At 38.9% G+C, this 72089-nt stretch overlaps 1 protein-coding gene across 1 annotated transcript; it reads left to right on the plus strand.

The window, feature by feature from the left end:
• The first annotated feature begins 2283 nt into the window (after window positions 1-2283).
• Window positions 2284-53628, plus strand: SNX7 (sorting nexin 7). The gene is made up of 9 exons (XM_039352256.1): window positions 2284-5176; window positions 20837-21019; window positions 28797-28907; window positions 29329-29493; window positions 31354-31558; window positions 35171-35370; window positions 37450-37536; window positions 41985-42137; window positions 52830-53628. The coding sequence occupies exons 1-9, from the start codon at window positions 4979-4981 to the stop codon at window positions 52911-52913; spliced, it is 1386 nt and encodes a 461-aa protein (XP_039208190.1). The 5' UTR covers window positions 2284-4978; the 3' UTR covers window positions 52914-53628.
• Window positions 53629-72089: the final 18461 nt, after the last annotated feature.

The following is a 72089-nucleotide window of genomic DNA, read 5'->3' on the forward strand; positions in this document are numbered from 1 at the left end:
TTTTCTAGTTAATATAAATTGCCAGAAACAAGTGAATGTGAAATTGTTGGGGAAAGTGTTTTGTCTTTTCCTCAGTAAAAAATACAGTTTATCCTAAATCTCTTGGGTTATAAATGCTTGTTATTGTTTTTTTTTCCCTTTTCAATTCTTTTTCTGAAATGATTTGTACAGGAATAGCAAAAGCATCACAAAAATAAAACATATAAATTGATCATTTTAAAACACTACAATTCACCCAATAGTTCCATCCAGATTTTAAAGTAAGTATCTCATGATTCTGTGAAATTCCATTGGTGTAGCCAGTGGGTAGCTAGGAAAACAATATTGCGGACCACAGTTTTTGTTAAAGTAAGAGCTTGGTGATTTTGTAAAGCATTTTCTTTAAATATATAGCATTTTCAAGCTAGAGATATATATTCTATTCTTTGTAACAAAATGAGATGCCTTTTAGCTCAAACTCTGTAAAATAGGGTTGAGAAACATTCAGAAGCAGGATGTTGATGTTCTGCATCTCTGGCTTTGTTCTATGGCATTATCAGGGTGAATTTTCAGGAGAAACTACAATTTTGTTGTTTGTGCAAATATGAGGATAGCTGCAGTTGAGGGGCTACAGGCAATTTACACGTGAAAGATTTTTGGTTCTTTATCTGTAGCATTGTGTAGAAATTAGCCTTGCAGTTCCACAGTTTACTTCCCCTGTCAAAGAAGCTTCTGATTTTCTATATCAGTCCCAGGATGCTTGAGAATTTCTCTCAAATTTCTTCTGATGGCATTTATTGTTAGAAATAGCAACACAATACTACCATCAGGAATGAAGTTCCCTCATTATTTGTAGCCCATACTGGAAAATGCTGAAATAGATGGACCCACTTTATCTGATACACATAGTCCTCAAGCCTGCCTATCATGGTCATAAATCCTGACAGTTGTAAAATGGAGCAATCATGTGACTTTATGACTTTTTCTGGAGTGGTCATTAAGCAAATCAACGGACTATGAGGTACACAGTCACATGACCACGAGATGATGCAAACACCCATAAATATGGCCATGTTGCCTAGCACCCAAAGTTGGACCACGTGACCTTCAGGGTGGGGGCAGCTGTTGGAACTTTGAATCCAGGCTGTGAATAGGACCACTGTTACTCTGAACAGTTGCTAAGCAATAGGTCACAAGGACTACCTATATCAGGGGTAGCCAGCCATGTTGGCTCAGGAATTCTGGGAGTTGAAGTCCATGAGTCATAAAAGAGCCAGGGTTGCTTACCCCAGACCTATACAGTAGAAGGCAGCAACTGTTTACGATCTTAACAGCTTCTATATATTTCATTGGAGCAAAGTGTGCTATTACTTAAAACTCAGCAGGGCAACCTAAAGCCTATGAGCTGCTTGTCAGAATTCCCTTCCTGTATCCCCAGACTCTCTCCTATTAAATTTGGGCCTTGTGCGTGAGAAAGTATTGTGACATATATTTTTTTCCTGCCGTTCTAGCTTGGGCTCCCAGTCATAATTTCCCTATAAACCTTCTGGTTGCAGAGAGGCTAATCTTTACATATTCCAATAGACTTACTTCCAGGTCAATCCAGTTACATTCAAAAGATTCTTGTTAACCAGTAGGAATCTTTTAAATCATCTACTTATTACTTGAAAGGGAAACCATCAGGAAAGGCCAGGCCTGTTAGGAAGCCAGCAGTGGTAAAGCATTCATGAACGGCTGCCAAGAACACAATGCAGATGTACCCATATGATCAAAGAACTGAGCTTAACCTTCAATTAAAACCTGATGGAATGTTGAAGATTCTTGCCCAATCCGTGAACAGAAAAGGGTTACATGGAAGGGCCCTGACTTAACAACCTAGAAGTACCGTACATTTGCACTGCTTTTATTGTCATCTGTGTTTGGAATAAAATGGGTGCTGGACTCTGTTCAAATGTTCCCTTCTCTCTGATCTTTTCAGAGTGGTATTATGGATCATATTTGGCAGGGCACACATACTTTGAGGCCAGTTACATCAAAAACAACAATCCTGCCAGAGATATGAAGAAATAAATAACCCTACTCAGCACTAGCAGTTACACAAATACCATTGCTTTCAAAATGAATGTGCAATATTTGTGGGGAAATGGAAAGTCTGTGCTGGCCATTATGCTGATAGTGTTATAGATTTAAGCCTTACAGGACAGATGTTTGTTTATTCAAAGATGCCACAGAAAGCATAAGTTATAAGGCTGAGCTCTTTCCAGTGCTGGTTTTAAAATGTCATGACTACCACAAAGCAAGGATCAATGGTGTTTTTTATTATTATTATTATTTTCAGCCCATCACATAGAAACAGGGAAAGCAAGTCTTTAATGTGATGGTCAGACATGCTTGCTGAAAGCAGGCAGTGGCCAGGAAAATAATCTCTCTATCTGGCATCCAAAATGAACTGCATGAAAAGATTACACAGAAATTAACATAAATCCAAGACTTGATTATATATATTCATTTGTTTTTCTTTGTTATATTTTACACTCCCAAATTCAATAAAAAGGGTTCCTTGCAGTTTACATCCTAAAAACAGAATAAAAACTTCAGAACAAATCGAGAAATAAACAATGATGGTATATATTTTGCTTTTCCTCCAAAAGCTGAAGGCAGTAACCATAGCATTCCTCCATTTTTCCCCCAGAATAGCAACTTTGTGAAGTAGGTTGGAAGAGAGAAAAATAGCAACTTGTTCAAAGTCACCCAATAAACTTCAGTGACCAAGAGAGGTTTTTAGGCTAGATCTCCTAAACTTTAGTTCAGTCCTCTAACCATAGTATCAAATGGGGTCACATAGACTTCTCAAGAGATTCGCCTTTCACAAATCTGCTACTATACAGCAGCACCAATTAACCATTGATCTGTACCCATGAAACTGATCCCATGTAATAGTGTTTAACAGCAGTTTCACAGAAACTATTTCAGATATTTTTTCTACAGCGCAAGTAAGTTTGTTGTTTCATAACAAGGACAAATTAAACTGATTTGTCTACAATTGGAATGCAAATGAAGATTCTTTCAGTTTGAACCCAACACTCGTTGTACAGAATGATGAAATAGATTGTAAGAGATGAAAAAAATGTAAAGATAAAAAGAATTGTGATTTTCAGATGTTCTAACAGCCTGCTAATACTTGGAGATCATATACTATGATAGAAGATTTTCTGTATGTCTGATCTAATTTCTCTAGATCAGATCTAGATCTGACTTAGTTAGGTGTCTGAGGTTTTACCACTGAAATGGTTGTGAAGGAAATGGTTGCAGCCATTAACATCAATGCTAGGCATATTAAAAAAGCTGGAGTGGCATGCTGGCACTTAAGGCAGATCAACCATTAAATAATATTAAAGCCTTTACTTGGCTTGATTAGAGAAATTTTGCTGAACACCATAGGATGGGAATTGCAACATCAATGGAGTACCTCATCTGTTATTCTTTCTTAAGTTTATTTTTATTAAATTTCTAAGCTGTCCATCTCATCTAAGTGATTTTATGTTCCTCTCTGTGCCCTCAAAATAATCAGTGAAAGACCTGCCTGGGTTGCTCATTATTCTAAGGTAAGGAACTAGGCAGCCTTTTTCAGTAACAGACCCCAGTGCTTACTAATGAGAAATGCCTCAGAATAGTTTTGCTTTCTTCTTGGACAAAGACTTCTGTTTCCTTAGACATTATTATCTTATCACATTAAACATATATGCTGCTGAGAAACTGCTTAACTATTCTGGCTGTTGCTTTCATTCTTTTGTGACATGGGTTTTAATAGGTGAGAGTTCATTCTGGGGATTTAAATGCATTGTAAACTGCCGTGGGAGAACTTGGTTTGAACATCATCATGCAAAGATTAAACAAAAAGGTTATTGTGAAAAATGGATGCAAAATGCCAGGAGAGGTGCATTTTGTAGCACATTAGGTATGTAAAGAAGAGATTGGTAGACAAATCAAACAAGAATCTCTTTACTCAAGGCCTACCTTAAGCACCAGCTGGAACTACACTTAATATATGCAGGTAGTTCTTGACTTATGGCCATAATTGAGCCCAACATTTCTGTTGCTAAATGAAACATTTGTTAAGTGAATTTTGCCCCATTTTACGACCTTTCTTGCCAGTTGTTAAGCAAATCACCGCAGTTGTTAAACTAGTAACACGGTTCTTAAGCGAATCTGGTCTCCCCACTGACTTTGCTTGTCAGAAGCTCCCAAAAGCGGATCACATAACCCCGGAACCCTACAACCATAAGTCTGAGTCCCGTTGCTAAGTGTTTGAATTTTGGTCACGTGACCATGGGGATGCTGCAACAGTCGTGTGAAAAATGGTCATAAGTCACTGTTTTCAGTGCCGTTGTAACTTCTGAATGGTCACTAAGTGAACTGTTGTAAATAGAAGACTCCCTGTACCACAATACTCTCGCTCCACCCCTAAGCAATGAAGCCTCCGGATTCCTCAGTTTTTATGGCGAGCAAAGCTGCACGTGTTCAAACGTCCTCGGCGTACCAGCATCATTTCCAAAAAATTACTCCCAATTGTTCTTCAAGCCACAGAGGGAGTATCTCCAAATGCCTCCCCATAACCCACACACCGCACCTGTTGCAAGGCTTGGCCGAGGGAAGAACTGAGGCAGGCTTTCAGCACAAAGCCTGTTGGGGGGGGGCGGAAGCGTCTGCTCCCCGCCCCTCTCCTGCCTTTCATATTCCCATAATGGAGATGGGGAAAGGATATTAGAAGTAGGTACCGAAACCCAAGGCCGGGTTCGCCCATAGCTCCGCGCGGGACTCCAGCTCGCCGCCTTTTCTGCGTCCCTCGCCGCCCCTGCGCAGTGCGAGCAAAGGGGCGGCCGAGAATTCCGGCGACCAATTACCGCGACGAGAGGAGGAGCGCAAGCCCGGGATCGTCCGCCTGCCGAGCAGGGCGCTCCAGGCACACACACAAACACACACACAAGCCCGGGAAAGGATGGAGGGCGAGCGGGGCACGTCGCAGTCGCCGCGGCCGGTCTCCTCCTCCCCTCGCCCTGGCGGTGAGGCCACTGCAGCCCCGGCCTGCGCCGAGCCGCCAGCGCCCCTCGCGGACTCAGCGCGGCCGCTACTGCCGCCCTCTTCCCCGGAGCTGCTGGAGTTCGACGACGACGAGGATCTGGAAGTGTTCAGCAAGGTACAGGCAGGCACGGGGAGCCTGTGCCGGCTGCTCCCAGAGAGCCTGCCAGCCCCGCCGCTTTCCCCGTGGGGCGCTTTGAGGTGGGGGCGGGGGTAAGGGCAGATTCCCTTCCCCGTACGAAGGTGCAACGCCTCTCACTCTCCTGCCTTGCCTCCGTTTACACGAACCCCGGGAGACTCGGGAGTCCTGCAGCTTCCCACGCCCCGCCCTTTATCGAGCTGCGCTAAGCTCGCTTTCGCTTGTCCCGGCTGTACTGGTGCGGCCACATCCAAGGCTAGGAAAGGGAAAGGACTCTGTCCTGACTGGCTTTCGAGCGGGGAAGTTCTCCCGGGCCAGAAGTTTGCAAAACACGGCTCGGAGCGCCTGCCCTGACAAGCCCTCGGAATAAACCTCTTTAACTGGGTAGCAAGCAGGAGGATGGGATAGATAGTGGACAGCCGAGCCCTGGCATGGGGTCTGGCTGCATAAAGTGCTTCCAAGTTGCTCTGAAGAAGCAGGACAAGTTGGAAGGAATTTGGGATAAGGGGGTGACCCTCTCTAAGAATCTCTTCCCCCTATCAGGATATTGTTTGTGCAACCCACAAAAAATTAAGAATGCAAACGGTTTTCCATAAGGTAAAGCATTCTGTCAAGACTACGCTTCCCATTGCTCTCGACAAGTACCACCATTTTGACTGGGGATAATGGGGATTGGAATCCACCATATGTAAAGGGCAGCAAGCTGCATTTCAGTGATCCAAACCTAAAGGATGATTTCTGCCAAAGGTCTGCCCTGGATATGGGCCTCATTTCATGGAATAATATTTGGCCACACTCAGCATAATCACTGTAGTATCTTGATGCTGTGTTTCCAGGTTTAGCAGATTAGAGAGAGGGCCTGGGAATGATGAAGTATCCTGTGGGTTCATGGGTTGAGCTGGACATTTAGAGACTGTTACTGTAGGTAGAAATGTCCCTTTTTGCTTTTTCTGAGAACAAGATTACCTTTGTAATGAGACACACAGTATAATAGGGAGAGAGATTTGAGTCTTGCCTTTGGCTGTGTAGTTCTGGCAGTGCTCAGGAATTTGATCCAGATTTATCCTTCACTGTTGCTCTTATGCCAGAAAAGACTATTTGTCCCACTTAGCAAGACATAATCTGTGGTCACCACTGGCCATTCTTCCATGCACAGAGAATACAGCATGGAACAAATATCTGACATTGCAAAAATCTTTGTTGTAGGAACAACTCTCTGGGAGGGTATGGTTTGTTTTGAAATGTAAGTTGACATAACAAAAAAAAAATGCCTTCTCTCTTTAGGAGAGACAGAAGTATTGTCTGGCTGATTTTGCCTGTTCTGAAGCCAAAGGCAATGAAATCAATTTTGCTCTTTGTCCCGCTGATGGAACATTTGCAAGATAGGCCAGCTATGAATCATTGCCAGCACTGGAATTGAGGAGACTTAAGGGAGGTTTGCCTTTGCCAAGATTGCAGGAGCTTTTGCCTCCACTCTACTTTTTAAGGGGGATATCTCAGAAACCTTAAAGCCACTCATCAGTACACCTACTAATCCTGTACTGAAATGGACCTAGCAATTTTCAAAACTTTTCTTCTGAGAAAAGAGGTTCCTATTTTACTACCTTGAGTGCTTCAGAATTTCTTTTAGATTTCTCTTTGTAATGGTTTTGAACTTTATGCTTAGAGTAGGGATGGGTTTACTATATCATTATTTTGCTATATATCCCTCTGAAACCTTTCTGAATGTCTTTCATTTCCAATCTGGGAGAAGGGAGGGGGGTACACAGAAAGAGTTCTTTTCTAATGCTTTCCCTTGGGATTTAATGAGAAATTTAGGAACCAGAAAGGGCACAAACATATGAAGAGATAATTGTATCATGAAAAACAGAGCTTTCACAAACACTCCTTGGCTACTTAGTCATCAGATAAGTGTAGGTACACCAAGTATCTTTGCATTTTCTTCTCTTCTGAAACAATTTCAAAAGCAAATTCTTTTTCATCAAACTGACTGAAAATTAGTTGGGAGGGAAAATCAGGGCTTGGGGATTTTTATTTTTATTTTTTTGCATTGCACTAGTTACATTACTTGGAAGGAGAAGGAATAAAGGACCAGTTCAGTCTCTTTCTCTCAAAATGGTTAGCATGCTGCAGCTGATTATTAGGAGATCAAAGACCTCAGTGAAAGGTCATAATTGAACTGATCACACAACTTAAATAACTCTCTAGTTCTGCTACTAAATGTTCTCTCTGCTACCAAAAAGAATTGGCTTCTTTCTTCTTCTCAGCTGTTTTTTCATAAATCTCCTTATCGGTTGAAAAATCAGGCAAGTTGATACAGATGCTTTCCGTGTGGCTGATACATTGCATTAGCAGAAGTGTGAGCAAAGTAGTCAAACAGGTGAAATACACTATGTTGTCTCTATCTAGAGTTGAATTCTGTGAGTTGTGCCACCTGGCTAAAGGTCTTCAAATCTTTTGTCATGGTATGTTGTGTACTTTATACGACTCCTGGTTCGTGGACCAGTACCGGGCCACAGCATGCCAGCAACCGGGCCACACAAACAAGTAAAGCCCCATCCGCAGGATGCAGCCAGCACACAAAACCACACACCCTCCAGTCCGCGGAAAAACCTCTCTCCATGGAACCGGTCCCAGGTGGCCAAAAAGTTGGAGACCTTTGCTTTACATCCATACAGCCTCTCTCAGGGAAGCAGATGAACTCAATACGGCTGTCTATCCTGCACCTCTAGAGAATGTTAAGGATGAGCAGATGAGATGTTACAAACCTTCAGAAGATCTATTGTCTCCATGAGTAACCTTTTGCCCACTTGCAGGGAGAAAAACAGTTGTAATAACTAGTCCTTAAATCTCAATGGTTGACTATGTTCAGGTGCCGTTCAGTTGGTGTCAACTCTTTGTGACCATATAGATAGATTTTTTCCAATATGCCTTTAACCTGGTCTTCCAATGTTGCATCTATTATCTTTGTAACTGAGTCTATCCACCTTTTTGCTGTCATTACCTTTTTCTCTTACTTTCAACTTTCCCAGAATTAGAGCCTTCTCTAGAAAAGTTACTTCTCATTTATAGTATAACTCATCTATGTTTTCTTCTTCTTCTTCTTGTGCCATATCCATTATTGGACATTGATGATCATGTTGGCGATCCTATTTTTATCAGCAGCTGCACGAAAAAATGCTGAGTTTTGTCCAAACCAGTCCCTTAGATTTTGAAGCCATGATGTTCTTCTTCTGCCTGGACCACGTTTGCCTTCAATCTTTCCCTGGAGGATTAAATGGAGTCTCACATCACATGTCCGAAATATTCTAACTTTCGTTTTTTAATTGTTTTGATGATTTCCCTTGGCTTTCCTAGGCGGCTGATCACTTCCTCATTTCTGATCTTGTCAACCCAGCTTATACGTAACAGCTGTCTGTAAATCCACATTTCAAATGCTTCTAGTCTCTTCAGGTGGCCTTCTGTCAGAGACCAGCTCTCTACTCCATAGAGCAGGATAGAAAAAATATAACATCTGACAAGCATGATTTTCAAACTTAGGCTTATGTCGTGACTGCAGAAGACCTTTTTCATTTTGAAGAATACTGTTTGAGCTTTCTCTATCCTTGTCTTTACTTCAATGGTTATGTCCAAGCTTTCAGATGCGTGATCCTTTCAACTTTTTCTAATGGTATTCCTTCCGAATTTATTGGTGATAAATTAACGGGTTGTTTGCTGACAACCATGATCTTGGTTTTCGAGGTATTAAGCTTCAAGCCATATTTTTCAGATATTTCTGTGACTCTGTTGATGAGGAGCTGAAGGTCTTCATGCTTACTGGCAATCCAAACACCGTTTACTTTGATGCCAGCATCAATGTTCTCCAGTGCCTCATTGAAGATTGATTCAGAGTAGATATTGAACAACAGTGGAGATAGAATACATCCCTGTCTGACCCCTCTTCTTATTTCTGCATCAGCTGAGTATTTTTGGCCTAGTCTCACATTTGCTATCTGATGCTAATATAGATTCTTTATGATTTGGATGTCTTTGTCATCTAGTCCCACTTGTTTCAGGATTTCTAATAGAATGTTGTGTCTTATTTTATCAAATGCTTTTTCAAAATCAATGAAGCACATGTAAACACTGTGATTGACATCTCTACAACAATGTACACGAACTTGAATGCTGAATAGTGCATCTCGTGTACCAAGATTGTTTCTGAAACCAAATTGTGTTTTACCTAAGACGCTCCTCAATTTTGTTGTATATTCTTGTGTGAATTATTCTCAGGAATATTTTCAGAGGATGACTCATTAAGCTTATTGTTTTGTATTCAGTACAATTCTTTGCATTTATTTTTGGGGGGAATTGTCACAAAGGTTGATTTTAGCCAATCATTTGGTATCTTTTCTGTTTCATATATTCGATTAAAGAGTTGCAGTAAAAAATTCTTCCCATTGTATTCCAGCAGTTTTAAAATTTCTACTGGGATATCATCAGGTCCTGTGGCTTTTCTTGTTTTTGCTATTATTATTGCATGTTCAACCTCCTCCATAGTGATGTTTGGTCCAGTTGTTATACTTCCCATATCTATATCATCCCTATAATCTTGAATGCATCAAATATGAGTTATTTCCATAATAGATCTGTAATGTAAAACTTTTCTATGCTATAACATTGTTCTGGTTACTGGTTTGAAGTTAGATCAGGGCAAATATCAAACCCTAATGTGCTTTCCTGAAAAATAAGGGAAATATCATTCATAGCTGTACAAGAAAAGAGACATTTTTCATTTTTGAAACACTGTGCTCAGTTATGTGTATGACAGAAATTTATGGAACGAAAAATCTAAATGTCAGCATCTTAGAGATAAGTACTAGATTTGCTATTGAATATGAGCCTAAGAGACATTAATGAATCATTTATGATTTGTACATTTCCTAATGTTTAAAAATAAACCCAGTTAATCAGGAAATATTTCCATTTTTTATAGGATCATCTTCATTCCCCCCCCCCCGCATGTTTCTCTAGTAAACACTAAAAGTGAATGTTTTAATACTTGGAGGTACTATATCTAAGGTTGTTTAACCTTAGATATTTGGCAAATGTTTCTTGATTGGACTTTGGGATGATAAGTGGGATAACGTTTATTCTGTCTGAGAAAGATGGGTTGGTACGAAGGGATAACCTGATCTATTCTCCCTTGCCTATTCTCTTTTCCATTGCCAACTTCTCATCATCTTACCCAAATTTATTACTATTTCCAGTGCATAAATGTTGGTTGTGTCAACACCTAGGTATCTATCAAGCTATGGCAAAGTGGAAAAAGAAGTGTCAGATTGAAACTGCAGAGGATTTAAGAGGGGACCGTATTCTCATGTTGACACAAGGCGATCAATTGCTTCAAGTGACCTTTTTCTAATATGTAGTAAAGATCTACGGTATATCTAGCCAGACTTATGCCAAGTTTGAATTGAAGACAGTCACACAACATTGTTGAAGTACAAATTACCCAGTCTCATTTTCATTTAAGCCTAATGCAGTGTGTTGTACAAACTATTCCTGGAGACTTAGAGGAGATCACTATATATCAAATATATTTATATGGCTTGGAAAGATAGGTAGCAAAGTTCCATTACAAAATTTTGCAATATTGGCCTAAAGGGCACTGAAATCCAAAATATCTGCAGGTGAACATATTGCATTTCCTGTGAAATTACCTGTATTATTAATGTGCGTAAGAAAGTATTAACATATGTTTGTTTTTGCTATATGTATATGCTGCCCACCTCACTGATAAAGTGACTGTTATTGCTTAATGTTGCTTAAGATGAGTGGCCATATAAATCTTTATAATAAACTTTTCTATTCATGACTCACACCATATGAAGAGTGCAACAAAGAATTTGTTAATCCAGTAAAATCTCAACAGAACTGGAAAATTAATATATAGCAGAAGAGGGAACCTGTTCAGTGTTGCCACCCAAACAGCCATGAAAGCCCAGAGATTACATCCAAGAACTCCACCTTGGATTGGTGCCTTTTGGAATGTGTCTTCTTTGTTTGGAAACAGATTGATCTAGAACAGTGGTTCTCAACCTTTTTAATGCCGCAACCCACAACTGGTCGTAAGTCAAGGACTACTCAACCGGTCGTAAGTCGAGGACTACTCAACTGGTGCAGCACCATTTGCAGAATGGGACTTTTGGCGGGCTCAGCAGGGCAGAGACAGCTTGGACAATTCCTATTGGCTTTTGAAAGCCAATAGAATTAGACTCTATTCAAGAAAGTCTATTCTATTGGCTTTCAAAAGCCAATAGAATAAAAGGGAGTAGCACAGCTAAGGAAAAGGGGGAAAAAATGGCGGACTGCGTTGTTTGGCAACCCCTGTGAAATGGTCGTTTGACCCCAAATGGGGTCCCAACCCACAGGTTGAGAACCACTGATCTAGAAAAACCGATGTAGAAAAACTGTAGATCCTAAGCAAAATGAAGATTTTGTTTAAATATTGCAGCATGTAGTACCAAATCATGGATAGCTGTGGTGAATCTTTTTGTTTTCTCTTTTTATAAAGTTTGTTTAGAAAAAAAAAGTGCAAAAACCTCCTAAAAAAACTGTCCAGTCATCAGTCTGGGAAGAGGTTATTTAATGCAGGGAAGTGAATGAGAATAAGGGTGCTGAATTCATTGTTGTTAATGTTTTACTGCAGGAGGTTCTGTTATTGATTGTTTGGGTTTATTGTTTCATAAAGAACTTCATGCTCTTTCAGGAAGAAAAAATGTGAAAGTCAGGTGTGATTTCTGATGACTATATAAACACATTCACAGTGTTTTCTTGGCAACAGTATGGAGGTGATTTGCAATTCCCTTCCCTTTCTTACAGTCTACGGCATGGGTGTCAAACTCGATTGCGTCACATGACGTATTATGACTTTTTTGCCTTTGCAAAGCCAGGGTGGGCATGGCCTGCTTGTGACACATCCAGCCAGTGGGCTGCCAAGTTTGACACCCCTGGTCTGGGGTTTTTCCTAACCACTACTAACCAAATCCCATCTTGCATATTTTTCTGAGATCAACAATGATCAGGTAGGCCCAACAACCCGCTATGACTGATTCAGAAAAGCAAAATACTACTAATAATAGCAGTAATAACCCCAACAAGAATTTTACCCACTATTTGTTTACCCACTAAAATTTCTTTTCTGGTAGGGATATAGAAACAGAACACCATTTAGTGTTTTGCAAAGTGGCATTGGGGATTTTGGTAGAAAAGGAAAGTCAAGAACAAGGAAAAATATGAATCACAAATATTCTCCATTTTCTGATATTCTAATTTAGCTTCAGGAATGATTTTATTTTATATGTAGTGAAGGGTGAGTCCTGGAATGAGGCACTTCATTTTTTTTCCTCATAGAGACAATAGAGACAGGAAAGTAAATGCTTCAGCTTGTAATGATTTATGCAGGCATTTGGAATTTATATATAAAATCACCACAGTCCAAGATTTGCCTTCATTTAAAGTTTTTCAGCTTATTTTACAATTAAGTACGTATACTTTCTCCAGATCAGTTTGCCAGCTCGCCAATTATCTGAGTGTTCAGTTCCAAGCCTTCATGAACACAGCTTGCTTACTTCACTGACTCCAAACATTTTAGACAACAAAGCCTTGAAATACCTCTTCAGATACTTGTATCATTCATTTTAAAGATAGCTTATTGTTGTCTCCGGATTTTGCAAACATTAATAGAAGTGTTCCTGCAAAATAAATATTAATAGGAAGGAAATTCCCTTGTTGTCATAGTGTTCCATGTATTCATCTGCAAAGTTTGCTGCCTAACCAAAACATTATTTTCTTAGCACAGAAATACCTGGAAATAAATTGACTTCATATATCATTCCTTGCTGCTTGTTCAGTGGAAATAAAACAACTCTCTAAGTAGTGAAAAATGAGAATCTTAAAACTGTCAAGTTTAATAATCCAGATTATTACTCAAAATATAAACTCAAAGTACATACATTTTAGAAAATGCTTGGCTGTGTGGCATAAAGATGCCCCTGGAGCAGAAAAACTTTGAATGGAGACTTAGAAAGTGATAACGTGAGGCATCTCTTGTTCCTGTTGTGCATGAAAGTTGAGAGTCATATTCTTAGATCCTTTCTGTACTGAATCTAAGGAAAAAATACGTTTCTAGTTGCATCAAATTACCTTCTTTGAAATCCGTTCAAGGTAATTAGCCTAATGACCTCCTGGAAGCTAGTGCTGTGTAGGGGTGCAATTTATAAGAAAATCAGATCCCAGTTCATGCCTCATTTCTGCCACTTAGACAATCCACATTCTTTCAGTCTTAATCACTCATCTGAAAGATATGAAAATACAATAACATGATAACAATAGCACTTAGACATATACCGCTTTAGAGTACTTTACAGCCCTCTCTGAGCAATTTACAGAGTCAACAATTTGGGTCCTCATTTTACCAACCTCGGAAGGATGGGAGGCTGAGTCAACCTTGAACTGGTGAGAATTGAACTGCTGGCAGTCGGCAGAATTAGCCTGCAATACTGCATTCTAACCACTGCTCTATGAGTGTGGCTTGAGATAAAGTTATGTAAGTAATAATGATGAAGAGTAGGTAAACAACAGTCAGGTGTGATCTAAGCAGGTTCAGTGTTATTGGTGTTGAAGAAATAATTACATGAGTCTACTATGGATTCTGAATTAATTTAAAGAAGGTCCGGGAATCAATGCTTCTCTGGAAAGTTATAAGGTGCTGCCAGACAGTTCAAGATGCTGCTTTCAAGGCTTTCAGGGCTGCTAAAAGAAGAACTTATCCCAACTGTGATTTTAGAATAACAAAGACCATGATTCCTCATTTCTCCCTCCAGCATTTCCCTCCTAGTGTTTTTATCCTCAGTTGTTGCTGAATACTGAATTTGTAAGCTAAGAGGTCTAAGACACTGATTGCAAAGTAACCATTCTATTCTGCAGAACATTAGTCAGGCAGAGATATCCAGTTAGGAAAAGGGCCCCGGAAATTTTAGTAGTGACAGGGAATAAAATTTATATTAAAAAGTTCCCAAGGATGACCTTTCCACTCAATTCTTTCTGTTTGCCTCACTGATTAGTGGGTTTTAGTGGAATAGCATACATGTAGCAAAATGTTGTCTGTATAAGATAATGTCAGAGCCCTGAGCCATTCTTTCTATTAATCAGACCAGTAAGCAACTGCTTTTCAATTACTTTTCCTTGGAGCGTGTTTTGATAATCAAGAAGAATTTGGAAAATTTAAGATCATCAGCTTTCTGGAATTTCTTTTGTTTAGCCCCAAGGGGGGAAAAAAGCATTAACCCAATCCAATCATTGGCTCAACCCTCACTCCAACCCTTTTTTATTTTATTGTGTCTCATTTTCCTCAACATTGGCCACATCTTTGCTCTATTTTTTTTTTCAGGTAGGACCATCTATACTAGCAATACTTTTAACTCTGTTGCTCTCCCCCTCTTTTTATCTCCATGTGTATCTGAAGTCAATCAGGAGAAATGCAGAAAGGACAGCTGATATTTCATTTCCTTTGCCAGCCTTTGGTTGATCTCAGAGAGAAACCTCTTCATGTTATCTGAATCCATGTATAGTTCACCCCATGAAGAGGACTTGAATCAGCCAGTATCCTCCTCAAACAAGAGGAGGATCATCCACTGAGTTGGATTTGCAGTGCTGCTCTAAGAAGATTGCTAGATCTTACAGGAATGTACATTTCCTTCCTAGACATTGGAAACCCACTTTTCCTGGGTCTCTGATGGAAATCTACTGACCTGGATTTTCCTAGTCAACCAGCTTCATCCAGAATCAGAGAATTGGTTTATTACTTTGCACCCTTTAAACTAGTCTTGAGTCCCCAACTCTTAAGAGAACTGGTGTTTCAGGAGCCAAAGAGCACCCTGCCCAAACCCAACTAAACAGCATTGACAAACCAGTTACTAGTAAGGAGTGCCTACTTTTTTTTCCCTACCAACTATTTGAGAAGCCATCTAACCCTGATTTTCATGAACTCTCTGCTCAAGCTGCAAATCAATTCTTTTCTCATTGCACTATCTTTACAATGCAGAGATGGGCTATTTTTAGTCCCAAGTGAATTGGTATCTGTGCAAAAGGTACCTTTTGACTGCCGTTGAACCTTAACTAGTGGGACCCATATAACACATTTCCTGCCATCTTCCCAGTGGCAAGCAGCCTCCCAAATGCTGGCTTTCTTTGTGGTGGAAAGAGTCTCTCCGATTCTCTCCGTGTATCTCCTATAGCAGACATGTCAGAAACAGATCCAGCCCGCAATTGGCCGATATTTGACCCACAGGGATGCTCCAGAGATAGTGAGGGACTGGCCCCCACCGCCCTGGCCTGGCTGTGCCCAGTCCAGAGGCCCCCAAGGTGCGCACAGGAGGTAGTGAGCATGCAGGGGCCGACAGGATCTGGCAACAAGGGCTGTGTAGCCTGCTATGAATACTAGCCCGGACCTCCAGCAGCAGCGCAGTTATGCCCATCCAGTGGATCATGCTCTCCTGTCCCCCCCCCCCCCGAGGGCAGCACAATGTTGATGTGGCACTCAATGAAATTGAGTTTGACACCCCAGTCCTGAGGCTTAACACTGTGTACAACAGTTCACTTCATGAAAACTTGCCCTATATCCCCTGCTGGTCTCTGAGCACCTTACATTTCTCTTAGTGAATAGCATGATGTGCTAAATACACTATACCACTACTACTTATTTGATTGCTTTGTATGTTAGCTTTAAATACCCTTTGTGCTACCTTCCCCATAAATTGTCAGCTGCTCATTATCTGTTGCCTTAAAGGCATAAATCTCAAAAAAAAATAATTAATAGATTATATTGATTAGATATTCATTACAGTTTCGTTTTTGGATTTGGAACACATAAACCTAATAATCTGTAATGTAAAGGTTCTGACAGAATTGGCACTGAAGAGAAAGAGCTAATTTGTGTACCAGCTGACTGATGTGAGAAGAGAGGGGTTACTTAGTTACAAAAAAAAAAAAATTCCTTAAGGTAACCTGTCCATGACTTTGTTTTCCATGTTATGCAATAGTTTTGTATAGAGATGAATGGGTTTAACTGTGACAAATGACTAATGAGAGAAAATGGTTTAAATTATTATTGAAATCACTCTGTCAGGCATGGACAACCAAGACTTCATGTGAAGAGTCCAATTAGCTTATTTATCGCTTAAGCCTATACACAGGAATGTTCTCAGACTGACAGTTTGCACCCAGGTAAGGCTAGTTAAGGTTCAACAGCACGAAAGGGGGAATTGCAATTTGCTCTCTCATGCTTGTGTAGGGATTCCATGCTAATTCCTTGCTTGACTTCACCCCCTGGCTTTGCCAGTCTCTCTCCAACATATCTCAGCTTCAAAAAATAAAATAAAAATTAAACTAGGTTTGTCTGCAGGATTACAATCAGCAGTGGAAGACACATTGTGGAAGAGATGGGGGGGGGAAGGAAAGTACAAAAGAAAGCCAATCGAGAGAGAGAGAGAGAGAGAGAGAGAGAGAGAGAGAGAGAGAGAGAGAGAGCGCTAAAGTGAATAGATGTGAAGTAAGGTGCTCAAATATAATAAAAGAGAAAGGATTTCAGAAGGAAGGGCATTCATCAGAAACAAGCTGTAAGAGAAAGGGTCAGAAAACTTAACATAAGGTCAGAAAAATGGAGAAGGAAGAAAATTGAACTTGACAGATCTGCACAGATTTTGTACCATCACCTTTATTTTTATTTTTTTTCCTCCTTCCACTTCACTTCAGGTTTCTTATACTTTTCCTTAAAAGTATCTGTGGTTTTAGTAGACGGGCTGTATTTTTTCTTTTTTGTCTTTGTTGCTCTCCTTTGGTTTCTGTAGAGGAAAATTTCTAGTCTTCATAATAAAAACTTTCTCCATAATCTCCATAATCAGGAAGGCAATATATAGTAAAAAATTATTCTGATCTTGTAGAGAAAAAAAAAACTATTCCGAAGGATAAAATTATATCTAATAGATATAATGTCTTTGAAGTCTTCCATGACAGAACAGTTGTGCCATAGCAAAGAAGTTCCTTGTGATCAGCTACATCTTGACTTATGACCACAGTAAAGACTAGAATTTTCTAAGCAAGATGGTTGTTAAGTGAGCCACACCTTTTTGCCATAGTTCTTAAGCTTAAGCTAATCACTGTGATTGTTAAGTGAATCGTGTGGCCATTAACCAAATCCAAGTTCCCTTTTAAATTTACCTATCAGAAGCTGATTAGGAAGGTTGCAGAGAGTGATTCATACATGACCCCGGATGCTGTAACTATCCTAAATGAGATCCAATTGCCAAGTGTCCAAATTTTGATCAGGTGACTCTGGAAATGCTGTGATGTTGTAAGCATGAGAACCAAATCCACAAGTCACTTTTTTCAGTGCCACTATGACTTTGAATGATCGCTAAATAAATAGTTGTAAGTCAAGGACTACTGGTAATGTTTGAATTAACATCTTTAGTAGAGCTATCAGCTGCTGAAATACGAATTACAGTAGTATCTGTTGTCGAACTCTTGGATTGTTTGAAAAAAAAAATGCATATTTTACTTAGCATTTCTATTGAGCTACTAAAATATAAGCTTTCTTAGACAGAGGCTGATAATCATTGGACCCCATTCAGTTGCACTTTGCACCATATATTCTTCGAAAGTCAATTCCCCCTAGAATGAGGAAAGTTAATCTATAATATTGTACATATGGGTAGGTCCTCGAGTTACGAATGTAATGGAGCCTGCCCATTCCATTCGTAACTCTACAATTCATAGAAGTGATTCACATACCTTGATCGTGATCACTCTCTGCTTTCGTCCATGCATTCGCTAATCGGATGCACGGTTCATTAAGTGCACATGAGGTAGGGTGAAGAAGGCCTTGGGGCTTAGTGATGGAACAGGCCCCCAAGGCCTCCACGGCCCACTAAAATACCTCATGTTTCCTCCTCCCTTACGGCCATGCCAGACTCACTTACCTTGCAAAGATCTGTCTCCTCTGTACTGCTATGCCTTTGAGGGAGAGTCGGCTTGGAAATGCTTTAGCAGAGAACAGGTGCCTGAACTCGCGCAAGATCACGGACCCCAGAAACTTCCATTCTCGGTGCGAAAAGTAAACACAGCCTGTCTCCTGCTCCCCCCCCCAAACTCCTTTCCGCCACCTCTGTGGTAGGGATGCTCCTGCCCTGCCCACTAAAATCTGCTGCGGATAGAGCTCCTTCATCAACCCACCCTGTGCTAGAGCTGGGAGGGTCGCCATGGAATCAGAGTCAGCCAAGCGCAGGAACCAATGCCGTCCATGGCCCGGGTGCGGTGCTTGCTCACGTGTGCTGGCTTTGCTGGGCAGTAAGGAAGCCTTCAGATGAGCGAGAAGGCACCACGGGGCCAGGCCCCTCACACCTGCATCCAGCCTGCTGGAGCTTGCCACACCAGGGGAGGAATGAGACCTCGTCCCACGGAGCCCTCTGCTGCTTAAGCAGGGAGGAGGAGAAGAGCGGTGAGGTTTTGTGCTGATCAGCTGGCCAGGCAGGGGTACTTTGGAAGGGCGGCTGGCTGGCTGGGGAGAGATCATGGCCACTCAGGTGGCCCCCGCTGCTGCCAGCAGCTTGGGTTCCCTGGCTCCATCCAAGCTGAAGAAAGCAGAGGCACAGCAGCAGGACTGACCTCAAACAAAAAGGCTGGCACGCACAGCATACCTGGGTTCCCCCCTCCTCAGCTAGCCAGCCAGCCCCCTCACCTGACCTAGCGGTGAGAATGGGTGCCTGAACTCGCATGAGATCACGTACCCCAGAAACTTCCATTCTTGGGGCAAAAAGCATTTCCAAGCCAACTCTCAGTGGCAAAGAAACAGCTGCAGAGAGGAGACAGATCTTTGCAAGGTAAGTGAGTCTGGCACGGCAAGAAGAGAAGGGGAAGCAGTTTGGGGAGTGAGGGGGAATAGAATGAATGTTGCAGAGCCTCTGCAGTCATTTGTAAGGGCGAACAACTGCCGCGGTGCTGCAACATTCATAATTTCGGGACTTGTTTGTAAACACTTGGCACTTATTATGTAACTTCGAACGAGTGCTATGTGATCGTTCTTAACTCTGGGATTATCTGTATTTTAGAACAGGATATTGAGGTAGAACAAGCAGCATTTTGATGAGAAAATGGCGCAAAAGGAATGAGCTAATGCATCACAGTTCAAGATCAAAAAATTGGGCATGATAATTCCAAGTACTTCTTTAAATATCACATGATTAAAATCGCCTCTGGGTTAAGCCTTATTAATATTATAGTGTGTAGGGCTCATGAAAAATAGCAACCTGGCTAAGATTAGTTAAATCGGTTAATCTAGGTAATTCATAATAAAACTTGAGAAAACATTCATACTGTTTATTTGTTCTTGGAGGTGTGGTTTAAGGTGCTGATCTAGGAACCAAGAGACTATGAATTCTGCCATAGGCATGAAATATTGACTGAGTCACTTGGGGCCAGTCACTCTTTCTCAGCCCAACACTCACAGGGTTGTTGTTCTGGAGAAAACAGGAAGAAGAAAGAGTATTAGTTATGTTTGCTGCCTTAAATTATTGATAGACAATAATAAAGGCAGAATGAAAATCAAATAAATAAATGAGTCTTGATAGCACCAAATTGGAGACAGCGTACATGTGTTACACTTCTGTTCTACAAAACTGAGTGCAGATGAGGGCTTCTGTAGCAATTCAGTGATTTCAAGAAGCACCATTATTGGTTTTTGTTTTTTTTTTTTTTTTTTTTTTTTGAGTTACTGAACAATTTGTATCATAACCTCCAAGGAAAAGATACATACAACATTAGCATTGTATGATACAGTTAGCATTGTGTAATAAAAATGTGATCTGCAGTACTAAATTCAGTGCCATGCTATAAGGGGACTCTGTTGCTGGAAAGAAGAAGGAAAAATGGATGAACTTTGGAGGTCAGGGAAAGTTTTCGATCCCAAGACAAGAAAAGCTGCTGTAGCTCATTGATTGATTGATATGTCTTCCCACCTCTCTTTGGCTGATTTCTTGAGAAGCGAGCAGCCTGTTTTCCAGGCCAGAAAAGAAAAGAACAGCTGGGTGAGATCTGTTTGCCAATGAAGTGAAATGCTAGGGAACTGTCTTTAAAAACTCTGAAAGAATGGTTACATAGAGAAGGGGGAAAAAAATGCTAGTCAATTCTGGAGCAGTAATGCTTTATATAATTACTTCTTTAAGAGAAATAATTGTAAGTATGTACACATTGTACTATTGATACTGTTCTTTCTCACCAAATAAGGAGCTATATAATGCAAATCTATTATTTAAGCTGAAATTCCAGAACTGACTCAGTATATATTATTTTTCCATCAACTCCCCGAAAAGCAGAATGACATTCATTAATGGTAACTAGTCTTCTGTGACTCATTTTCCAAAAAAAAAAAAAAAAAAAAAAAAAACCCAAACTGAGCATGAAATACAAGTCTTGTGTATTTTGCCTTACAAACTGTGATTCATTAGTTGTATGTTATAGCAGTCCCATGTAGCTTTTATGGTGTTATCTTTTGGTAACCCTGATGACTTTTCTCCCCAATTGCCTTGTTTATTTCCACAGGATGCATCACTTCTGGAGGTGAATTCATTCAGTCCTTTGATGCCCACATCTCCATCTTCAATGATAAATCAGTACAAATTTGAGGATGAACCAGAAGGAAAGGATCTTTTCATAACGGTTGATGATCCAGAAAGCTATATTACTGCCATCGAGACATTCATCACTTATAGAATTGTCACCAAGGTTTGTTTCCTCTTATAGCAAAGTACCACTTTTTAAAATTGTCAGGCCTTACAGATCTTGTTACAAGCAAACCAGGATTTAATTATTAATTGGCCAAACCAATCAATGCATAAACTGCCCCAATTGCCATGACAACAACACTAGGCAGCATACAATCCTATACTTAACGCATTTTAGACCAAAAAAAAATCAGCCATAGCAATGCCAACTTTAACTGCTCACTTTGGGGAACCCTCAAATATAAAATCCTAATGAACTAAGCCCTGGGTGTCCCATGGCCTGCTGAAAGAGCTTGGATTTCATTTACATAGATGGACATAGCAAATCGTCAGAATAAAGTGTTCAGAAGACAGTTTTAAAAAGTAAATAAGAACAGTTTTGGCAATTGCATTCGTTCCAGAAAGTGATATAGCGCAGGTTTTTCAAACCAGGTGTCTTCAGGTTTGCAGCTGTCCAAATTATAATTGCAACAGATTTCTAGAGAGATTCTGTTTTGGACTTCCCTGACAGTAGTAGCAAACTGTTTTTGAAACCATATGAAATTTCAAATGGGGCTATTTACTTATTTATTTAATGTGTCTAAACTGCTTGTCATTAAATTTACTCTTGATTGCAAGTGGAACAGCAAATGTAATGCTTTTCAAGGGAAAAAAAAACATGCAGCCAGCAGATGCTGTTATTAGGTCTCAAGAAAGTGTAATGACTCTGTTTATAATAATACTGAGGAAGTTCCTATATTTATTTTTCAAATTTCCAAGTCAGTCAGTTAACAGCCAATTCTGCCTTCTCCCCATGTCAATAAAAACAAATGATTGACTTCCCCAAACACCTTACACAAAGGTTGCATAAGAGCCACATTTTAATGCTATTCTAAAGGCCAGTAATGTGTGTGGGGGGCTGCAAATGCCTAGAATGCATTGGCTGAGGAATTCTGGGAGTTGAAGTCCACAAGTCATAAAAGGGCCCAGTTTGAAGACCCTTGCCTAGAAGGATGCTGTTTTAGAGAGTAGGTGCTATGGCAGAAAAGGCCCATTTCCTGGGACTTGCTAGACGATATGACCAAGGGAGGATTGTATATGTACACTCAAACTCTTTTTTGGGTACAGTTGGATCTTCAAAGGTGTATGATGACAGTATTCAGAGGTGAAACTCTGTACTTCTCATGGATTTTTTTTTTTAGTACAAATGTAAGAAAGCATGCTTTGGCAGGAAATTAATTAGCTTTTCAGAAGCTCTGATGTGGCTACCTAAGCCATTTCCTTGAGCAATGCTAAGCTTAAATGTCCATCTTTTTAGCTATGGCTGCTGTGCAAGATGTCAGACATGACCAGTGACATCATTGTTCAAGACAATTGATGAGACCCTTGGGGATAAACCATGTATTACAAGGGAATGGGGTACCCTGGCACAGGTGAGCAGGCAAGGAAAATGTGATAAGCACAAGCAGTCCAAAGAAAACATCCCAGACATTTATAATCACAATTTGTGAACAAGTACTGTATAGAAGTGGAATGGAAAGAGATGCACATGTATTAAGAATTTCTAAAACCTAGCACTGAAGAAAAGCTGAATTATTTGGTAAAAAAATAACCCTGGTTTGTATTGGTGATAAAAGTAATTTGATGAGTCTTGGCTTTGAAGCAGTTGTAAAAAGATCAGAGGAAAGCAAGCAGCTGAGCAGCAAGTGCCACTCATTTGCTTTGCATTGAATGTATTTATCATTTTCTCCAACTGTGTTTGTTTATCAGTAGCCTTTATGAATTACTTACGTTACTTACAGGATTTGTAAGATCTGTCAGGTAATACAAGCCCAGAGCAGAATCTCTTGGAATTACAATTCTAAGATCCTCTCTGATGAAGATTTGAAACCTTGCTTGAAGACAAGGATCTCACTGAGGAGAATTCTACATATTCAGTTACCAACATCAGCCAACGCTTCTTATTGATGACTATCATGTTCATTAAATTATTTGGATTCCTCTGTGCATATTTGGCACAAAATGAAATGTGTTCACTGAGAAGAATCCTGTGCATTATCAACATGACGCAAAACTATTTTTTAATTGAAAAAAGAGTTTCCTCATGTGTAAACTTTTCTATCAAAATTCACCTGAGCCAGATTTTCATCTAAAAGGATTATCTTAGCTAGGATTTTAGGTCGAGGTTTCTCATTCAGGCTGCTATAGAGGGACTTCCTAATTCTATCCAAAGGAGAGCATTTGGAATAGAGAGAGGGATTCACAATATCATTCTAATAAATGTTGGCTGAATAGGTTAAAAGTGCTATAGATCAGAGAACAAAACCACAAAAAACTCAATATTTTTGCACTGTATACATTGATTGCAACAAGAATCTAAATATTTGCATTGCAGCTAGGAAATCTAATAATTGCATGTACTGTGGCCTCACACATTTACTGCTTTCAGGAAATAAAGAACTCGAAGAGCGTATATAAATGTGAAAGTATTTATGAAAAAATAAATAAAAGAATATCTAAATTTGAAGGTAATTTATGGACATATTTGAACATCTTTATCTGCCCAATTTGGAAACCATTCATTTCCTATTTATACTCTCCAAGAATTCATTTTGAAGCAATTAAGTCCCAACTCTTTGGTCTTGGGTTAAGATCAGGTCTGTGTGGCATAATGGCAAAAATGTGCCCAAACTAATTAATAATTAACAAAATGTGCTAAATATGTGATAAGCATGATTATATGGCTGGTAGTGTAGTATACACTTTATCTTATTAAACATTTTAATTACATAAAAATGTAGTGATTCTAACTGCAACTATAACATCCTCATGGAAGACAGTGACTTGGAATGCAAAAAAGAGTTAATGATAAACAGTATGAATTAATAAGTGAAAGTAAAGAAAGAAAAGGTGTGTCTGTGAATTTCAGGGAAAGGAAAAGGAATTAATACATCTGAATGAAGTTGATTGAATCTTGTAGAATGGAATTGATGAGTATTTGCAAAGTATCTTTGGAATCCAAAGGTATAGGTTTAATTTAATAGGTTTAATTAAGTGAACAGTTAATTGAATGAATGGGCTAAATTGTCTGCCCAAAAGTAGGAAGTTGTGCCATTTAGGTTATTATGAGTATGAATGAAAATAAGAATCCATAGATTGGCAATGTTGCACATTGTGCCGCAATGAATGCTGATAATTGAAGAATTAAAAATATCATTTGGGAAAGGTTATGCAACATTCAGAATTAATGGCAGTCTAATATTCTGTTAGGTGATGTGAATGGATGAGTAGGAACATGCTGAGAGAATGCAGAAAAAAATGATTAGGCCATTGAGAGATGTTGCTTAGAAAAAGATCTGTTAATTTCAGATACATATTTTAATCATAAGCACATCCATTTATACACCTGAAAAGGCATGAAAGAAAAAAAAAAGCGATCTTACTGTTTAAATGAGAGATTTTAAATACGGGGTAAATCATTACTTGTACTACCAAGAGATAATCTTGGGAAGTAGTGGAAAAAAAGAAAGAGATTTGAGATACTAGAATGAAAACAGAATGACTGCAGGGAGTGCTATATGAAAAAACATTAAGAAATAGGTTAATTTTCCTACACAAAGAATAAACATAAAGAGAATGTGGAAGGTGTTTGGGACTAATTGAAAAGAGTTCTATTGGAAAGTTCCATAGAAGTATGTGAAGTTACATGAATAGGAAGTGCATTAGCGGATGATGGGTGGAATGATAGTGAAATAAGTGGAGAGAAAAATAATACATATAAGAGAATAAATACTATAAAAAAACTGAGAATGAGATAAATATATTGTGTAATGTGTATAGAAAAAAAATGATGTGAAGAATATAATCAAAGAGTGCAAAGAGCTCTTAGAATTGAAAGAAGTGGGGAAAAATGCAAAACATTTATGATGGAAACAAAACTGGCTTTGGACATGGGTAAAAAAAGCTAAACCAGGAATTGTGTCTGTTTGGAATAAACCTGAACTGAAGAAATCTTGGAAGGGGTTCTTTAGATATATATACATATATATATATAGATAGATAGATAGATAGATAGATAGATAGATAGATAGATAGATAGATAGATAGATAGATAGATAGATAGATAGATAGATAGATAGATAGATAGATATAGATAGATAGATAGATATATAGATATATATATATAGATATATATATATATATGAGAATATTAGTCTAAAAAATTGAAATTGAAATAAATGTGATAAAGATTACAGCATAAGAAAAAATGATGAAAAGGAAGTCATAAGTGCTGTGAGAATGTTGAAAAATGATTAGGCTGAATGATGTAATTGGAGAAATATTAAAATATGGATATGGTTTGATTATGGAGTGTCTATATGACTTGGTTAAAATGTGTTTGAAGACTGTATTCATGCCTGACATTTGGAATATATTCCTCTTATATAAAAGGAAAGGTAGTGAGAAAAATCACAGCAAAGTTGATGCGTTAAGTGTGCTTTGTTTGTCATGTTTGATTAAAAGGAAAGGTGACAATGAGCAAAAGAGAAGGGCAATGTGGCCTTATGCCAGGTAAGGAACTTAAAGGAAATAGTTTTGTTATTCAGCAGATCACTGAGAAATATTTGAATGTGAGAAAGCAGGTTTATTGCACATTTGTTGATTTACAGACTTAAATTACAGAATGTTTTGTGTCATCTGGAGTTGATGGTTGGTTCAGATTACAAGAGTAGTATATATCAGTGTCATCTTATAGAACTCAGTAGATATCTGATGGGACTGTTTCTGTACCTGCCCTCTGGAACAGCATCCTTTCGGAAACTCAGCCCCCACAAGTATTTTGTTTCATGCAGGCTTTAAAAACATGACTCTTTTCTCAGGCATTGGGCCCACGATACTGTGTTTCCCTGAAAATAAGACTGGGTCTTATATTAATTTTTGCTCCGAAAGACGCATTAGGTCTTATTTTCTGGTTAGGTCTTATTTTCAGGAAAACATGTACTAAATATGTCCATCTGGCTGATGATCTTAACTGGGGCTTATTTTTGGGGTGGAACTTATGAACATCCTGAAAAATCATGCTAGGTCTTATTTTCTGGTTGGGTCTTATTTTGGGGGAAACATAGTAGAGTGGTTTTGCTGTTATCTGTCTGTTGTTTTCCCTCTTTGACCATCTTTTCCTTTTTATGGTTTTGATTAACATACTGTCCTGTTTTAAGTTTGTATACTACCCTGAGATGTGGTGAATGAGTGATCTCCAAATGTGATAGATACATGATAGATAGATAGATAGATAGATAGATAGATAGATAGATAGATAGATAGAGTAAAACATAAATAGAATCTTATGAAATGACTGAACTTTGAGCAGGAAGAAAGGTAATGTTGTGGGAAGTCTTCTTGATTGTTTAATGTATTTATGGTTAAATGCATATGGAATTGTAGAAGTTTGATCTTAAATATATATTAGTTGGGGATGTCCTTTTGTATACAGCAGATGTCATGTTGATTGAGATAAATTATACGATGCCCTGCAAAGTATGGTTCTGAAAATTAATACATCAAAGTCCAACGTAGTTATGTTTGATGGGGAACATTGAGAGAATGATGGGAAGTTATGCATATTTTTTAAAAAAAATTACTAGAGCAACTAGATGAACTCGTGTATTTTGGTCAAGTATTTACAAAAATGGGGAAATGGGCAAAGAAATTTTGAAATATGTAGATGATGATAGAAAAGTAGTGGGTAGTATGCAATCTGCTCTAAAGTGGGAGGATTTGTAGAACAAGATGGTTGTAAATCTGTTTCTGTACATTTTGTTATACAAGTAAGAGCTGGGTATATCAGGAGAAACAGTAAAGTATGCTGAAAGTAGTAGGAACAGTGTACTTAAGAAGTGTTTGTGATCAGAGAAGAAAAAAAAAAATCCAAGAGGCTATGCTCAGTTGATGAATGAATGTGGATTTGATACAAAAATAAATGACCCATAGCACAGAAGTACACTTTAATCATATAGAGAAAATGAAAGAGGGTTGAATTGCAGAACAAGTATATAACAGGAGAGTGGAATAGAAAGAAAGAAGACCTGAAAAGTTTTATGGTTCAATAGATTTGATATGGTATTGGAAAAGGGAGTGGTGAGAACAAAAGTCAGTGGCTGATGATTCAGTACATAAATATGATGATTATAATGGCAATTTGCAAGGATAGAAAGATATGGAGATGTATCGTGAATGATGTTGATGTAAACTAGATTTAACTTCTTTTTTCTTCATGCCTACATTTTTTTAAATATTTTTTTTCTTATTCCTTCTTTGCACTTTGCGTGTGATTGCTTATCCCAGAAGGGAATAGTGCAATTGGAATTCAGGTAGGCATTTATGAATCAATTTAAATCGAAGTTAACATATGCTGCAATAGGAAATCTTGGTTAACTGGACTGCAGAGAAGATTCTTGCTATATGTTTGCATATTGTACACATTTTCTACATCAGTGATGGCGAACCTTTTAGAGACAGAGTGCCCAAAAACCGCACCCCCGTTCCCACTCCGCCCTGCCCGCTACCTGTGGAGATGGCCACCCACCACCTCCACAACCCGCCACAGATCACCCAAGCAGCCCAGCAGCGCCATGGTGGCCACGCCCTCCGCCCATGCCCCGCAGCATCATCTGCATGCGATGGGGCGCAAGGGCAGAGTCTTGTCCCTGCTGCCTGGCTCCCTTGGCTGCACTGCTTCGCGTCAACTGCGCCCAGGGCCAACTCTCCAGGGGAGCTGCTGGTGAGGAGGGGGCCATGGGAGGAGGTGGGGCTGGGGAGATGGAACGTGTGCCCACAGAGAGGGCTCCGAGTGCTGCCTCTGGCACCCGTGCCATAGGTTCGCTACCACTGTTCTACATTGTTCATATACATACAGTCTTTTCATTTCAGCTCTATATTTACCTATAATTTGTGCTTAAGTATTTTGGAGCTATATTTTTGCAACTGTGTTTTCTTTCCCACTTTCCTACTCTGGGACAGCCAATTGATGCACGATTGCTCTTTGGAAGTGAGCACTGTATCTTCTAGGGCTTATTCTCTTGCTGGCAAGACAAGTTTTATACCCATTTCAGGTTCTCTAGCATTTCTTCTAAAGTTGTTGGAAAGCTTAGTAGGTTTTAGAGCGGCATTCTTTAAGTGGTGCCGTCCAGATGTATTTGGTCTATAAGTTTCAGCATCCCCATCCCCATGTATTGACAGAAGATGATGAAAGTTGTAATGCAAAACATATGAAGAGTGCCATATTGTGAGCTGACTTCTGCAAAGTTTTTATGCTAGAATATTATGTAAAATTCTAGAACATGCTTGAATGGTTAAAGGGCCTGGTTGATGCCCAGAATTATGAACTGCAATTATATATGAGGACCCAGATTGTTGAGGGCAATATGCTGACTCTGTAAACTGCTTAGAGAGGGCTATAGAGCACTGTGAAGCGGTATATAAGTCTAAGTGCTATTGCTATATAGTACCTGAGTTATTGCTGGGAAGAATCAGCTTAAAATAGTGAGAAAGTTATAGGTGCAGTTTTTAGAGCACGAAGATTCAGTGAAAGGAATGAAAGAAAGCATGTGGTCTTAGGGATTTGACCTGGACTACAGACAAGACCTGAATGATGAATTCTATCCATTGTGAATTCTCAAATTTATATATGATTTAATTTGTTCAGTTCTTTCCCTGGTCACTTATTAATATTGCTGCAGTATATATAAAACAGACGTTTCTCATTCATTTTGTTTTTTACTTTATGGTTTTCTTTTCAGACAACTCGTAGTGAATTTGACTCTAGTGAGTATGAAGTTAGGAGACGCTATCAGGACTTTCTTTGGTTGAAAGGAAGACTTGAAGAAGCACATCCAACACTTATTATTCCGGTAAGACTTTTTATTGAGTTGCATAGAAAGCTGCGTTCCAGAGAGAAGATAAAGCACTAAAATTGGCAATAGCAGGCTACCAGAGAATGGAGTTTCTGGGCTGTTTCCCTATTGCATTCATTATAATGAGGCAACCTATCTTTTGTAAAGTGAATAGAATCATGCCATTTTATTCCAATCATTCTTTGAATCTTGCCCCCAAATCAGACAAAGTTGCTAAAATGAAAATGTGGGTGTGTTAACAAAGATTTCTCTCTACCCACCTTCTCTGTTACTTTTGTGCCGATGAAGAAAGGGTTGTGAGTCATTCCATTTTAAGGCATAGTAGGCATAGAAATTGTATTTTTAGAGTTGCGGTTTAGGTATATAGGCATGAATGCACCTTAATTAGTTTTATTCTTCCACTTCTTTCTTTATTTAGCCATTGCCTGAAAAATTCATAATGAAAGGAGTTGTGGAACGATTTAATGAAGAATTCATTGAAACAAGAAGGAAAGCTTTGCATAAGTTTTTAAACCGGATTGCTGATCATCCTACTTTAACTTTTAATGAGGACTTCAAAATTTTTCTTACTGCGCAAGCAGAGGTAATGAAACCTTCAGATATTTTTCTGATACAATAGGATCAGCCAGGTCTGAGCAAAATAAGATACAAATTGGGTTAAGATCATTTTTTTTCCCCTGTGGTCCTAGACACATATTTCATGCAACTGAATTCATTAGCCTAAAGACAACACTGAAACCTTTTATATGTTGATACAAAAGTCTTTGAGTCAAACCTGAAGAAAATGAAGCCATTAAACATACATAAATTACATAATGCAAAACCGAACTGGTTTACTCTGACTTCTTAGCCAGCATTATATTTTTATTAGCAAAAATACCAATATTTTATTTTATTATTGTGTTGCTGTATAATTTTTTTTCCAAATTTGTATCTAGGATGATACTATCTAAGAAACCCACCCCATTAAGAGACATCCAAATCCTGTTTTTCCTCTCCTCTTCTTGCTAAGCAAAGATCTTCCCTTTTGTTTTTTTTCCCCTCTCACTTCCTTCTTTCTCCTTGACTGGTAGAATCCTTTTTGTTTTTTACTTAGATTTTTATCCTGCCTTTTCTTTCATATACAGTTGAGGTAGTCTTCAACTTGCAACAGTTCAAATTCAAATGCAAACTGAACACTGTGGGGTTTATCCTCCAAGGAAATAGGTATAGGATTATACTATAAACATTTTTTTACAGATATGAAAATTCTGTTCATAGATCAGGTTTGACAGTGGCCGGCTCAGATAGCCATACAGACAGTCCTCAACAACAGTTCATTTAGTGACCATTCAAAGTTACAACGGCACTGAAAAAAGTGACTTATAACCAATTTTCACACTGATCACCCTTGCAGCATCCCCATGGTCACGTGATCAAAATTCAGACACTTGGCAACTGACTCATATTTATGATGGTTGCAGTGTCCCGGGTGGGGGTCATGTGATCACCTTTTGTGACATCCTGACAAGCAAAGTCAATGGGGAAGCCAGATTCACTTAACAACCATGTTCACTTAACAGCCGCAACGATTCACCTAACAACTGTGGTATGAAAGATCGTAAAATGAGGCAAATGTCACATTTAGCAATATAAATTTTGGGCTCAGTCGTGGTCATAGGTTGAAGACTGCCTGTGTATCTCCAGAGGGTGAACGTATCAATATTGCTTCCTCCTATTTTCCTCACAAAAACCATCCTGGGATAGGAGTTGGCTTGAGAGTGAGTGACAGGCCCAAAGGCACCCAACTGGCTCTTATGGCTGAAGGGAGACTCACCGTTTCCTGGTTTCTAGGCCAGCACCTTCACCACTACAACAAACTGACCCTCTCTTCTCCCTTACTGCTATTTTTCCCTCCTGGCCTAAAAGAGAGATTCTCACAGCAGGCTGGCCAAAGCTTAATACAGTCAAAATGGAAAATACTGGCTATGTTTGCATATAGCACGAAGTCAGGTTATGGCCTTATAATCATGAGCTGCATTTATGCACTCAACTTTCAGTGAAGTTTCAAGTATTGCTATAAATAGATGTTAGCACATAGATAAACTAAAATTAATATTTGGGGAGAAACCGGATTGAATGAATATTGTGATATTATTGCGATTTTATGTTTTTAATTGCTGTTCACCTAATCTAAAATAAAACCATAATTTACTTTTATGATCATTGATGAAATGATGGCATCCAAAGAAATCTTCAGAGGGGTCAGGAGACAGCTGTTCTCATTTCAGTGATTGTGGAGCACATAGGCCTTCTATGTGTGACCTCCATATTATTTGAGATTGTGCTAGGGGTTCTGCTGTGGATGTGGGCTTTCGTTATATTAAATTGTTTGTACAATAAGAGCCAATAAATAAGAGCCATTTATCCCTGCTGAAATTGGATTTCCTCCTTTAATTTTTAGGAACTTTCATCTCACAGGAAGCAGGGCCCTGGCTTACTTAGCAGAATGGGACAAACAGTCAAGGCAGTGGCTTCATCAATGCGAGGCAGTGCTGTGAAAAACCGCCCGGAAATATTTACAGAAATGAGTGACTATGTCGATGTGTTTAACCAGAAAATCAATCTACTGAACAAAATCTCCCAGCGAGTTTACAAAGAAAAAAAAGGTTGGTGGGGAAAGGGGAAAAAAGGCAAAACTAATCCTGGGGTACAGATAGATTATGTTTCCCCTGCCAAATTTTAGAGCTTCGTAGCAAGGCAAGGTGTGGGCCTATAGCTTTTTCTTTTTTCTGTTCTGTGCCCCTCACAAATAGAGAATCACGGGGAATATTCTTTCCCTGTGAAATAATTCCAGCAGAATCCATTGGTTTTAACAGCCTGACACTGACAGTCTTAAAAATGGAAGAAGTTAGCAGCCGCCCCTGTAAGTCCTGACTTGTCTGTAAGGATGGGAGTTAAGATCACCCGTTTCTTTCTCCCTTTGAAAGGAACCGTCTGAAAGAAACACTGTAATGAGATGGGCAGAAACTGGTTGGTGTCGTTTTCAGATAATTTCCACCCTGCCACCCTAGGTGCCACTTACCGTCATAGCAGCTATTTGCTGTCCCTGGCAGATACATCCATCACACCAATTCATCTAATGCCCCTTTGCCTGGCTACTTTGGCCAATCACTCAGAGTTTTAAAAAGAAAGAAAAGGGGATTGTCAGCTCCTGTGGAGAGAGCAATTAAGAATGTGGGTGATGTTTTCAGAAAGACACATGGCCATCTGCATGGATCAACTTGGCCTTGGATTCCAATCTGTTTCCCAAGCTGTTGAATGTTAAAATCCATCGACATAATTTTTTTCCCCCTAAAAGGACAACATTTAAGGAGATTGCAGCTTGGGAAAGAAGAATTGGCTTTTCTTTCCTTATGTGCTGTAGCTCCCAGAAAAATCCACCCACCTACCACATTGCATTTTAGATTATAGCTTTCAGATTTAAAATTTTAGGCTGGTGCCAGTAAAAGCAAGTTTCCTAAAGAAAATGTTGTATATATGTGAGTGAACAGCGGAGCAGGTGAATTTTCAGGCATAAATACAAAGCAAAAGATGTTTAATTTTCTATTCTCTTAACATTGAGATCTCCTAAATATAAGCCCAATTCCTCACATGGCAATTAAGCTTTAAAAAAAAAAGTTTCTACTGATGCCAAATGGATAGTATTTTCGATCCTTAATTGCCAGGAAAAATGATGTTGCCTCGTAGTTATATCCAAATGCATGTAGCAATTACAATACACGTTGTCTTCAGCTGGTAAATAAAAGCCAGTATATACATCTAAAGCAGTGGTTCTCAACCTGTGGGTCGGGACCCCATTTGGGGTCGAACGACCATTTCATGGGGGTCACCAAACAACGCAGTCCGCCATTTTTCCCCCTTTTCCTTAGCTCTGCTACTCCCTTTTATTCTATTGGCTTTTGAAAGCCAATAGAATAGACTCTCTTGAATAGAGTCTAATTCTATTGGCTTTCAAAAGCCAATAAGAATTGTCCAGGCTGTCTCTGTCCTGCTGAGCCCGCCAAAAGTCCCATTCTGCAAACGGTGCTGCAAGTTGTCTGCAGCGAAGGCGAGCTGTCTGGAAGTTTCCACCCCTCCCTGCTGAGCAACTACTAGAAATGTAGTAGTTGCATACAAAAGAGGGCCAGGGGTAGGAGGCCGGCGGGCACAGGGAGGGTTGCTGGCGCACATGGGGCCTGGCAGGTGCATTACCTCCCTTGAGCTGAGCCAGCTGGTGGCCCAGCCGATGGTTGGCCTGTGCCATCTCTGCCACTTGCCAGCTATGCCTCGGCTGGCACAGGGGGCGGCACCACGCATGCGCGGCACTCCCGGGCAGGGAAAGTCCTCGACCTACGACCGGTTGGGTAGTCCTTGACTTACGACCGGTTGGGTAGTCCTCGACTTACGACCGGTTGGGTAGTCCTCGACTTACGACTGGTTGGGGTCGCGGCATTAAAAAGGTTGAGAACCACTGATCTAAAGAATAAGTAAAGTAACTTTAGGAAGGAGAACATTGGCAGCAATGTATAAGAAGTTTTCCCAGAGTTAGCCTTGCATTTTGTCCATGGTCAAAGAAAAGCATAGTGTTCTTTCTTTTTTTAAAAAAAAAAAGCTTTTTTTTTTTTCTTAGAAAATAAACACTCAGTTCAGGAGTACTGTATCATTAAAACCATCACGCCCCACCCCAGGAAGAGCAGGTTCAGAGCAATAATCGTGCCTACGGTTCTATATAAAAAAAAGTTGTTTTCTAAATTCCAAGCTGTGGAAAAATCTGTGGCACAGAGGCACACCCACAACATAGGACTTGGCAAACAGCCTTGTCAATCCTGGAAAAGGGGAGGGGAAATAGTGCCAGGAGGTTGCTATGGAAGCCAATATGAAATATAGAAAGCCAGTCCAGGAGTTCTATACGATTTTAAGGAGAAATTAACAGATTTATGAGTACATACATTTTTTGTGAGCAAGCTTTTATTCTGGGTACATGAATGATATTAAATGTTCTGTCTACATACCCTTAATATAGCTCATTTAAACAATATTTAGCCTTTATATGTTTTCAGATTATTTTTTTTTGAAGTTCTTCAGGTGCAATATTTTAGTAATTCTTACATGGATCTTATGTAGCGATCCACATACTGAGTTACTAGCATTCCATAGTTCACAATACATTTTGAATGCAAAAACAAAAGGTTTTTTTTTATTTAAAGCTGGCTTAAACTTGTATCCCTATGTTTAAATAGCCTTAAATGGAAATCTTTTGCAAATTGATGTTTGGTAAGATGGTCCCAAATTTCTTAATTAATTCAATTTACGCTGCCTGGTGGCAACTCTAGTTGGCTTAGAACCAACCATTAAAATCTAATCGAAACAATAAAACAATAAATGGTGACATTACATTAGACAAAGATGGAAAGGAAGGGGGCAAGATGCAGGTAATCTTCACTTAATAACCAAAATTGAGACTGGAACTCTATTGCTAAGCAGTGCGGTTGTTAAGTGAAACATTCTGTGACTGCACCAGACTTAACAACTGTTCAACTGCAAGCAGTCATTACGCAAATCATCCAGGTCATTAAATGATGTGACCATAACTTGTGATTTCACTATCAATTTCTCCATTAACTTTGCTAGTTGGAAACTGGCTGGGAAGCCCACAAACGGCGATCACATGACTGCAGGCTGCTGTGACATTCATAAATGCACACCAATTGCGAAATGCGTGAATCACAACCTCCTGACTCTGGGGTCACGGTGATAGTAGTAAGCTTGAGGACCTGTCGCAAAGTTACTTTTTCATTACCAATGTAATTTTTCGAACATTTGCTAAATAGGACCATCTCTGCTATCGAACTCTGATTCTGTATGCTAGAATTTCAGATTAGGGCAGCGGTGCTCAACCTATGGGTCGCGACCCCATTTGGGGTCGATTGACCATTTAGCGGGGGTCGCAAAACAACGCGATCCGCCATTTTCCCCCCCAGGGGGCGGTGCCGTGCATGCGTGCCGCGCATGGGGGTGGTGCTGCGCATGCGTGCCGCGCATGGGGGCGGCACCGCGCATGGGGGCGGCGCATCCGTGTGACGGGGGTCGCCGTCACACGAAGATTGAGAACCGCTGGATTAGGGTATTCTTTAGGAAGAGTTTCTGTTTAAAGCTCTTGTCCTGTTTACGATAGTTGCTTGAGAGATTGTTTATGAAATCCTGAGTGCCTTTTATTTCCCTCTTTCCCCCCCCCCCAGACTATTTTTATGAGATGAAGGAATCTGGTCCAATTTACACACTGTGGTCTGCTTCGGAAGAAGATCTGGAAGATATATTAAAAGGGATGGCTACAGGCATTGACCAGTGTTGCAAAGCTGCGGAGAAATGGATGGCGGCACTGTACGAAAGCTTCTTCCCTGTTATACACGAATATTTGCTTTACAATGAAATATTGATGGTACGATGGGTTGGAAGCTCTTAAGCAGCTCCGTTTCCTTTGATGTCATTGCTGCAATAGATGTTCTTATGAGTTGCCAATGTGTTTTCTTAGTCAGTGCTAATAATGTAGCCTGCAAGTGAGGATTATATTGTATTTTATTTTCCTGCATGATGTCTGTGTGCTTTCCTGCAAAATACAGCTCTTTCTTCTCTTAACTGTAAGTGATCTGTGGACCCCTAGGGAGAAAATAGCAAGAAGGCAACGAAGAACCATGATTATAAAGCTAGTTAGTTTGACAGAGGTGTATCAATGAGCGAGTATCAATGATTGTTTTAACAATAGAATATTGTGGGTTTCCAGAGTATATAAGTCTTCTCATTTGAACTCCCTTGTGCACGAGATCACTGGGTATCTTATGTTTGGAAAGGAAGAATTCCATTCAAGTTGAGGTACTTTCTAACTCGCAAAAAGAATATCTATAGACATTTGTAGTTTCAAAATATGTTATAAACCTACTTTTGTATGGATTTCTACAAGGAATGCAGTTTTTCATAGTTCCTCAGTTCCATGAGAAATAAGTCATAGAAATCCAGAAGAAAAGAATCCATGACAGATTTTTTTTTTTAAAAAAAAAAAAAGTCTACAAAGACTGGGCATCCATCCTACTCCCAGGCTTGGGAAAATAGGCAAGGTTTCTGCAACCTTCTGAGTATTATTGAGGGGGGGCAGCCATATGGGTCTCTGATGGGATGCTCTTCCATAGGGCAGGCAACATATCAGAAAGTAGATGATACTGTTCAGTTGAAGGATCTGGAGTATATCTACTCCCCTGATCATACAGGATAAGGCAGCAACTATTGGAAATAAGTGGTCCTTCAAATCGTCAGTCCCTATGTGATGCGTTTGAAATATTTAATATATATTGACGGAGGTAAATGTCTATGGAGATTCTCAGTCATCCAGGCCATAGTTGTCCCAAAGATGCTTTTTCACGAGACAGCTGGGCTTTCTTGTTTTTCTTTGAAGACATTTTGCTTCTTGCCCCATTCAGCTCTGAGAGCTAAAGAAGCTTCTTGGATGAGAAGCAAAACGTCTCAAAAGAAAAACAAGAAAGTCCAGTTGCCTCTTGAAAAAGCATCTTTGGGACATTGACAGAGGTATCACTATTGCCCTGGTTCATCTGTCATGTTCATGGTGATTTAGTTCGGCAAATGGAAATTGCCATGTTTGGGAGACATATCAGTTGACATTTAGATAATACAATACATTCCTTCACCCAAATAGTTCTCATAATGAAGACTATAGAAGCCTACTGAGATAAGAAGGAGAGTCAGACAGGAAGAGCCATGTAAATTACAGAGGTTGAATTAGGATCATACTCTGTATGGCTTCTACTACAGGATGGCGGACAGGTGGGCAAACCATGGGGAACAGCAGACTGTCAGTACTTTCAACAAAAAGAGACACCTTATGGAGGAGATTTGGTGAAAACCATCTCAGTATGAGTTGAACAAGGTCCAAACAAACATCTGTGTGGCCCATTAGAATTCAATTTGATGGGAGCCCTTGATTGTGCCTGGTTGTCTGATTAATTGCAGGGAAAGGTGAGATGAGAAATTAGAGGATGTTGTTGCATTTGTTAGACCCTTGTACTCCTCCTCAGCCACACAATTAGGCTGCAGTTGGTGAAGGCAGGGGGTAGCTCATCCTTCCATTAACACAGCTTCTCAGTTTCATTTCTTTTCCATTCTATTCTGTTGACAGCTGCAAGACTTGCATTCAGCTGTAGATTCTCATAGTGGGGTGCAGGCAGTAGCACTCATTTAATAAATGCCATTTTTCCTTCAGGAGTTAAAAAAAAAAAGCACAGCTCTTTATGGACCCACTTGTAGCAATGCAACAATATAGCTTTTAGCCTCTCCTGTTAAGTAGACAGAAAATGACATCCAGGAAAACCCAGAAACGTGGTGTTACATATAAGAGAATTATGGGGAGGGGGAAAATCTTTTTCTCCCCAATTTTTACTCGAACACAAGTCAAGAGTTCTCAGGTTTACTTGTGCAAAAGTTCTAATGCATGTATTATTTCATATTTCAGGGTGTTTTGAAAAGAAGGGACCAGATCCAAGCAGAACTAGATTCCAAAACTGATGCTATGTATAATAAAAAAGCTGAAAATGACCTGGTAAGTGTGCAAGCAACTGAAGATAAAATGACAAAATGTTCTTGCTGTCGCTCAAATCTAGATTACACCACAGGTTATTGTTGCTTTCTCCTATGTATTCCCATCATGATCTTTATGAGCTACTCAAGGATTTTGGCAGATTTGTAGGTACATAAGAAAGTCAGCCTTGAATGTTGCCCTACAACTACTAAAAGCTGTACAGAGACAGAATGTGGAGTTGAGTAATGTACATGTTCTGTAAAAGCAGTTGGCAGAGTCTTCAGCCCACACTCTGGATTGCTTTGGAGGAAAGATTGAAGACCATCTGCTAAATATTCCTCTGCCCACAACATTCTCTGTACTGATAAAATGTGCAGTTATAGGACAGGGTTGGCTTAGACCCTGTCATAAGGCACCCACAGAAATGGCTGCTGCTGTCAAAATGACAAAAACAGCATCATGTTTCAAGCTTTTACAAAGATTTGGTGCATCATCCAACATTGCAGTGTATATTAATAAGAGAGTTAGGGACATCATAATATTGGTAAAATCAGTTTTACCCCTTACAAGCCTTCACCCTGGATTGTAAGTATGAGGATTTATTGAGACATGCTATACGATACTATATCTCTAAATGATAATACAGATAATCCTTGACTTAGGATCTTTTAATAATCTTTTGAAGTTACAGCAGCTCAGGAAGGGTGCTTTACAGTAAAGCATTTCCAATGTTGTAAAATTAACATGCCAATCACCTCACCCCTGCAGTCATGCGATCGTGATCTGGGTGCTTGATCACCGGTTCACATTGATGATTGCTTGCCAAGTGCCCTGTCATCATCATTTGCAATCTTCTCTGCTGGCTTCCCCAGAAATTCAGTGGGAAAGCTGGCAGGAAGGTTGCAAGCTGCTGCTACCTGCTGAAGGATTTTCCCTCCTCTCCATGCACCAGAGAATGTGGGGATGAAAATCTTTTGTCAGGCTGGGGAGAAAAAAAAAAACTCAGGTCTTCAGGATCCATTTTGTTTCTCCAGGCCAGTCTGATAATTCTCCTCACTCCCCCTTGTCAAAACAGACAAGAGGAAGCAGTTTTTCACACGGCAAATTAACTTATAAAATTTTACCCTAAGATATATTGATAGCTACTACCTTGATTGAAAATATTTGAAAAGGAGGCTGGATAAATTCCTAGCGGACAGATTTAGGAAGGGCTATTAGTCTTGAAGACTCAATGGAATTTCTAGATTATGGACAGAGTTTATATATATCTGTCGTGGCAAAAATAACTCATCAAGAATTGTAAAGGATCCAAATGATAATGATTGATCCAAAGCTTGCAGGCTATAGTAAGTCACTTACATATAGAAGTGCCAAGAGCAGGAGACACAAGGTCACATAGATCTTATTCAGAAATTGATCAAAGACAGTTCAAGCACATACACATACATTATTTAATTGTTTAATTCTTGTAGAAGGCCACCCAACTCCATAACACCCTGGTCATTGTACAATATTAACAGTAGTAAAAATAAAACAAAAAATGCAGGTACCGTAAAAGAAAGTAATTAGTTCACAGGAAATTCTTTTTCTGTATGTTCTTTTTTATCATTTTTACCTGCGATAGAGAGAATTGGTTTACAAGCTATAAGGAAGCCAAGATAGATACACGTATCTCTCATGGTATGAAAACATGAGAAAAATATTTCTGGAAAGAAAACAGCAAATTCTGATGACTCATGGTATGAAAACATGAGAAAAATATTTCTGGAAAGAAAACAGCAAATTCTGATGACCAAGTTGAGCTAGGACCGTCAATGTTATTCCAAAAAGTGGACCTGCATTTATAGCCAGAAGAAATAAGGAAGTGTCGCAGCAAATGTCTTTGAATTTTAGTCCACCTCAAGTCATGGACTTTGGATTTATTAGCCACTAACAGCACAGATTGCCATAATAAAAAAAAAATTATTCGGAAGGATCTTATAGGAGAGAGGCACAGAGAAAGGCATCTACGAATTTAAAAGAAAAATGCAGCAATATATTACTATAATTATGTGATTTTGAAACAAATACTAATGCCCCCAAACTGATAAGCTCAATTTGGACAATTGATGTAAAACAGATTAATGTAGAAGAGATATAAAAAAAACCCCTCATCTTTAATCATAAACATGTTATTCCAGGATCAGTTGTCATCTACGTTTTTTGCTCAATGTGTAAATTAGAGACATAGGGACAGTTAAATATAATTGGCATTCCTAACTGGCAAACTATAATCAAGACCTAAGTTATATAATGGGGCCATAGTGGCTCATATAGTTAGGACGCTGAGTCAAAAGACCATTGATAGATTGACACCTCAGCAGTTTGAGACCCGAGAGCAAACTGCGTGATGGAATGAACTTCCCTCAGTTTATCCTAGCTCCTGCCCACCTGCTCGAAAGCATGCAAATGCAAGTAGATAAATAGGTACCACTTCAGAGGGAAAATAACAGAGACATGATAGGAGCCCCTTGGCACTGGTGATGTCACCAGCTAATCCTAACCCTTACTCCATTTGTAACTTTCCAAAATCAAGATTCTAATCATCCTTTTGTGTTTATTCCAAAAGGGGAAAAAAATCAGTTCTTAAACTTGTATTTAAAAATTTCCTTCTCTAAAGATTGAGGAAACTCACCTGATACTACTAAATTTGTCAATTCAAAGATTCCCGTTAGTTGAAAATTTCAAGTAAACGTGCTAAAATCTCTTCCCTATCACTTTCATTGAAAGAACCTATGCTGGACAAAGGCTTAAAACATAATTTTCTCACACACACACACACACACACACACACACACACACATATATATATATGGAACACAAGTGAATATGAAGAACATCAGTGTGACTTCAATGGGAGAAGCAAAGATTTTGAAAATATTTGCAAAATTCCTTAGGAAATGAGTATATCAAAACAACAATCTGAAATCAAAGATTCATGAACAAATCATTTGCAGAGGAACTAATATCCTCGAGAAAAATGGGATGGAAAGTTCCACAGGATGGGGCCACAGCAGAAAAGGCTATCCTTGACCCCTCCAGCTGAAATTCCTGAACAGATAGAATCCTCTTCTGCATGAAGCGAGTGGAGTGGACTATTGGAGTGAGATGGCTCCACAGATACTCTGGGCCATGCCATAAAGGTCTTTAAAGGTAATGGCCATTACCTTGAATAGGATCGAGAAGCAAGCTTGTAACCAATATAGCTCTCGCAATAGCAGTGTTATATGCATCATCCTAGGGTCCTCCAGAACAGTCTATGCCACTGCATTCTATACTAGCTGTAGCTTCCAAATACTTTTCAAGGGTAGCCCCATATGGAGCACATTGCCGTAATCCAACCAAAGGATAATCAGGGCATGAATGTCCTTCCTGCAAGGACCATGTAATCTGAAATTCAACAAACAGATACATCACAAGGAGAGACAAATCTAGGCAGGCTAAACAGGAAAGCTATATTTATTTCATTAATTGGCAAGACTCACACAAATCGTTTTAATTTTTTAAAGAGTCCTGGTAGTACAGTGGTTAGAATACAGTCCTGCAGGCTAATTCTGCTGACTGCCAGCAGTTTGGCAGTTTGAGTCTCACCGGCTCAAAGTTGACTCAGCCTTCCATCCTTCTGAGGTTGGTAAAATGAGGACCCAGATTATTGGAGGCAATATGCTGACTCTGTAAACTGCTTAGATAGGGCTGTAAAGCACTGTGAAGCAGTATATAAGTCTAAGTGTTATTGTTGTTGCTAATAGAACAATCCTCTGGAGCCATTTCTCCAAGCCAGAAAGAAAGTAGAGGTGCTTAAAGGCCTGGTCATGCAGCTCTTTCAAGTTCCCCAACTCTGATCATGCCCAGAAATTTTTGGACCTCAAAGACCTCCTTCGGGCCAGATCTTCAAAGAGGAGTAGATCCAAAGGAACACAGTTAAAAAACAATAAATTGCATTGTACAAGAACAAGTAGAGAAAGCAGTTGGGAAGTATGAATTCTAAAAGAGGCTTCCACCATCATACTGGGAAAAGCTAACTTGCTCAATTTTTGACAGTCCTGTTGGTCTTAAAAGTAAGGAGACCTGCCAGGAAACAAACAAACAAACTCTACAGGGACTCACTGTTGCCCTTTATGAACTAAGAGTGCCTCTGCAAGAGAAATAACACTCCACTGCAGCTGCAAACAATAGGAGGCAGTCAATAGCAATAGGTAAACAGTCTCTGGAAATCTTGTCAAGCATTACTGATCTGCTTAGTGACAGATCGTTGATAACCTTCTAAGGAACCCCATAGTTTCCTAGAGGAAAATAGGTTGGAGAATAAAGGAGACCCAATTTCACTCTTGGAACAGAGCAAGATTTTTGTTATGATGCTATTAATGTTCCATTCCTGATGTTGATATTCTTGCCAAACCTTTTAACTTTCGTCCAATATGTTTGTTTAGTTGCCTGAAGAGATTGGAAAACTTGAAGATAAATTAGAGTGCGCCAATAATGCTCTGCAAGCAGATTGGGAAAGATGGAAGCAAAACCAGCGTCTCGATATGAAATCAGCATTTAGCAATATGGCAGAAAATAATCTCCACTATTATGAGCAGGTAAAAGAGTTTTTTAAATCCAATTGTGTGATGTCTCCATATAGTTTGCTTCTAAAAAGAAGTGTTTAAAAACAGAGCTGTTTCTCTTGTTGTCTTAAATGTACTTCATAGTCAGTTGTATACACACAAACACACACGTGTTGCTTTTAAGTTCTCTGTCAACAGAGGGCAGTCTTGATTTAAAAAGCACAATGCATCTTTATATATTTAATCCTTTGCTTAGTTCAAGGAAGCTTCTGGATAGGAGAGTTTTGCTTTCTCGGGCTGTGGAAGAAAAGACTGCCGGATCTAATCAGCAGATTAATCACCTATCACTTTAGATGATGAGTCAGTGGGGCAATTTTGAATCAATAGAGACAAATTTTAATCAGCATTAAAATTAGAAAGTAGCCTGCAGATTCAAGGTAGAGTTACCATCTGCCTTGCCTTCATATTATTAAGCTAATCAAGTTTTGTTGGTGCTTAATCTCACAAAGCAAGATTTCCAAAATACTGAAGGATAAGCAGTTTTCAAGTCAGCAAGGGTAATTAATGAGGGATACACTACTTTGATTTCCTTGAAAGCAATGTTTGCACCGACATTGTACATAAACCAGCAGTCTGGGTTATTGGAAACAAGCTCCGTGTCAGTGGGACAAATAGCTGCTTTATTCACACTTTCCTGCAAAACCAACCCTTAAACCAGTCAGAAATTAAAAACAGCTTATTATTCTGTACTAGTATAGCCAATATAATGAACAAAGTAAGAAGGGATTATAGATCAATTGCTAACAGTAACTATCTTAAATGGTCGACTGTAATTTTCTGGAAAATTACATTGTGTTCCTAATTATGGATCCAATCCACTAAATTACATTTTACCTATTTGAGTATTTATTTATCCAGTGTGAAATTCTAAAAGAGGATTAGCTACTCTTTTTACTAAATGAAATGAAACAAATGACAACCTCTAGCAAAATTTATTGACACTCAGCTTGGTTCAGGCACATTGTTGTTATGCTGCAGGTTTTCTGCCCTGCACCATTTATGCTCAGCAGGATTGCTGAGATGCATTTGCCACTCCTTCCCCTAAAGTATGGTTTACAGCTGGATTGTTTGAACAAATAAACCCTCCACACGATGACTGAACAGCCTTTCCTATTGCAAAGGAACTTAATTCTATAACCCATGTCTTATGGATTTGTTTCTCGTAAAAGAATATTGTTCTTTAACAATACTGTAGCATTTCCTCGCAGTTGAAATTGTTACCATCGGACACACACTGAAAGTACACATCTTTTCACAAGAATGTCCGTTGAAAGGCAGGGATCTGGATAATCAAGAGAAATGCATAAGACTGAAAATCTGGTCTTACAGATCAAAATCAAAGCAATTTACTCACATCAGAAGGTTTGCTGATCCTACATATTTCCTCAGTCTGTTCCTGTCCTTGTGTGTCTTCTCAACTGTATATTAGAGAAATACCCCAAAGGTGTATACAAATGTGGTCTGCTAAAAACTGTTCACAGATTGATGTTTTTTTTCCTTTGCAAGAGAAAAGATTTGCAAAAATAAGCATAGCCATTTAAGTATCTTCCTGTACTGGTTGTAACTTCCCTAAAATGTTTACACATTCTCCTGTTTTATAATGCTACGATAATGTTGTAAGTGGCTCTTGCCCACCTCTACCACGCATACAATAATGTAGCTACTCAAGAAAAGCCATCAATTTTGAGCATTGCAACCACTCAGCCCCCATTCAGTTCAGAAACCTAATGAATTCAGGACAACTGTACATCTGATCACCGCACTGGAAGGACAAATGGGCTCCCATTTCTTATTCTTCTGATGTTATAATGAACTCTGAGGCATCTGAAAAATATTGCAACTCCTTATATAGCAATGTGAGTTTTTTAAAATAAATTTTTATTTTATTCAGAAAATCAAGGTAAAATCAAGCTCCAAAAAAGAGAGAATTTTTACAAAAACAAAACAGGCGAAACATTAAAACCAAAAGAAAAAAATGTGCATTAATAAAAAGAAACACACACACACATACATATACATATACTTATCATATATATATATGTATGTATGTATATGTATATGTATATGTATATGTAAAGCATCCAAACTTTGATCATTTGACCATGGGGCTGCTGCAACAGTTGTAAGTGGGAAAAACAGTCATAATTCACTTTTTTCAGTATTGTTGTAACTTTAAACTGTCACTAAACAAACGGTTGTAAGTTAAAGACTACCTGTAGGTGCCATCAATTTGATTTGTCATCTGTCTACTATATCATAAAGGCAAAGTAGTTAACAGGTGAACCAACAACACAGTTAAACTTCAGAGCCCTCTTTTAACAATCTATTATTGTGTTTAACTCAGAAAATCTGCTAAGGCAGTGGTGGTGAACCTATGGCATGGGTGCCAGAGGCGGCACTCAGAGCCCTCTCTGTGGGCACGTGCACCATTGCCCCAATCCTAGGCCTTCAGCTGGGTTTTATAAAACCTTTTCGCTTTAGGCATCTGCTGCTGTGTGCAAAAAAAAAAAAAAAAGTAATTTCAGTAATTTCAACTTCTCGGGAAAAAAAAAAGATCTTGCAAAGTTGGAATTGATTGATTGAACTTTTTAGTCCCACCCAGTCTGCTGTTACCATCGCAGCCACGCCCACCCAATGGGCCACACCCACCCAGCACCCAACGATGCATAAATGGGTTCTGAGTTGCAGTTTGGGCACTCGGTCTCTAAAAGGTTCGCCATCACTGTGCTAAGGCTTCTTATCTACCATAAATCACCATAATTATTGTCTCTGATCTGTCTGGGATCAAATATCCTCATTTGATTCTTTAACAGTAAAACATTTCCTTAAGATTTTGGTTAAGAACTTTCCCAACCATTGTGTCTTATTCAAGGCACAATTAACCCAAATCATAAACCTCTGTTGTCAATTCAGTTTCCCCAAAATGTCCAGTCCAAATTGTTTTCCAGCTATAGTGAGTCCATTTCTCAATCACCATCAATCTCCTTAAGGAAGTCCAGTTCATCACTCCTCAATTATGTTAACTCCAAATTTGTAGAATCCATATCCATGCACTTTACAAACTAAGTTCCTTCTCCTTTAAATCTGTCAGCAGCAGTTTAGATTCCAATCCATCCAGTTGTGAGTTTGGTTTGGTCATAGTTAATTATATCTGGATATCCTCTTTAGGTTGGTCTAAAACCATGGTTATTTTACCAAACTTTTTACCAAATGGGGGAAAGGGAGTCTTTTGAGATATTTGAGATGAACTATGGAGTTAATTAAAACAGACCTACTGCAATTAGTGGGAAATTCCACTGTGTCCTATGTAAGTATTATTAAATCTTCTTTTCAGCTGAAATAGATTTCCTATTTTGTTTCATTCCATATTATAGGAAGACTTGTTTAAGTACATAACTAGTCTGAAAAACATCAAACGATAGAGGTGCTTTGCTTAGAGCTTAATTAGAAATTCAGCCTGAAAACACTTTATAGAGGAGGCTTGCAAATAAGTTTATAAACATTACTAGCACAGATAAAATGGAATTGTACCTGTAACTAAGGACATTATAATCAAATGCATCAGCATTACCACAGAGACCTGGGAAAACATGCAGCTGTTTTATCTTTTGCAAACAGATGCTGTGTTTGCAGCCCCAGATTCTCCAAAGCATTTGGACTTGAATCTAAATGTTGTACAGCCCTAATAATTCCTTGAAGCTTTATTTGCAACCTGTCAACTTGCTTCACGAACTTGAATGACTGATGCATAATAGGGTAACTTGCATAGTAAGCAATGCTTGGTTAGTCCAATCGACAGCAACAAGCAAATGTAGGACAAGAAATAAAAATGCTGTTAATGAATAAAACAGTGAAGATGTTTTTGGTCTTTGCTTATTTATTTTATTGTGTGTTTATGCATTTAGACCTAATTTCTGAGCCATTTAATCTGACAGGAACTAGCATTACAAGTATCAGAAGAGGCATAATTCAGTTTGCAGGGTGCAGGTTTTATAGCTGCAAAGTGTTTTTATCTCCAGTTCAGGGACTTCAGATAGCAACAGCAGGGAAAAATTGTTCTGAAATTTCAAATCCTGCACAGGACTTCCAGTGAAGAAATGGTTGACAGAAGAGCTAGTGACTGCTGCAGAATGAAAGAGTCAGCAAATAGATAAAGTCTTTATAATATCTCTCTGGACAAGGAGAGGACTTGAGATTGCCCACAAGTGCTCCATACAGTTGCTCTTCTCAAAGAGACTGTAAGATAGCAGTCCACAGCAGGTTGGTACCTCTGGGAGATGAGGGAATAAACATCTTTGCTCAGACTTTAGGACAGTTTCAAAAAGACACCGGATTGCGTACTTTTCTAATCACTTTCACGCTGCTTTTCAGCTATTAGGAATCTTTGGCTCAACAGGTTTTACAGCCCCTGGTCAGTTTCCTTTCCTGAGCAAAATAGCTGATGATTTGCCTTGAATTCTTAGTAAATGAAATTTTAAATAAAAGTTTCAGGACTTAAATTCTTTTTCTTTGGAATAAATTAATGAAAAGGAAAAAAAAATAGGTATATTGCTATCTCCGTAACTCTCAATGGACCTCTACTGATTAGGACCAAATCAGGGATCCCGAATACCCTGTCTATGGACCGCCATCAGGCTGCTGCATGCCAGCAACCAGGGCTCTGCATACAAGCAGGATGCAGGCAGCTCACAAAACCCCGCCCCCCTCTGGTCCATGGAAAAACCTGTCTCCATGGAACCAGTCCCTGCTGCCCAAAAGGTGGGGTCCGCTGGATTATTTGACAAGGATATGGAAAGAAAAGATAATCTCTTGTATTTTAAGAGAAAGGGATAAGTGACTAAAAAGTGTTTATATGTGATAACTGTGGAAGTCATTCCTTTATATATGTCTTTAGTGTATGCTCATTTCTTTTCTACTTTTCGTACTGTTTTTGTCTCCTGCACTTTTTTCTTTTTTGTTGTTTTAGTTTATATTAGTTTTTGTCTTTTTAATTGTGATTTTTAATAAAATTACTATAAAAAAAATGAGCCTCGACCCCCTATGGATTTATTACCTTGGGGTAGATGCTTGAGACAAGATAGAATGTTACCCGCTGGACTATGAGTTAGCAGAAAAAAGTGCTTTCCAAGTCCTTTACATTCTCTGTGGAACACTGATTTTTAATTAAACGATATACAGAAGATTCTGTTATCATAAAACTAGAGAAAGAGCTATGCTGCATTAGTTCAAAGGACAGTTCAAGAGAGCATTTAGTCAGTTAGCTGTCTGGGTAATAATTCCGTCTTACTGATATAAACTAGCGACTGGGCTTCAATCCAGTTCTTTGTATAGGAAGAAAAAAAAAAAAGGCTTTGTTACCCTGGAAAAAGGCAGTGATAAATAGAAATAGTCGGGATCATTGTATATAAAAAAAGTTGCTTTCTGAAAATATTGATGTTTTGTAATAACATCAGTGTTCCCGTGAATGGGCAAACCCCCTACAGCGATTTTATTTTATTTATATGCCGCCATCTCCCCTAGCAGTCTAGGCATCTTACGGATAGTAAAAAGTTAAGTAGAAAAGCAGTTAATAATGTAAAACTATGCAAAAAGCCATGAACCAAGAGACAGATGGTACAGATATGGGGTCTTCTTAACCCCTTCAATCCCTTCCAGTGGTGAGCACCCATTAGTATGAAGGAATGAGCTATCATATATGCATTTTCTGCGTCATTCCAAGACCTTTCATTACTGCAGTGTTATCGTGCGTTGAACTGCCAAGTACTGAGAACACATACAGTGCAAATAAAAGGCTGTGTTGGCATTGAGAGCCATTTCTCACACATGCTGCACCAAGCATCTCTGTCCAAAACAAAAAGAAAAACAGTGGTGAGGATTTTAAATGGGAAGAAAAAAAGATGAATACACAAATACAACTGTCTGACAATCAAAAGAGTAGTGCGGTTCGTAAAACGGGGCAGCTGATACAGTTTGACTTTGTAACACATATCTGTGAGAGGAAAAGATGAGGACTTACGAGGCATTCCATATCTATATTTAATTCATTGTTTTAGTGGACAGTTCATTAGTAATCATATCATCATGCTTGAAGGGGTGTTCTTCCAGAGGAAGCAAAAAGCAGTTTAAGGCTACATAAAATGGTTTTTTGTGTTCATGTCGGAAGCACCAAGGCGCTTCTCGGTTGCAAGGCTTAACCGGTGACATCACCATTGTCCGGAGAACACCTTGTTGCGGGCTCATTTCATATCCCCATTAGTGTGCCCACTGAAGTGGTATCTGTGTATCTACCTACTTGTGATTACTCGCTTTCAGACTGCTAGGAGCTGGACTGAATGATGGGAGCTCACCCTGCCACACAGCTGCATTTGGGTCTCAAACGTGGGCTTACTGATCATCAGCCTAATGTCCCAACCATGAGCCACCGTGCTCCTAATAGTAGTAATAAGTCTTTAAAATACATCTCTCTGTGTATATATGGATGGAACTCATTTCATTGGAGGACAATGTCACTGCATGAGGAGGTGTCCCAGTACGGGGATTGTCCAGCACCGGGGAGAGGTAGGCAGGGGGGTTTATATAGAAGTCATCCAGTTGTTGTTTTGGGTTACTACAGTATTCCCAGGAGACCATGCACCCAACTTTAGCCAGTTTACTAAGTCTATTGTAACCCTTTGAGTCACATTAATCCCAATTCCCCAGAAGTATTATCTCAATAAAGTTGCAGTAAAAAAGATGATCAGCCTAGATCAGGGGGTAGGCAACCTTGGCTCTTTTATGACTCGTGGACTTCAACTCCCAGAATTCCTGAGCCAGCATAGCTGGCTCAGGAATTCTGGGAGTTGAAGTCCACGAGTCATAAAAGAGCCAAGGTTGTCTACCCCTGGCCTAGATTATTTGTCTTTGGGTATGCAAGCAATGCTGATGTTTGCAGCATCAGAATCAATGTAACTTACAAGTAGAAGGTTTTCTCAGCCATTGCATCAAATGCCATTACTAAAAAAAAAAAAAAAAGCGGCTTAAATTTTATGCTGTAGTCTTTGGGCATAAGCAAAACCAATTTTCTACCCAAGCACATTCAGTTGCTTGTAAATTTTAGTTCTGCTTATAAATATGTTATATTTATTTATTGTTGTTCAAATAGTTGCTTGATTGTATACACCCTGACTCTTTAATGCAGTATTTCTTAACCTTGGCAAGCTTAAGGTATGTGGACCAACTCCCAGAATTTCCCGATCAGCTGGCTGGCTGAGGAACTCTGGGAATTGAAGTCCACACAGCTTAAACTTGCCAAGGTTGAGAAACACCACTTTAACGAATCAGCTATGCCTATTGGACTTTGGCCAAGCGGATGATTAATTGCAGAAGTTATATTCAGATGTCTGAGAATGAAGCTAGTTAGAGCAGTGAACCTGGGAGAAAGGGGTCTGTTAGCAGTAGTCTCATATTCACTTTGGCAAGAAATAAAATCACTTTTTCTGCTTTATATAGACTCAGAAGCCTTTAAAAGGTGAAAAAAAAACCCTGTTGTTTTTTTTTTAATTAAGATAAGAAAGTAATGTTTCTGCTGCTCCTCTAGTTTTTAAAGTTGCATGTCAGCATTTTCAAAATTTATGATGGGATCTCTGGCCAGGAATCTCATAACTGCCTTTTCTGCTTTATGAGTTTAAATATTTATGTTGAAGTGATATTATATTTATAGCAGAACCTTGACATCCTTCTCCCTTTTAAAAATCAGCTTAGAAATCTCTTAAAATTTTATGGCTTAAATAAAATGAATAAGGCCACCAGTTTACCTGGTAAATGTGTTTGTAATCTGCAATTCACCAAGATGAGACATGCCCATCTCTTCCTTAAAGTCTTTCTGGCTGACAATAGATTTGCACTCAACTTCCTAATTACAACAACTGTTCAGATTAATAAGCTGAAACAATTCAGCTATCAAAGTCTCATCCTTTGAGGCCTTTTTATTAAGAGAATTTTTTTAAAAAGTATTTTCCCATGGGAAGTATTTTTATAATTAATTCCAAAATCTTATTTCAAATCCGTCTCGATCCTTAGTTCATTTATAATTTTACAATATCAAGAGTCAAATCACCCTTTTTGCTGTTTATTTCAAAAGAAAAAGAATACAAGAAACTTGTATTTAAAATTTCTTTTGCTAAGGATTAAAGGCAAATCACCAGGTGTTATATAATTTGTTGAGCCAGATATTCCTATTAACCAAAAAGCAGTTAACAAGCAATTTCTGAAAGTAATTACAAAAAAGTATGTGAAATGTCCTTAAAGGCACAAATTATGGTGTGAGTGAGATGACTATTCCCTCATCTCCCAGTTCTCTAAACCCATCAGAAACCACTGTCTTGCAGTCTCCTTGCAAGAAGCAACTGTATGGAGCATTTGTGGGTGATTTTAAGTCATCTTGTTGTCCAGAGTGGAGTTATGAAGAGCCAATTTACTCACTGGCTTACTATGGTTGTCCGCTCCATTTTTAGCGGAGCTATCTTCTTAATTTTTTAAACTTATATTCATTTACGGAACCAAATGTGTGTTTGGGAATTCAGATTCTTCTGTAACCTATTTTGTTATTTAAGCTAAGTGCTCTGCTCCAATTGACAAGATACATAATTAGCCACATGAACATAAAAGTAGATCTCTGAGCCTTGGGCTCTAGGCTTTGCTTCTGGAGAACATCAGCTGTGGAATTCCATTCCTTCTGAGGCGAGCAGCTCTGAAATTCTTTCTTTTCCAGTTCCTTAGCATGAAAAAAGGGCGTTATAGCAATAGCACTTAGACTTACATACTGTTCCACAGTGCTTTATAGCACCCTCTGAGCAGTTGACAATGTTAGCATATTGTCCCCAACAATCTGGGTACTCAATTTACCAACTTTAGAAGAATGGAAGGCTGAGTCAACCTTGAGCCAGTCAAAATCAAACTCCTACCAGTGGGCAGAGTTAGCCTGCAATACTGCATTCTAACCACTGTGCCACCATGGCTCTTGATCCTGAGAAAGAGCCATTAATGCAAACTAACTGGAGAGAATAACATGATACAGAGGTTCCTAATTTATATATATAACAATAGCAATAGTACTTAGATTTATATACTGCTTCATAGTGCTTTACAGCCATCTCTAAGTGGTTTACAGAGTCAGCATATTGCTCCCAACAATCTGAGTCCTCATTTTATCAACCAAGGAAGGAAGGAAGGAAGGAAGGCAGGCAGGCAGGCTGAGTCATGGAGAACCGAACAGCCGACAGTCAGCATTATTAGCCTGCAATACTGCTTTCTAACCACTGTGCCACCACCACGGCTCTTATATTACTGGATATGTAATTTGCAATCAATTACTCATGAATTTTTTACAGGTTACCAGCAGAAGATAACTATGCAAAACTGAAATTGCAGAAGTGTGCCTGAAACTGCACATTGCATTGAAATATTATCTAAACTTATAGGAATGATGGCATCAGTTTCAGCAATGGCCGGTTAACCCTGTAAAACATTTTAGTATTGCAGACAGCTGTGTGTACAAGGCATCAGCAACTATGATAATTATGCCCTAATCCTATCTGGAGCATTAGTGAGGATCATGAAGTATTTAAGAATGTGAGGTGATTTCTTTGCCAGCATAGTAAATATTAGATCTCTGAGCTGAGAGCAATCAAATGTTCCCTTGGCTCACAGTAGTTGTGCTGAGAGGAATAATGTGTTCTTTTGACTTGTTCTATATGAGACCATCCCAGCCCTCAGCAGAATTGTGGCTGTCTTAGAATTTCTCAGCTCAATAGTCTGTTTTTTACAACTAGATGAAATAGAGCCAAATTAAAGCAATAATCATAGTATGCTTACAAAATCTTGTTAGTTAATCTAGAATAGTTTACTACCTTATTTGTCCAGGTTAATTACTTCTTAAAGCAGTGCCTCTCAATTTTTTTTTTCATTATCCAAAATCAATTATCCGAAAGCTCCATTTATCACTTATCAGAAAATTCTTCTTTAAATATCCCTCTTGTGATTGCATCATGAGTTTGGGTGCCGTTCCCTAAGGAAAAATTACTTTTATCCAATTCTGGATAATTTACTCAGGTTTGGAAAGCACTGTCTTAAAGCATAATTTTAGTACTTAATATCATACTCAGTAGGGGTGTTTCAAGACCATTCTCTGATTTTTGGGGGTGAGATCTGGAGTTACAGAATTGAGTTAGTTACATTCTGGGCTACTCAAATGTAATTCCTTGCATCTCGGATTATCCCAGATCCCATGCCGTCTTTATCATCTGGCATGGGAAATTGTACCATGTGCCTTTTTGGTTTTAATCCCTCCCCCCCAAAAAAGAGGGAATTGGCAAAAAATATTAGAATGCTGAGAGGATGAAATGGGCCAAAGTTCAGAGAAATCAGTATAGAGGACTCCCATTTTGCTTTACATAAGAATGGGGTGGAATTTATAGGAATTTAAAGGGTTACAAGGACATGAAGCCTCCCAAATTTTGTACAGAAGACAGTCCATTTTTCATAGAAAAATGATTGCTGTCATTTGAGAAATGTATACATCATAAAATTTAACTTTATTGTCCAGTTGATGAGGAGAAACAGCTTGAGGATGGTTTATAGAATTCCAAAGCTTCCAAGTTAATTTTTTTGTTTCATTTCTTTTTAAAGTGCCTTGCAACCTGGGAGTCCTTCTTGACCACTCAAACTGCAGCAGACATTACCTTGGAAGAAGAATCTGAAGATCAGTCTTGATCGAGGCATCCTCTTGTGAATTGTTCTTCACCAAAGAATTACTTTATATTTGAGATGAAATTCATTTATTGTGTAGAGATATTAAGATTCAAGAGTGGGAGAGTAAGCTTGTTGATATGTCAGGTATTCCATTATCCTGGACTTTATTTGAATCATGGTTTGTGTATGTATTTTTGGTAGTGGCGGAAGAAAAAGAGAGGCCCAGTTCTGATGTAACATTAACCTCATTTAATACTGTGGGGACAAGTTTAGAATTTCAAAGCATGCACTCCTGCCTTCTCTTCCTTTTGATGGAAGTACAGTAACATTAGATTTTTTTCCCTTCAGTTTTTACATTAACTGTAGCTTAATTCTAAACCCAAACCAACAATGAGAAACAAGTCTGTTTCTTGAGACAGTGAGTTTCAGTGAATTTAGTTTTACTTAAGTCTATTCAAAATAAACTCAGAGAAAGAAATGAGAGGGAGACATTGTTTTTTCTTGTAACATTAAACTGCGATAGTAACACCTTACAACTAGGATTTAGCACTAAACTATAGGTTATAACACTTTCTTATAATACTTAACCATGGGTACATCCAAACTGGGCCACTGAGGTGAGAATATGATTGCCGGCATTTTTCTGGAGATATTTTGTTTTTTTAATACTGTGCAGTTTGAATATAAAATATTTTAAATATGCATTTTAATAATAAACAAGTTTATTAGGAATTCATTCATTATTATTTATTCTTATAGCTAAGCTCTAACCTGGACATTTTTAAAGTTTCATAATAACATTCAAATGAACTCTTTTATTAGTAATGCATTAGAGTGACAATGAAATACTCACTGCTGGAAAGAATATGGAAGCTATGAAATGCAGTTTCTACTCCAATTAGTCTGACACATCTGACACCAGGAAATGCATTTCTTAAAGTAGTAAAAAAATTGGCTTCCTGACGGATGTTTATTTAAAGAGCCATTTTTATGTTGTCACAGATACAGAGGTGTTCTTTTCAAAGGAATACCTTGTTCTCCTTTTAAAAGATATTAGTTTATTTTTTATTATTATTTCTTTTAACAATAAGCGATAGTTTTCATTGATTCAGTAGTAAAATATTGGGTTGAAAATACATAAATACTTCAGTAATATAAGTAGTTGTTTATCTTTAATAAATTACCAATCTATCTTTGCACTAACAGAATAGAGGGGGACAATCAGTAGTGGAAGATCTGCCAGATCCAAAATGAATGAAAAAGGAGCCATTTTCATTTTCCCTATCTGCTCTATGATTTCCCATACTTCCAAGATTCATTCAAGTAACTCCATTCTCTCTAATGGATGGAAATTAATCTTTACTCCCTCCAAGGTTGGTATAGGTTTGCTATGGCATACTGAGAGAATGAGAATACTTTGACAGATGTAAAGCCTTTATTTATTTTATTTTTATTTATTTATTTATTCAATTTATATGCCACCCATCTTACCTAGAGGTGATTACTCCTGATTCTATTTCAACTTGCACAAATAAGACCACACATCTGCTCCCCCTTTTGTTTTTATAGTATTGTTAAGTTGTTGAAATTTCTTTAGTAGCAACAAAATCAGTTGTTTTTCAAATCAGGTGGCTTTCTTAAGGGTAGATCTCTCTCATCCTATGGGTCCTGGAAGTCCTTCAAAAGAACATAAGATATTCATTCATTCTGAAAGTAATTTAATCTTTTGACAGCCTTATTAATAACCTCAATTTTTCAAGGTTGAATAAGGTTGATAACCTTACAAAGACTCCTACACTTAAAACTCCTTGAAGCCAATTGCCCTAAGCAAGATTGGAGAACTTGCTGTCCTCTAACAGTGGCTAAATTATATTTTACATGAGTATCAACTAGAGGAGCTAAGGGATGTTATTTTAATTCAGCAATTGCTGGAGGACCACATATTTCCAAACCCAGAGCTAGAGGCCTAGTCCTACAACAGGTGGATCTGAAAACTTTCCTATGTGGTACAGACTTGCTGTGTAGTTTTTCAGGATAGCTTAAGACTCTTGTGAAAGTCAAACCAATATATTTCTTCAATCTTTTTTCTGCATTTTTCTAATTCACAGTTTTTCTTCCCTTATTCAATCAAGCCATAAATTTAAAAAAAATGTCATTTGTCACCCATAAAGATAAACCTCTGTCCATTCTTTAACCTCCTTTGTCCTAATATTCCTGTATAAGTACCTATAATAGTCATAAAGTTAAGATAAACCAAGGGAAAGAGGAAACATAGCTGCACACATTTCTATCTTTCTTACATCAACCCGCCCTTGGTTCATTAACCATGATGGAGATTTGAAGGCTTATCTAAGGCTTAGCTCCTCATTGGAACCCAAAGTAGTCACCATTTAGGATTAGTAGAAATCAGAACTAAACTCATGTCAGTTCTTGGTTTTAAATTCTGGTTCCTGCATATGCAGAATAACAGCTACTCCAGGTTTAGATAAAACACTGAATCTCAAATAAGGCTCCTGTGTTGTTTTAATGAGCAATGTGTAAAGGAAATGATATGCCAATGTGCATGTACTACTACTCTGGCTTACCAGATAGTAATGGGCGTTTCTTCATTGGAAGACTTGCCAAAGAAGCTAGATAGCCATCTGTCAAGAGTGTTTTAACTCGGGAGTTCATTCAAAGCAGAGAATTGACCTAAATCAGTGGTTCTCAACCTTTTTAATGCCGCGACCCCCAACTGATCGTAAGTCGAGGACTACCCAACTGGTCGTAAGTCGAGGACTACCCAACCGATTGTAAGTCGAGGACTTACCGTGCCCAGGAGCGCCGCACATGCGTGGTGCCGCCCCCTGCGCTGGCCGAGGCGTAGCTGGCAAGGGGCAGCGACAGCGCAGGCCGACTACCAGCTGGGCCACCAACTGGCCCAGCCCAAGGGAGGTAAGGCACCCGCCAGGCCCCACGCGCGCCAGCAACCCTCCCTGCGCCCACCGGCCTCCCACCCCTGGCCCTCTTTTACTTACATTTTTAGTAGTTGCTCAGCAGGGAGGGGTGGAAGCTTCCAGACAGATCCCCTTTGCTGCAGACAACTTGCAGCACCGTTTGCAGACTGGGGCTTTTGGCGGGCTCAGCAGGGCAGAGACAGCCTGGACAATTCCTATTGGCTTTTGAAAGCCAATAGAATTAGACTCTATTCAAGAGAGTCTATTCTATTGGCTTTCAAAAGCCAATAGAATAAAAGGGAGTAGCACAGCTAAGGAAAAGTGGGAAAAAAATGGCGGACTGCGTTTGGCGACCCCCGTGAAATGGTCGTTCGTTCCCAAATGGGGTCCCGACCCACAGGTTGAGAACTAAATGGTCTTATCATAGTCACTCCAGCTGTATGATTTTACATTGAAATTGCTTTGTAGCAATGGGGATAGTATTAACAATTTCTGCAACATGTAGAAAATTGGAATATGGTAACACATATTTTAACCCAGCTTGCCGCTAGAGAAGTTGGAAAGCAGGACATTTTTATCACTCTCCCTGGGAACCTAAGTGTGAACCTAATTCTGCTTCATAATAGTAGTTAGCGCTCCAGTATAGAAGCAGCCATGGCACAGATGGTGATGTTTGGCTGCAAGAATACCACCCACGTCCACATTTATTTTAAAATTATATTTTGAATTATGAATGGAATTTATCAGGTACAAATACAGCAAAATGCAGTACAAAAGCAATGCTTAAATAAACACCTATAGCATGGATCTATGCCAGGGGTCTTCAAACTTGGCCCTTTTATGACTTGTGGACTTCAACTCCCAGAATTCCTCAGCCAGGCCAAGTTTGAAGACCCCTGATCTATGCAGTTCAATAAGTCATTATTTGCTTAATTGTTCGATGAATAAACCACAATTAATCAGATCCACAGCATATATTAAAACATGAGCCATTGTTTACAAAAGACATCGGCTGAGTTCCCATCTAAAATCAAAGTAGTCACATTATGGCTTAGGCCTCTTCAAAAGACACACTTGACTAAGTCCCGAGGAAGGATAGCAGGTCATTGGGCTAACTCCAGCCAATTAGGAGTATTAGATTTAGTGCTAAAACCAGACCCACCATTTGTCTGGAAATAGTGTAGAAAAAAACTGCATAGGGGATTAAGCAAGCCTTACATTTTCTAAGTTTGAGGGAACATTTATTTAGTAAACAAATTTACCAGGTAACCAGTATTACATGGAATGATAAAAAGAGGCTTACTTAATCTGGTCCCATGCTTTAAATGTGACAACCACATTTTAAACTGTACTGGGAGACAACAGTGGTGTTATATGGGTGTACTGTGTATTCTGGACAAGTTGAAACTTCCAAGTGCTTTTCAGGAGCAGCCCCATTTAGAGTGCATTGCAGTAATCCAGGTGGTAAGCATCAGGCATGAGTGGACTTGAGCAACTCTATCTAGGAAAGGGTATAACAAGGGCACGAGGTGGATTTGGGCAAAAGCATTCTTTTTCACAGCTGCCACTTGTCCCTTGAGCAGGAATGACCACTCCTGGTGATTTCAAGTAGATGTGGACTAGAAGTGGGAGAAAATCAAGGATGCAGTACCCTGGAGAGCAGAAGCTGGGGACTAGATGGCTTTTCCCCTATCCACACCAATCCATTCAGTGGATTGTCTATGGCCACTTTTTTCCCTACTGTTTTCCACTCTCCTATGCTCCCCAAAATTATTTTTCGTGGCACTAACCCCAATTGTGCCACCAATTATCTTTTGTTGCTAATCCAAAAACACATGTGATTCAGGCAGTGGCTGAGAACACTAAACATCTATCCATTCTATGTCATACACTACAGCAGGGATGTCAAACTGCCAGCCCGTGGGCCGGATGCGTCACACGGAAGCTGCGCCCCCCCCCATTGCTGGCAATGGCAAAACCGGCCCGATACGTTGCTCAACGTCAGATGACATTGCGAGTTTGACATGCCTACACTACAGCATTGGGAGACATCTGGGAGAAGGAAAGGATAGTTTATTCAACCAACCTAGAGTCAAAACTGGAAGAAGGTCAGTTGTAAGTCTAGGTTGGTTGCACACGTCAGTAGAACAGAAAGGAACAAGAACAACAAAATCTCAAGGACAGCAAACCTGGGAAATTAAAAAAGGGAACCAAACCATTAAAGGGTTTTGTGGAAGCTCAACAAAGAGAGATTCAACCAGGAAATTTCCTGACAATGAGAACAATTAATCAATGAAACAGCTTGCTTCAGGGAATTATGGGTGCTCCATCACTGGAGGTTTTCAAGGAAAGACTTGGATAACCATTGGTCCGAGATGGTATAAGAACTCTTGCCTTGGGCAGGGGATTGGACTAGATAACTTCTGAGGTCCCTTTTAGCCCTGCGATTCTATGTGTAAGGATTGTGTAAGGATTCTTCCTTACTCTTCATGCAATTACGGATCAATGTGTATTACTTCCACTACTGGATTTCTGATTGCAGATTTTGGTGTACTGTGTATGTTTTTATAGGTACCAATGGGAGAAAATACAATTTCATTTGTGTACATTTCAAACAGCAGACCAACAAGCAACGTTTTAAAACATTTAAAAGGAAGAAGAGAGTTCTAGCAATAAGCTTGTTACCATGTGTTTTGGGCAATCACTCCATGGAAACCTAAAGGGCAAAGCGATGCTTTTGCTTTGCTGGTTCCAACACCTACACCAGTGTTACACAAGTTCATTTCCTTTTGCCTCGATTCATCTCTTACTGGGCCTAGAACCAGAATTGGTTCCAGTAGCTAAACCATCTGCTTGTAGTCATTAATTCAAAAATGATGAAAGATTGGGGGGCGGAAAGAGAGAGATGAAGGGTGGGAGATTATAACCAGGAATCGCAGCACTGCATGCTTGAAATTCAATTATCTTTGCTATTTCAGAAGAAATAAATACAGCAGGATAGCTAGCTAGATGGATGGTTGGTTGGTTGATTGATGGGCAAGTAGACCGACAGCTAGATGGGAGGGAGGAATGAGAGAATGAAGGTAAAAATAGATACATAGCAATGTTGTGTAGCCACTCTTCACTTTATAACCAGCACAGGATTCCAACTACCGTATATTTCCCAGATGGTGTCCTTCAGATAACACAAGATCACAATTCCCGACATACAAGTCATTGACTACAGTAGTTGAAAATAATGGAAATTGTGGCTGATCACATCATTATATGTGGATATGATGCAGAAAATGATGGAGAAACTGTTCCTCTGTTGTTGTTTTAAAATAATATCCAGTCCCATGGATGAGTGTTTTAAAATATTTCATATCTACCAGAAGTAACAACCATCCTCTTATATTATAATTCAAGATTTGAAAAAGAAATTGATTCACTATTAATGGTCACATTTAGCAATAGTAGATGATTCGTGTGTGTATGCAGAGATATGCTGGTAGCAATTTGGGCTTGAGCTACAAGCATCATTCGTTTGTATTTGCAGGTCATAGGGAGTGGAAAATGTGACCAGAAGATCTGAGTTATAGGCATAGAAAAAAACCAATAGCAATAGCACTTCGGTTTGTATATCACTTCATAGTCCTTTCACATCCCTCTCTAAGCGGTTTTCAGTCAGCATATTGCTCCCAACAATCTGGGTCCTCATTTTACCCACCTCAAAAGTATGAAAAGCTGAGTCAACCTTGAGCCAGTGAGGATTGAACTCCTGGCAGTCAGCCAAATTAGCCTGCAGTACTGCATTCTAACCACATGCGCCACCATGTCTCTTAATGCCAAGTGAAACTCCAAGCCTTGGAGTAGTTCTAACTAAACTCCAAGGATTTGCAAGAGGAAAATCACTAATTCGTTAGACAAAAATGGAAAATGAACAGGAGAATTGGCTAAAAAAAATTCTCTCAGAATTTCCATATTTTCACTTTGCAGCCCATTTAATCAAAACTATGAATTACTTCAGCGCGAATTGCAAACTCCTGACATGACAAGCATAAGAAGTCAGGGAGAAAATTTGAAGTCACTCCCATGAATTCATAATTAAGGCAATGTAAGAACTCCAGCCCCCATCAATAAGAACATCAAGACATTTGTCTCCTTTTGCAAAAATCGTATCAAAATAAAAACAAAGAAAAGGCAAAAGCAATTCTGATCAAATTGAATTGAATAGATTTTTTTAAAATGCACATTTTTTTTAGCACACTGTCTAAGGCAGTGTCCAAACTCATTTTGGTTTGACTGTTACCCCTGCAAACTGTCTCTTTTTCATTTCTTTCTGAATAGTTAAGTCACTCTTAGATAAGGAAATCACCTTTTCTGTATCTAATTATAGGGAGAATATGAGCATCCGATGCCCTGTTCTTTTGAAAGGGCAGCAATGCTGCTAAGTTAGGCATCTCAGATCAGAAAGGAGATGCCTTTAATGGAATATGTCAAAGTTGCTGATTTAGATTATGTATACCTATCTAAATATTCTCTTCTTTAAAAAAAAGCTGGCAAAAATACAAAGTAGATTTGATGCCTTGAAGGGGCACTGCACTTTGATCAAAGCCTCAATCAACCAGCTCTTTGACGCTTCTCTCTGAAAGCAGATCATAACTTCGTTGATCTTCAAAGATCTACATGCACAGAATATACTTCTGCCACCATTTTGGGTGAAGCAATTGGCAGAAGCACAGCAGCCCATCTTGACAATTCAGTTAAGAGGCATGAAATTAGAGCACCTGGTTTGTCCAAGTCGAGTTGTTGCCTCAGTATAAATCATTCGAGTGATTACAACTAAAGTGACTCCACAAAGCAGCCTGATCACTTGTGATGACAAGATCCATTAATGTTCCATTTTCTACCTTACTGATGCCTGTTCAAATGATAAAGATTTGCAAACTTCTGTCACAATAGTTTAAAATGTAATTCACATGCAAGGTTGGCAATATCTGAATATAGAGCTTTATACAAAGCTTTATATAAAGCTTTAATTTATAGAAATAAAAGCCTAGAAGTCTTCTCCTGACCCCATCCTGAGAAGGAAGATACAGTAAACTCACGCATTGTCTGTTTGGGGGGGGGGAAGGGTCATTTTTAGATAGGGATCTTGTAAGAAGAACTTCCACTCCATAAAGAAAGGCAATTCCCTACTGTTTCACTCCACTTTCTTCAATCAACCCAAGACGTGAAAGGGGCTCTGATTCCAACTTCCAACTGGAAAAAGATTTGCACCTATGACAGGAAAGAGTGTAATGCATCAAGAAATGGAATAAAAACAGTATTTCTCCATTTATATCAAATTGATCTCTATAGATGTGACTAGCAACTCTCAAATAAGGTTAGCTGTGTTTTCCAGTGGTGATTTTTCTTTTTCTGTCCCAGTAGCTTGCAATGGTTGCTCTGGAATCTACAACTCTCCTGTGGTTCATTTGACTTGTTTGGCTATTAGCTTGATGAAGCATGCTGAGAACGCAGCAACCAAATGATTTGTTTTTTTCCCCTTCAAACTGAGGCTCTCTATCGTTGTACCTTAACTATTTTATGGATTGTAGGATCACTGCCTCACGGCAATAGCAATAGGAAAATGCAGTTTATTTATTGTTTTTAATCTTGAGTTTGATTGGTAATATGCAGGCAAATTTATCCACACAGATCTCCCAGGAAAACACTGTTTCTCTGATCAGATGACAAAGATGTAAGTAGCCTGTTCCCATTATAATGCTTTCCTAGCTGAGTCTTCTCTTTATAAAACAAACATTTGCAAACAGAAAATCAACTCATCAGCAAGAAGGCCAGGCTAGGAGTATTTCCCCTAGGAAACATTAAATGTATGGATCTCTGTCTTTTTAAGTTACGCTGAAGCACGTACAGTACAAGGGCAATTCGGAAATAAACCTCCGTTTGGTTATCAATGACAGACACTCGCAGATACAGAACTTTTATTATACACATGAGAAAACTACAAAATTACATTATTTTTTGACATAATCGCCATTCAAATTGAGGCACGTGTCATAACGTCTTAAAAGGTTTGAAATTCCTTGGTAATTGCTTGGCGCCAAATCTGGGCTATGGGGGAGGTGATCAAAAACAACCCAACGGAACTGCTTCAAAAGTTCTTGGGAGTGTCTAGCAATGTGTGGGCGAGCATTATCGTGAACCAACACCACACCGGAAGTGGTGCCACAGAAAATACTGCCAAATGTGAAGATGCCAAAGGAGTACTGCTAGTGAAGTGCATGGAGCGTGGTTCAACCATCAATTCAGAAGTCTACTATGAAACCTTATGAAAACTCAGACGAGCCATCCATAACAAGTATCGGGGCCTGCTGACTTCTGGTGTGGTATTGGTTCATGGTAATAATAATAATAATAATAATAATAATAATAATAATAATAATAATAATAATAATAGTAAAGTTGGAAGGGACCTTGGAGGTCATCTAGTCCAACCCCCTGCTCGGGCAGGAAACCCTACACCATTTCGGACAAATGGCTGTCCAGTCTCTTCTTAAAAACTTCCAGTGTTGGAGCATTTACTGCTTCTGGAGGCAAGCTGTTCCACTGATTAATTGTTCTCACTGTCAGGAAGTTTCTCCTTAGTTCTAATGCTTGCCCGCACACTGCTAGACGCACCCAAGAACTTTTGAAGCAGTTCCATTGGGATGTTTTTGATAACCCACTCCACATAGCCCAGATTTGGCACCAAGCAACTACTACTAAGGAATTTCAAACCTTGTAAGATGTTATGACAAATGCCTCGATTTGAATGGCCATTACGTCAAAAAGTAATGTAATGTTGTAGTTTTCTAATGTGTATAATAAAAGTTCTGTATCTGTGAGTTTCTGTCACTGATAACCAAACGGAGGTTTATTTCCAAATTGCCCTCATATAATTGACAGTCTGTTGAAATGTGATCCTAATCAGACAAAGGAAGAAATGTAATCCTAATCAGAAAAAGAAAGAAATGTGATCCTAATCAGAAAAATTCCAATACTAAAGGTTACTCATTTGGACTTCAAACAACCTTGAAATAAAAAAGCCAAGCTCTTTGCTGCCATCTCAAATTCATCAGGAATTTTGCAGCTCATATCTACTAATTCTAATCAATCCTTTCTATTGTAAAAAAAAAAAAAAATCAGAGCAAAACCAGGAGTTAAGAATGAAGGCTGGTCTTTTTTTTTTTTAAGTGGGAAAAGCAGTATGTTTGCTATTTGTATAATACAGTACTGTCATCATAAATAAACAAGGCTACTCTTATTTAACTGTAAATATTTGATCATTTCATAAAGATCAAACAAGATACCAGAAAATTTTAGGAGAAACCTGGAAGTTTTCACAATGAGCAAAGCAATATTTTCCAACTGTTGACTAGAAACAGGATTTCCCATTGTAGAACTGCTCCCAAATTGACTGCAGAAGGAAAAATCCAAGTTTTAATCTTCACTGAGGCTACAATGCCATAGAGTACTTTTAAAAAAACTTTCATCTTCCCTACTATTACTGTAGGTAATAAGGTCTATTTCCTTCTCTCCAGAAAGTTTGGTGTATATTTTGTGTCCAAAAAAAGATCTGCAAGAGTCTTCCTTCAGCTAAGGGGACAGAAGCCTGAAGAATCTATTGAAGCTTGTATAAGTGCCAGATCATGAAAATAGATGACAAGCCAATAAGGTCACATCTTATGAAAAGAAAAGAATAAAGAGGGCTAAGCAGAGTAGCAGGCAGAAGCAGGGGGTACAAAAAGGAAGAAGATTGAGAGAACCTTCCTGTTTACTTTGCCCCAAGAGAACATCTTGTGGCTAGAAGGGATATCAATGAATGGAAAAAATGTTCCTTGTTGATATTTTCCTCTTCCCACCAGAAATATAACATATTTGGGGCAACAATGTTTGAGGGAGATTAGGTCCATCCATAGGCTAACATAACTGCATGTTAACTGATGAGTAGATTGAGCCAGCAGTCTACACATTGGCTAATGCAGCTCTAAGCCAGCCTTTAAGAAAGCCATTAAAACTCTTCCGGCAGGCCTGGGGCTGATGTCCCTGGGGGGGGGGCGGGATATGATCGGACATGCGACATGATTGTATTATTTTATTGTATTATTGTTAGATGATTGTTTTAATTTTGTACGCCGCCCTGAGTCCTTTAGGATTGGGCGGCATATAAATAAAATTAAATAAATAAATAAAGAAGCAGAATAGACTCATAAGCCAGCACAGCTCCATGTTAGCCAATGAAGTGGCCATTATCCTAAAGAGGCTTTTGGTCCATTGATGGGAGACGCTGTTCAGATCATGTCCTAAGAGCTATTTCCCCCTTAAAGTCTCTTTTTTTCTTCCTCCTTTTCTTCCATAATGTTTTGTGAGAAGAATTCAGAGAAAGAAATATTTTGGGGAATATTAAAAAGCAGAATATATTTCCCCAAAGGAATAATGGAGAAGATCTTTTTTTAAAAAAAGACAGAAACCAGCCCAAGCCCCTCTCCCACAAGCAGGAAACTCAGCAGAGGCCACCTTTTAGAAATGCAAATGCAATAATCCTTTCAGAAAGGTTTGAGCCTTCCAGCTAGAAACTGAAGAGATTAGGAAGACAAAGACCCCTAAAATCTACATACCTCCACCCAAATTCTAAGGACAGGAAACGTAAAAGGATTAACCCACCAATACCAAAAGGGCACACTGAGACTCAAGTCAAAATATATGACACGGGAAATACAAAGCCTCAAACAGGAAGAACTCCAAACAAAAGCTCAAGAAGTTATAAAAACCCACCACTCCCAGCTACATGTGGTCAGCTTTCCCAGAGCAATCTTTCTGTCTGGCTCTCCTCTTCAATAAATTACAAACTTCTTTCTAAAGCAGTCTCCATTTTGCTTATTCCCAGCTTGGGCTGGACCCTGATGAAGATTTTTCTTTCAACAGTTTTATATTTTGCTTTTTTTCTCAAGCTATTCTGAAAAAATTCTAAAGCAAAGGAGCATCTTCTTTGACATGTTTAACTTAACATCTGGGCTTTGCTGAATAGCTTCTAAAGAGCATATTGTTCTTATGTTCCTTCAGATCTCTTGTCCTACTTCCTTCTGTGTAATGGAGGGTCACTGATTCATTCCCACATAAAGGTTTAAAAAGAATTCAAGAAATCATGCTTTGTATTCTCCCTGTCACTTGTCATAATTACTCTTGCAGAATAGTGAGTTGCAAACCAAGCGCAATGTAAATTGTTACACTCTAAAAAAGATACTAGTTTTTACTATGTTTGTTCTCTGCAATGCAGAGAGACCATGTCCTCATTTTCATCCATCTGCTTCATCTTGTATAATTATGGGATATTTGGGACCCACCCCCCAAAAAAGACAAATGGATGAAATCTTCCATTCTGCCCAGATTATAGTATAGTATGGTACCTCTTTTAAATTTTCTTCTCTCTTTCTCTCTAGCTATAGATGCCATGATGTCCCCCTCTCCTGCTCTTTCTGTGTTTCTCTTCTCCAATTTTATAATTTTCTGTTTGTATTCACAAGGTCAGTTCAATCAATCCAATATCCTACCCTTTCTAATCCATTAACCACTTATGCAGTCTTGATTGGGCAGTCTTCATTAACAGAATATTCAACACTTGCATACAATGTTTATGTAAATATAATTATGCAAATTCATGCAAATGAGTGATTATTCAAATTAGTGATTAAGTTGGATTCAGATTCATCTGTAAATGAAGCAGATGAATGAAAGAACAAGAAACTGTCTCAGAGACAGGAAACCAAAGACAGAAATAAATAGAGACTACAATATCACTTCTAGAAGAAGTGATGGATATTGTTTTCTGTGTATAGCTGAAATGGAGGCAATTGCTAGAGCAGTTTTGTTGCAGTCTGTTGGTGTTGAATGTATTTTGAAGAAAAAGCTTCAAAATGTAACCACCACACTCAGAATTGTCTTGTCTGTGTCCATTTCAGGAGAGTGAAGTTTTTCAAAACTGAAACTAATAAAAAGCTATTTGAGTTTGACAACTAGTCAAGAAGAATTTAATGGTCAGACCAGAATTGCAATTGAAAGTGATATTTTTCACCCTTTGAACACTGATAAACTGATAGCAGTATTTGAGGGACACAAAGCAAATAGCTTTCAGAAATAAAAACAGTTTCTGTCTGTTCAAGAAAGAATATCTCTCTCTAAAGGAGAATTGGATTTTTTAAAAAAAAAAATGAGTAGCTAAGTATTTATTTCTTCTAGAAATATTTAATTTTAATTCAGATACTGGGAATACATTGTTTGAACATTTTATTCTATATGATTTCACCTGCAGTGTAAATTCAGAGCTATGTGTAGTGAGGAGTTCCATGCCAGGTGTTGCATTAAGCCCCCAAATGTCTTAAACAAGCCCTGGCAGATGACTGGACAGGTGGAGAGAGCAAAAAAGAAGCTTTTAGTATGTTGGCCCTCGACCAAATAAATAGTATTGGTTGAAACTGTTAGTGGTTGGTGGTATTGTTGGCCCAACCAAAAGCTGGGTGGTTTGTTTCATCTGTTGTGAGTTAGCCAATAATCACATAAATAAGTATGAATACATGACATCTGCCATTCTGATTGGTTGAATACATTTACCTCACCATACGTCTTAACTTTTGGCGGGCTTTCTCTGTCTCTGGGTGGATTTTCCTAGGTACCTCATAGGGGCATCTTAGTGACTATGTAACTTTCATTTCTTTCTGGGAACTTCCAGCAGAAGTTCTTGTGGTGCTATTAGTATTTTGGACAAAAGGTTATTCCAGAAGTTTCAGATAGAAACTGTTTTGATATGGAAAGAGGCTGTGCAGATAATAAAGAACTGATGAGAGCCAGGCTGAAGATCAAGGATTGTCAATGTCAAGATCAATGATTGCAGACAGTTGCTAAGGGCATGCTGGCTGGGGAACTCTGGGAGTTGAAGGCCATACCTCTTAAAATTGCTGAGGTTGAGAAACATCATTTTAGAGAGAAAACAGGTATAAAATTAGGCCAAACAAGCTTTGCCCCACTCTCAAATCAGTCCAATCCACTAGGACAGTGGTTCTCAACCTTTTTAATGCCACGACCCCCAACCGGTCGTAAGTCGAGGACTACTCAACCGGTCGTAAGTTGAGGACTAAACCGGCCGTAAGTCGAGGACTACCCAACCGGTCATAAATCAAGGACTTTCCCTGTCCAGGAGCGCCGCGCATGCATGGTGCCGCCCCCTGCGCCGGCCAAGGCGTAGCTGGCAAGCGGCAGAGACGGAGCAGGCCGACCACCGGCTGGGCCACCAGCTGGCCCAGCCCAAGGGAGGTAAGGCACCCATCGGGCCCCACGCGCGCCAGCAACCCTCCCTGGCCCTCTTTTACTTACATTTTTAGTAGTTGCTTAGCAGGGAGGGGTGGAAACTTCCAGACAGCTCGCCTTCGCTGCAGACAACTTGCAGCACTGTTTGCAGAATGGGACTTTTGGCGGGCTCAGCAGGGCAGAGACAGCCTGGACAATTCCTATTGGCTTTGGAAAGCCAATAGAATTAGACTCTATTCAAGAGAGTCTATTCTATTGGCTTTTCAAAAGCCAATAGAATAAAAGGGAGTAGCACAGCTAAGGAAAAGGGGGGGAAAAATGGCAGACTGCGTTGTTTGGCGACCCCCATGAAATGGTCGTTTGACCCCAAATGGGGTCCCGACCCACAGGTTGAGAACCGCTGCACTAGGAACTGGAGAGCTCTAGCAATAGTTGCTGACATGCATAGAGGACTAAATATCTTGCTAAGATAATTGAATGCCATAAAAGAGAACACAGATCCCTCTGCAATTGTTTTATTTTACTGCAATTTGAAAAATGTGGAGTTTGCAACGGACATGTCTTTCTTCTTGTCCTGATGATTCTGCCAAGTCATGGCAATGTCTTTTCCAATTGATGGCTGTACATGAATTTCAAAGTGACACAAATATACTGGTAACTGGAATTTCAGATTCCATCGACAAAGCCAGTCTCACTTCAAACAACTACTGCAGGCCATGGTAGCAAACATTTAATTCTCAGAGAGACTTTACAGGCAACTCTCAGTACAGAGTCAGAGAGAAGATTGGTTTGAAATATGTGAAATAGATGGGCTTCATAGTCAAAGAAATAATGTTGTGGGCTGAGAAGGAACTATTGTATGTAATGCACAAAAAACAGGAATTATCTTCACAGAACCTCACAAGGAAATAAGGTCCTTCCACAAAGGTCTTAGCAGTACAATAATTGTCAGTAGCTCTCCATTTTTCATAACTTCACTCCCAGGAATTATTTGACCAAAAAATGTGGCTCCTACAATAGAAGCAAAACATCATTTTTTTTCCAAGAAGGACATTCATATGTTTATAGATGCACTGTTGTTATATTCCTGATTTTGCATTAAAAGTTCAATGACTTCTACCTATTATGTTCAAATCCTTCTTGTGACATGTATGCATTGAGTCCCACTGCCTTCTGATATTATTCTAGGACAGCTAGAATAAAATTTGACTTAAAGCAACTGAACAAACTTGAGAAAAGTATATGTTTTCTAACAGCACAGAGAACATTCTTTGGCGTCTTGAAGTTACTTGAGAATTTTTACTTTTTAATGCTGCCTGTGGATTTTGGCAGCTTTAATTAGATCCAAATTGTGCCAAATTGAAAACATTTATAACATCATCTTGTAGTTTTTCCTTGAAGGACTACTTTGGGGATTATTAGCATTCCAATTAGCACATTTCTTATTGCAGTAGAATTAGGTACACAACATTCATATAAACTTTAATCCTATATTTATGTATGTGGGAATAAGCTTTACTGCATTCTGCCAGAACAGGGGTGCATAAATAGGGGTGACAATTAAATAACAGAGATAGAGAATAGGTAGTCCTCGACTTATAAACATTCATTTAGCAACCATTCAAAGCTACAGTGGCACTGAAAAAAGTAACTTGCAACCAGTTTTTACACTTATAACCGTTGCAGCGCCTCCATAGTCATGTAATCAAAATCCGGGCACATGGCAATGAGCCTGTATTTATGATGTTTGCAGCATCATGGGATCATGGATTGTGATGTGCAGTCTTCCCAGACAGTTTCTGATAAAGTCAATGGAGGAGGCTGAATTCATTTAACAACCCTGGGATACAATGAAAAACTGCAATGATTGATTTAGCAACTAAAAAAGATTGCAAAATCAGGCATCTCACTTAACAATTGCATTGCTTGGCAATGGAAATATTTGTCCCAATTATGACTGTAAGTCAAGGACTATCTATAATACTCTTTACTAGTGGTGGTCAAAATTTTGCCACACAATTCTGATCACCCCAGTGCAATGAAGAAGTCCTACTTCAAAATAGGAAGATTTGCAAATGCAGAATTGACTCACTTCAGCTACTAAATCACTATTAGTCACAAAACCACAACCCATCATTTTCTAAGATGGAACAAATGACTATTAATATTTGAAAATGCTCATGTTTTCCTATCTTGCTAATCCATATTCAAACAAGAAGCTTCAAATTCACATCAGAAATTCAAGTATTTCAGCAAGTGGGCATCTGCTGTTCATTTTAATTTGTAGGCTTGAGATGATCTCAACCTGTCAGATATCAAATGCAATTACATATTATTTTTAAAACTCTGTCAAAAATTTTCAAATTGGAATCATCAAATGCTGTCATTAAATATTGAGTGTTACTCATCAAACATTATCAGCTAAGAAATCTGGGTGATTTTCATATTGTTTTTGAAGAACCCAGGATTTTTAGAAGCTTATAGGAAGTTTATAATGTAACATTTTAGAGAAAAATTGAAATGTTCCTAAGCATCTTCATCACTGTTCATTCTCCTTTGCAATGACCAACTTCATGAGAAATGTGATCCAGAACATATCTTCATAATAAATTATGCTTTAAAATAGATACTCTATGTACTTTGAAAATGAATCTCAAAATTCAAAATTCAAAAAACAGACCTGAACAATAGGCCCTATCCAACAAAATGAAATTTAATGTGGAGAAAAGCAAGGTTTTACACCAAGGCAGGAAAAACCAAAGGTACAAGTATAGATTAGGTGAAACGAGGCTCAAAAACAGTAAAAACAGTTATCAAAAACAGATTTTGCACCCCAGCCTTGGGAAAAACAATTACTCAACAGTTAATTTTTCACAATTGTGTTTTCATGACATGCTGTCTGTCTCCATCCTTACAACCTAGGTGCATGGCTGTACTTGGTATTTACCTTTCTTCTCTTCCCAATTTTGCCCCATGAAAATCACGTTGGCTTGTATGAAATGTACCTAGCCGATTTAGAGTGTTTCACAGCATTGATTGAAAAATAAATGGATCGTAAAGATTGACTTAACAAATACAGATAATAAAATGAAATGTCACATTTTATTAAACATTTCTACACCATCTGTCTAAATGATTTTAAATGCCAGAACATTTTAAGAGACCGAGTGAATGAGAAAGATAAAGTACCAGCAGGCCACATCCCATGAAGGTATTTGTTTACCGCTCTAGTGTCTTTCAACATTTACTTTTTACTAACAGGGTAATTAACACTATAAACTATTAGAAAGGGGAGTTGGCAGAACTGCAGTAGGGCAGATTTTCTTTCCTTCTGAAGAGAGATCCATTCCACATTTTCCATCTTACAGCTGGGTTGCTCAGAGGTTGTTTATATAATTGAGAAGGGCACTCTTGTCAGTTGCCAAAGCAAGTCACTGATCAGTGATCAGATCCCTCAAGAGCCAGACTAAGATATCTGACAGCAAGAATTCCTGTGCCAAGCCCAACTGAGCTTGGTATTTAAAAAGGAAAAGAAAAGCATATGTTTAGTTGAATGATAATAAATATGGAGATGGTTATCCAAATTTGCCTCAATTAATTCTCAAGCAAAACAGCATGATATTGCTTGACTGGTATTATTGGAATGTATAATTGTTATATGATCAATACTTTTAATTTGATCACAAATGGTGGAGAAGAGAGTTAGTGACCTGGAAAGATTTCGACTATAATTCCCTTACTTTCCAGCTAACAGGGCCAGTGATTCTGGGATTTGTAATCAAAGGCCATTAGATTGCCTCCACCCTAATTCTCCATGTATTAGGGACACATTTATGTTTTGATTTGAAATGTGTCATGCTCAGCAAAGCCATATTGTAGGAAATTGAAAAAAAATAAATGGGGAAAGAACAAAATTGACTCACAGCAGGGACAGCAAATTATCCCTTTCTGTGCATGTATTGCAAAGATTGATCTAGTTTATTAAATAAGTAAATGAATCTTGTTTTTTGTAAAGTTCTTTTTAAAGTTATTTGACCAAAATCATTCCATTTCTTTATCCCTTGGGGTAGGTCACCCTTATAAGAGAATCTCATGATTATTTTTTACTTTGCTGCTAGTTACTGCCAAATGTTTTATATACAGTTATATTTCTGTGTTTATAATGCAACCCAAATAATCATTGCATGCAAATCATAATTAGATATCTTAAATATATTTGCACTGAGCTGATTGTTCCATTAATCTTTTACCCCTCCCATAGATTTAATAAACATCCTTCTGCTTGCTGTCCTAATACAGAATTAAAGGTTCTCCTACCAGTAATTCCACCTAATAACTCTTTTGTACAAGCAGTTCCTTATCAAGAAGCCTGCCTCTCTTTTACAAACCCAAAATGCTGTTTAGCAAACAACACCCAGTAGATAAACAGTGCATTCCTCCTACTCAGCTTGTAGGAAATGATGCTAGTGAAGGTTTTCGGCTTCATTTCATTACTGGCACTCTTCCCCTGGGTTTTGTTTGATTCACAGGCAGCCCATTTCTCTCCAAGTCACACTTCCAACCCTGTGTGGTGCCACCTGATCAGCTCAGGCTCATGAAGAATGCCCATGCAAGCTCTTGGCACAACGCACCAGAGACTACTGTCATTTTCTCTGACTTACAGGCTTGGAAAGAAAGCGGGTGATAGCACAGGTGATTTTAGTGCCTGGAGCAGCTCACCAGGACTGCTACTTTTTCAACATTAAACTATTGAGCTTCTGTCATGGAAAATAATATTCAAGCTTTGGGACGAAAGAGATGAAGTTTCATGCTGTGTACCCTTTCTGATCATGATCAAAAGGAGGGCCCCCTTAACATGAAAGATAAGCAACCAGCCAAATTGGCTCCGCTGTGTTTTACAGGTTCCACTTCTCTGCCAAAAAGAAAGTGTTGA

The sequence above is a fragment of the Crotalus tigris genome, unplaced genomic scaffold (assembly GCF_016545835.1).
Source record: "Crotalus tigris isolate CLP2741 ecotype Arizona unplaced genomic scaffold, ASM1654583v1 scf7180000018419.1029430, whole genome shotgun sequence".
In the NCBI taxonomy this organism is placed as follows: domain Eukaryota; kingdom Metazoa; phylum Chordata; class Lepidosauria; order Squamata; family Viperidae; genus Crotalus; species Crotalus tigris.

Bases quoted from the DNA above. Each gene is read 5' to 3' on its own strand.
- SNX7 (XM_039352256.1), top strand. From the start codon at position 4,979: ATGGAGGGCGAGCGGGGCACGTCGCAGTCGCCGCGGCCGGTCTCCTCC. The intron at 35,371-37,449 runs GTACGATGGGTT...TTCATATTTCAG, and splicing joins TTTACAATGAAATATTGATG to GGTGTTTTGAAAAGAAGGGA. The intron at 42,138-52,829 runs GTAAAAGAGTTT...TTCTTTTTAAAG, and splicing joins ATCTCCACTATTATGAGCAG to TGCCTTGCAACCTGGGAGTC.